Below are 72089 nucleotides of genomic sequence, written 5' to 3'. Positions count from 1 at the left end.
CCAAGTGAATGGACAGGGGAAAGAAGTATTAACCTTACAGGGCTATGGTTCCTTTAGGCCTCATAAACCCATTTTCCAAAAGCCCAAAATTGAACAGCCCATCAAGGCTAATGTTGCAGGGGCTTAATTGCAATTCTGAAAAGTACTTTAAAATGTTTACCAATAAATAGTAAATAGAGGTCGGTTTTCTTAATGGCCCAGATCCGGCCAAGTTTTAGGAATTGTTGGTTTAAATTCATAAGAGAATTTATTTATGTAAATATAAATTATTATATATATATATATATATAGAATGTAACAATTTTGCTCCCATAAGTTTGTATCAAATTAATTATTTTGTACTAATCTCTTCCACAACCGAGACTTATGTAATAACGTCACCCATCCAAATTTCAATAAATGGCTAACAAAAGTTCTTGTTGTCCCACTTATATTATGTTTTTTTTTTCTTTTCAATTTTTTTGTTTGAAACTTGTTATGGGACTTAAAAGTGCCAACTAAAATCACCTTATGATTGAAGTGCTATAAAATGTTATCTTAACGGATGACAAACTTAAGCACTTAAGCGTAAAGACTTTATCATGACAAATCAATATCATATATACATATATATACATTATAAGGAGATGAGTCGACTTCTCACCTCCTCTTACATTTTTAGTTTGTTGTTGAGATTTAGAGTTTTCTTAGTTCTTTGGACCTTGACACTTGTTAAGAGGAGGTTGGGAGGTTTTAGTGGAGGTACTCAAATTGGCTCTTATCCCCATTTTGTTGGATTATTTGGCGGAATGAAACAGAGCTTTCGAAAACTATACACAACCAATGTTGTCAAGGGAGGAACTAAGATTTAAAATTTAGCCGGGCTAAAATTTTTTTATAAAATGTACTCAGACTATAATGATAATAATTTTAAGCAAACAAACAAAATATACCTAGTTTACTGTCGCTAATTCTTTTTAGCGATAGAAAATTACCAATAACGACTGTATTGTCATGTCGTTATTGTCATTTATACAAAATATTTTGGGTTACTGCCCGGGTAGGCTTGTACATAGATCCGCCCTTGAATGTTGTCCATTCCCTTGAATGTTGTCCATTCACAACATTATTATGACATTGTCTGAGATGAGATCTAGTAAGAATGTAAACTCGTCCATTCACAACGTCATTATCTAACATGAGATCTTGTAATAATGTAAACTCGATGAGTTATCTCATTATTCTCTTAAAAAATCTGTGTGCTCGCTGATTCTGTAATTTTTTTTTTAAGTTTCTCAATTTATTTATTTTTTTCGTTTTTTTATCATGCTCTTTCGTCATACTTTTATTGTTGACATTTAACTATTAAAAAATAGTAATAATAACTGAAATGATACTCTATTTGCATTAAAATAAAATAAAAAATTGACCAATATTTATTTCTAAGAAAAAGTTAGTACCATGAATATCATCTAAAAATGTGATCTAAACTTGAGACCTATGGTACTATTTGCATTATAATTGAGAAACCTATTTGAATTATCACATAAACCGACCATCTTGAACGTTTTGGAGACAAGTGACAAGACAATAATGTAATGAAATGAATAATAATAATAATAATAATAATGTTAAATTTCATGATATATTTCTTGGATGTGACGAAGCTAGAGTAGTATTAATTTCACTTCTAACAATCTAAATTCAACAATTTGAATCATCACCTCTACTCTAGTTTCAGAGCCATTTCTAAATATGAATATCCTGGCGGGACCCACATGTCACTTTTAGTACCTGACGTGTCGAAAAATAACTGGAGTTCAAATTTTAAAATAAAAATATTACCCACAATTGAATTAAACACCGACTTAATTAATTTGTATGTTTAATCTACTTGCATGCAATAAAGTTACTATTAGGTTAACTTTTATATACTTAGTTTTTAATGTAGGTTACATTTTTGCCAAAGGTCATTAAAAGTGTGATATGGATTGTTATGAGTTACAATAACAAACAAATTTGAACAATAACGGAAAACATCGTCTAGAAATTAAGAAGTTCAAAACAAATAAATCTCATTAATGTATTTCCGACATCAGTGAACACTTAACAGAGCTCGAACATTGCCCTATTTCTCCAACAAATCTCAGATCTCATCAACAAAAACATTGTGACATCGAACTTTTACATATTGTTCTTATGATGTTTCTTTATGTTGTATTTTAATTAACTTGTGTTTGCTCATCTCACAAACAAACGAATGAAAAATGATGTACTTTCAAATAAAATTTAAATTTGAATTGTAAATTGAAAAACAAATAAAGGAAGGTAAAGAAAAAAAGAAGAAGAAAGTGTATAGATGTATAGGGTTTTGCTTTGGAGGGGGCGTGGATAAAGGAGGCCCTTACAATTTGATTCAAATTGGAAATGGAATCTAATCATCAACAAAGATTGATCGATGATCTAGTTGAATTATGTCGAGTGACTGAATGATACACACTACCATTTCAAACCGCCACTAATTGTCGATTCTATTCTTTTTTTTTTTCAATTATTTTTTTGTCCAAACTTCAACTTCATGCATGATGATAATGATCTTGTTAGGACACATAATATATTCCCCTCCCCCCTCTACTCCCTTATTCATATTTAGAAACACGAACCTACGAACAAAATAATAAAACAACTTAATTTGCCTATCTAGTACGTAACATCGTGGGTACGACACGTACCTAAGAAAATTCAATAATTCTCGAGGGTACGTCTATTTTCTTTATAGGTCATTCTTTTTCTTTGGGAATGCTTTTTCCGGGTGTTGGATTTGACAATTGTGAACAATTGAAATAAATGATTGAACAATACGGGAGGAGAAGAATTTTGAAGTTGTTCATAACGCGTTACTTGCTTTTAGTGGCATATATTCAAAAGATGATTGAAATATATCTAGGAAAATAGAAAGCTTAGGTTATATTTCTCAAGCCGTACAAAGTAGGAATAGGACAGATATATATATAGATAGAAAAAGATTATATTCTATCCAAAACTTAATTATTAATTTGCCTTTAGCTTGTTTGATGAACTTTATATTATTTTGATTATTTAAGTTTTTAATGGTTGAAAGCATGATAAATATAGTTTTTAAGAAAGTTTTTGGTAATTTAAATAACTTTAAATAATAATAATAATAATAATGATAATATTTTTTTAATATTTAAAAATGATTGTGAAAGAATTTTTGAGATGGTGTCCAGGAGACAAATATGTCGCTAAAGATAGCATCGTATCCTAACGTTGGAGTACGGTAAAGGCACGAGACATGGACCCATTACCCACCCCAAATGCATATATTTACATAAATGACATGTCGTTTCATTGGTACCGACAGATAGGAACGCCCTTGTTTCTTTTTTATTCATTTATAAATATTATATAAATAATAAGTTAACATGAAACCGTTAATATAAAATCTTCATTTTGTATAATTTTAATAATAATTTATTTTTATAAATTATGAGATTGGAAAGAAAATGTTTGAAATCTAAGTATTGGAAGAAAACCTAATTTGACAATTGGATCATTAAAAAACAAAAACTTATAGTATTATTAGTAGAGCCTTGTTCGGTAATAGGTTATTTAAATAACTCGTGGGATATTTAAAAATTATAATTAATGGTGATTTTGGGTAAAAATATTTAAAACATATTAATATATAATGATAATTTTTTCTTATAATGAAATGAAGTTTGATTAGATTGAAATTATTTAAATAACTTCGTATATGGATATAATATAACTCGCTAAAATATCTCAAATGACAAGAATGATTTTTACGAGATGAAATGTCAGGAGTTCAATTCTTATTTAAAACACTTTAAGTTAAAATGAGTGTCATGTGGATATTCATACTACCCTTCTATATTAAAATAAATAACATGAAATTGTATAATTATTATTCAGAGAGGTTTATGAAACTTTGTATAACTTTAAACTAGTAATATTAAAATTTTAAAAATACAAAAAAAAAAATATTTATTTGCATAATTAAGTATATGGTAAAAATTATAATAACTTTGTTATTATTAGAGTTGAAAATGAAATTAAATAAAATAAATGTTGAATAAATAAGTTAAGAGTAAAATTGAGATGTGAAAAGAGATAAATAACCTATTGTTATTAAAATAAGAAAATGAAAAAACATGAGAGATAAATATTTTTTTTACTATTAAAGCGTATGTAATAGAAAAATAAATTATATATATTTATTATAAAGACTGTCATCTCTTCTCTTGACATATGAAAAGTTACTCCAAACTAACAAAATAATTATTTTTAATATTAATATAGCTATTTATCGAATTTTAGGGCTTTTACACATTTCTTATTACATCCTCGAATCCAAATGTAACTTTCTCTCATTTTCATTTCTGACTCCGTTTTAAAACACTTGAACCGGCCCGATCATCGGGTATTTACAAGCTGTCAGATATACGGGTACTTATTACCATCACTAGTAAAAAGTATCACTTTAGGTAGAAAACAAACATAATACAAATCATAGAGTGAATTGTCACAAGTGTAATCTAAATATATCTTCAATAAAAGTCCACAAAACATACTGTTAACATTAAAATCAGCTAATCATACAAAACAAATAACTACACTTGCACAAAACATATATCAATTTTAAACTATATCATATAGCAAACTGAGTTAATTATAATATTTAGTTATTGTATAGGTAAGTAAACATGACTTAACTTTAACACTTCTTTCTAGTTATACTATTAAATGTACATCAATCAATTTTGTTATACATAGAAAGTTACCATGCCAACGGTAATGAATTTATTAAAATCACAACTTTCTGAATGAGAATCAAAACATAGTAATCTATATCAATTAAAAAAAAATTATTTTATTATCTCAATTTGCATCAAAACTTGTTTATTTTCTTATCATGCAGTATGCTCGTTTTGCTTAATAATTTTAAAATTGGTTCAATTTAACTCGTCATTTTTATTTTTTGGTTAACAATCGCATTGATATGATTTTAAAAATGAAAATTATATTTAAGTGAAGAATTATAATTAAGGAATAAAAATGTATTTAGAGATGATTTACAAACTAAGTGAATTCACACAAATGTTAACAAATTTGAGCCCTTTCAAAAGTTTAGAAGCAAAAATGAGACTATTACATGTTAAAGAAACAAAGTTCCAACAAACTTTGATGAATATGGATGAAGTTTCTATACTATTAAATATCATTTAATTAAGAGATTGTCTTCTTTAGAGTTTAATTATGTGAATTTCTTGGTTTATTTATTTTTTACATACAAATTCTTTATTTAAACAATAAACTTATATAAAGATACTTTTTATTATAAGTATTTTTGTTTGTAATAACTTATTTGTCACAATTATAAAAAGGGAATGAGGCATGCTTCAATATAAATTAAGAACTCACAATTATATACAATGACTTTTAACTAATACAGACTATCTTATATCAAGTTAATTTTTATCTTTCTCAATTTCTTTTAATCGTGGATTTTTTTCTAATATCAAAATTCGTTTCGTTGCAATTAAATATCACTAATTTTTTCTTATAATTTTATAAAAAAAACTTGGTATATATCGAACAAAAAAAGTATATAACTAGTATTCTTCGGTTTGATGATCTAGCTCCTGAATGACACAAAGTTTTTTTAGACACTGTGTTAGATTTTCGTATTGAATGTGATGTTTCATATTTATCCTATCTTTGGAGAGTATATTTCTTTTATATGTTTTCTGATTTTTTTTCTCTTAAAATTATGTTATAAAACTGTTTGGGTTTCACTATTTGATTATGATTTTTATAATTAAATAAATAAATGAAAATTATTTTATCTTAAGAAAACAAATTGTATAAACATTCATATTTATATAACCAATAAAAATACATTTATTCTTAAATTGACATTATGATCCTAACACCTAACACGTAACAATACACATTGTATAAAAATATTTACGTAACTCAATATTTTATGTATATTATTTCATTAACTAAAATATTAAAATATTTTATATTTTTTTTTGTTTATTATTATTATTATTAAATATTACTATATTTTAAGTGGTGATTTTCTCCTAATAACTCAACTTTTCATATTCTATGCTGATCGAAAAGACAAAACGAAAACGAATTTAATGAAAACATAGAACTTAATTAATATAATTAAAGGTGGCACCAAATTTAGCAAGTTGGCAGACAAATATATAATGAATAGACCAAAACAAGAATGAAAAGACAGACCAACAAAAATAGATGAAATAAAGAAATATTATTGTAGCTATGGATACCTAAATAATAATAAATATATTAATACCTAGCTATATTTATATGAATAATATATTATATATAGGATTGATGGATGCCTGGCTTAAGCTACTTTGGCATAAGGACCACACATGATCTTTTTCTTATAAGTGGGGGGGGGGGCTCAACTACAAATATATAATTATATGTATTCAAATTAAGCCAAGTCTTTTTCCTTCTGTTCACCCTATGCTCTAATTTTAGCCCTTTTCAGACAAACAGAATAACTCTTAACTTTGCTTTCTATTTTATTTATTCTGCTTATTTGGAAATAATAACTTAATTAATCCCTTACAATATTATAAAGGACCCTTAAATGGAACAATTTTGAATATGTTCACATTTAAAGTGAATTAAGAATCACTAAAGATAGAGGAAATTGATCTAGCCATCTAATCTTGATTAGACAACCCTTAGCTAACTTCACTTTTCATTCATTTGCCCCAGCAAAATGAAGGTATTCTTCACTATGCAGGCTTGAATTATATTGTTTTTTTTTCCTTCTGATTATCATATTGAAAAATCATAGTAAATATAAACTTATTATAAGATGGAGGATAATAGAATATACATACCTTTCATAGTATATATTGAGCATAGGCTGCGATGGTTTAGTGGTTTGTTGCTCGGGGATATTTATAGTTTATTTCACAAGTAATAGTACTACTCGAGTTTGGGGTGTTACAGGTGGGTACAAAGTCGACCCAGTGGTAGTAACAAAGTGTCACGGGGAGCATCTCCTGAATCCTGCAAGAACAAATCCTAACCTGGGAGATGAGACTACAAATGATATTGCAACGAAGATGTCACGTGACTAAGTTGGGGAGATGCTCGGGGTAATTATAGTATATTTCCTCAAAGGATCCACTCTTCTAACTTAGCGATAATAAGATGTGGATATCCTCAGCCTCTTTGAGAGGTCCTGAGTTCAAGCATGTTTGACAACAAGTTCTGCGCATGTTTAAATAGTTAACTATGTTTGCAGGTTATATGATTAATCTCGTGTGGCCACATTTTTTTTATATTTACTCACAGCTAACTGTATCCGGGTTTGAGACGTTACATTACTAATACCCCTCTTGTCTTGTATGATTAGTAGTAATGCATGTTGAAATTTAATTAAAATTATGTATGATTGTTGCACATGCAATACTTAACGTATTATATGCTACGAGTAAAATCATGTTTTGTGGTTGTTGTTGTGTATAATTTTTTTTTTACAAGAGTCATCCAAGTTATCTTAAGAATTTTCAATTTTCAATAACATCAAATTTTATATATGTATGTGGAAACTTTATAAGTTTAATTCTCAAGGAGGATATCCCAACCTCCTTGAAAGGTTCTGAGTTCGAGCATTTCTGGTTATAAGTTCTATGCCGTTTTAAATGGTTAAATATGTTTGTAGACTATATGTTTAACCCTTCTGGCCACATTTTTTTTATATATTTTCTCACAGGTAATTGTATCCGGGTTTGAAACGTTACATTACTAATACTCCTCCAGTCATTATGATTAGTAGTAATATAAGTTGAAATTTTAATTAAAATTATGCATGATTGTTTATAAATAAAATCTTGCACATGCAATACTTAACAAATACATTATTAAATTTGTAAAGTTTTTATAAATATGCTACGAGTAAAATCATGTTTTGTGGTGGTTGTACGTTGTGTACAATATTTTTTTTACATGAGTAATGCAAGTTGTGAAAATATCATTAGGTTTTATATATGTATGTAGAAATCTTATAAGTTTAATTCTCAGTTCAACGGCAATAAAATGTGGATATCCTCAACCTTCTTGAGATCTTGAGTTCGAGCATGTCAGGCGACAAGTTCTGAACCTAATTAAATGAATAAATATGTTTGCAACTTAACCCTTGTGACCACATTTTTTTATGTTTCCTCACAGGTAATTGTATCCGGGTTTAAGACGTTACATTACTAATACTCCTAATGCAGGTTGAAATTTTAATCAAAATTATGCATGGTTGTTTAGAAGTAAAATCTTGCAAACAAATATATTATTAAATTTGTAACCTTTTTTAAATATGCTAGGAGTAAAATCATGTTTTGTGGTTGTTGTTGTGTACAATATATTTTTTTTACATGAGTAATGGAAGTTGTGTTGAAAATTTTCAATTTTCAATAACATTTCTCTAGCTTAACGTCACTACGCCAATAAAAGGTGGATATTTCCAGCCTCTTTGAGAAGTTCTGGTTCGAGTCTGTCTGACGACAAATTCTGTGTCTGGTTAAATGGTTAAGAATGTTACAAGCTATATGTTTAACCCTTTGTGGCCACATTCTTTTTTTTTTATATTTTTTCACATGTAATTATATCCGGGTTTGAGACGTTACATTACTAACCCTCCTCCGGTCATGTATGATTAGTAGTAATGCAATTAAAATTACGCATGATTGTTTAGAAGTAAAATCTTGCACATGCAATACTTAACAAATACATTATTAAATTTGTAACCTTTTGTAATTATGCTTCGAGTAAAATCATGTTTTGTGGTTGTTGTTGTTTAAAATATTATTTTTACTTGAGTAATGCAAGTTTTTTTGAAGATTTTCAATAACATTAAATTTTATATTTTTATATATGTATGTAGAAATCTTATAAGTTTAATTCTTTTTTAAAGGATAAAAACCCAACTTTATTATTTTATTAAATTTTGAAGATTGCAAGATACTAATGAAAATACATAAAAAAAAATAATAATAATTCAATTCAAATTATGACAAGATTTATTATAAATTATTCGAAAACTACTTAACTGTCATACAAAAACAGCAAAAGAAAAATCTAAAAACACATCAACAAATTCCTCAATAAGGCTTTTTAGGGTTATTAGCGACGGAAAATAAAGCTGTCGGTTTACGTCGCTATTATCCTTTTAACGATGATAACCACTACGTAGTTCAAGCCTATTATGAACGATGTTAAATGAATTAGCGACGGGATATAAACCCGTGTCATAAATTTGTTTTTTAATTAAAACTATATTATTGTAAATGACAATATTTTTAAAAATTATATTAGAATCTACATGGGTAGGACCGTTATTAGCTTCACTAAGTAATTTTAAATCACTTTATATATTAGGCATTGAAATCATTATTCTTTAAATTTTTATACTTCTCATTGTTAATATATATGAGACAATTATAATATACATTTTATTTCATAAATGTCCATATTCTTTACAAATATAATATTATTGTACCAAAGTCAAATAGGAGAAAAAAAATAAAGTTCCACCGTCCAATTTGAATGTTATGAAATGATATATAAATAAATTGTAGTAGATATCAACTCTTGAATAAAAAACGAAAATGACTTCCATGGAGATTACCCTTTTAATCCCTCGAAATTGGATTATTTCGAGGGTTAATTATAACGTGACTAGGTCTAGGAATGAAATGTGTTGAGGTCTCTGCTGATCTGAGTTGGGAATTTTTATTTTCTAAATTAAGAAAAATAAATCAGAGGAGTAGAACCCTTATGAGTCAAATAACATGCTTTGTTTTAAAATGGATAAATAAAAGCTGTAACTTAAACATGCAAGCATCACCTTAATTTCTCAAAAGACAATTTCAGTTCATTTTTATTGAATATGATGTAACTAATATATTTATCTTTTTTAAATTGCGGTTCATAAATGATTATTATTATTTTTGAGAAACAGTGGTTCGTAATATTTTATTTTTCTTGTTTTTGAAATTCATTATAATATTTTGTTAGCCTAATTATTTAATTTTTCAAACAAGAAGATGCAAAATCTGTTAGTTCTCTAGTATTGATGATCTGAATTTATTTTTTAGAATTGAAAATAGACAACGGATTAAGTAGGTATTCCGCAAACACACTTAACCATTTAAACAGACGCAAAATTTGCTGTTTGTCGGGCTTGAACTTAGAAACTTAGGGTTAATATCCATTTTTTATTGTTGTTAGGCTAGAAGAGGGGATGGTGTTCTGAATTTTAGGATGATATTTTTGAAGCCTTTAATGTTAGATGATTATGATTAATTATAGTGCATCATTTCTATTAATTCATCGGGTGGTAATATTTTTTTGTATTTTTTTACTTAAGACAATTAATGTAATAATATTTATTGATCTATTTTTTTTAATTTACTATTTTATTGCGATTAAATATATTAGTGAAAGATTTTTATCCTTTTAAAAAAATAATCTTAACCTAACTAATTTTTTTATGAACAATATTCGTTACATCTTGTTTGTTAGATGTATCTTATTAGTTGTATCGTTTCAAAAGTTTGACTACAAAATATTTTTTTTATAGAAAAATTAATTATTGAAGATTTTGGAATTATGTAATGTATTAGAGCTTCTTAATATCTAAAGTCTACAATAGAGTAGTCAGGATGAACAAGAGTAATGCCTTCGTAGCATAGTGGTATTTTGTTCGCTTTGTAAACGAAAGGTTTTGAGTTCCAGTCCGTCAGACGGTAAGTTCTGCTTGTTCTTGTTAAATTGGTTGAGTATTGCCTTCGTAGCATAGTGGTATTTTGTTCGCTTCTTAAAAAACTAATTTACGACGAAAAGTCCAACGTTGAAGGAAATACAGCAAATTGAGGCGTCGTAAAACAACCAAGCGTTTTTTTTTTAAAAACGGTTTAACACCACTTCATTAAAAAGTCTAAAAAGTGAGAGGGTAAATAGTCAAAACAACTGAGGTTTGAACGGTTTGATAATAATATTGCGTATGATTTCTCAACTATATTTGCGATGTTTGTTATAACATTTTCTTTCCGGTAAATTGTTTATGAAGGATTTTCTAACAAAATTTGCAGTATTTATTGTGATGAATTTTCCTACCAAATTTAAGACATTTTTTTAGACAATTAATTTAAGACAATTTATCTGACATCCAAATATAGTTGTTGTTAGAATTTCCAAACTAATAAATAATTTATCTTTTATTTATTAATTATTTTATCTGCTTTGTAAATATATTTTAAAAGAATTTGTATTTATATATTTATTTTTAATATTATAGTGAGAAATTCATTTACTTATGGGGAATATTATATATTTAAATATAATTTATTGAACTTTTATAAAGAAAATACCTTTAAATCCATATAAATTTATAATAAATCTAAAGAGATGTCAACCAATTCCCTATTCAAATTTAAAATCATAAATGAAGATAACACTAATGAATTGATTGCATCTTTTTACCATTTTTATCATAGATAAAAAAACCAACTTTAATGAATGAATATATCAACCTACTCACAATTACATGTGCAAAGTAATCATTTACAATAAATCAAGTTATACCACGAATTTTATCCAAAATTAAAACACATAATTTTTTAATATTAAAGACTAAAATAATAAAATACTTACCTATTCATTTACTACTAGCACACTTCTAGCAAAATTATTGTTCCCTTCTAACTAAAGTGAAAATAATAAATATGTATAAAATTCTTGTTTTGAAAAAAATAAAATCCAAAAGGTGTTACAAATATGGCTGATTCAAAATTTAACTAAAAGTGAAAATATATTTTAGATGAGACTTATGGTATCATTTTCAATGTTGCATAAGAAATGTTTGATGAATTAAAGACTCAAGTAAGTAGACTCATAATTGCACACTTGATTCCATGGCAATAGTGATTAATAGACAATTAACAACAATTTTAACATGGATTGTCCCCTATGACTTCAACAATATCTCCGAAAAAGTTTGTTAATATTTGGATTAACACGACATATAATAAATATATATATATATACATTATGCAACAAACCAGGGACGGACCCAAGAATCGGAGGTGGGGTGGGCTTAAAAAAAATTAGAATGAGTTAAAATAAAAAATTTGGAAAACACAAGTAAATAAAGATAAATTTTACCATTATTTTAATAAATAAATAAACAAAATAGTGAATTCTATTGATTTTTTTTAAAAGTAAGGGATAATGTCACATTTTAACCGTAAAAAAAATTCGGGGTGGACTTCAGTCCACCCGAACCCCTATATAGATCCGTCCCAAACGTGTGTATATATATATATATATATATATATATATATATATATATATATATATATATATATATATATATATATATATATATATATATATATATATATATATATATATATATATATATATATATATTCGGATCACTTACAATACACGGCTCTATGAAGGAAGGGCTTGGCTTAGGAGCGTTTTCAATATGATTCAAAGAAACTAGCGGACTGATAAAAATAGGTGAAAATTCTGACATCACCACTGACCACTTGTTTTCTCGCTCCTTGCTCGCGGAGCGGCATACCAAAAAAGAAGATACTGAAAAAGAACATATTCTTAAATAGCGAGTCCTAGTTTTTATCTTATCAAGCTATTTGAAGAAGAAAGCCTGATGACTTTGTTCTTTCTATTGTCACGGGCATCATATTTATTTTATTCCTTCCTGAAATGCTATTTTTCAGCCTTCTTCTTATTCCTACGAAGGTAAGGCCTTTCACTTCAAAAAGGGGTTAGAGTGGGGAAATGTGGTGATTCATATTTTTCGTGTCTACTCAAAAGTTTCATGTTGAAATTGAGGGTAACAATTATCTGATCCTTTGAATTGTTCGAATTTTTTAAAGGAATTTTATAGAAATTCCATTTTGAAACTCATGTAATTAATCTCTTTTGGTTAACCCGAAACATGGAATAGATCCATGAGGAATCTTATTTAGTTCGATGTGGTAGAGGGGCAAAACCCTAAATAAAGTCCAAGAATTCTCTGAGTAAGAATTATTGGATCATCACTTATTCGATGAATAGTTATAATCACTAAGAATAAAAAAAAAAAATTTGCCTTTATGGTAAAAATAAGCACCATCCACCTTAATAAGATAAGATAAGGTCCCAAAAGGCGAAATCTCGGTAAGCTTGATGATCTCCTTTTTTTTACCCATAGGTATTGGTATTTATCCCGATTTCATTCTTTCATTATCGGTTGACAAGGTCGAAGTTATTCTATCGAATTTTTTTTATAGATAGTTTTCATGAATAAAACAAAAAAAATCTTTTTTTAAGAGAAGAAAAAAAGTATATATTATTAATATATATATATATATATATATATATATATATATATATATATATATATATAACCACCATCAGACATTTTGCAATAAATCTAGGTGTTTTTTGAAGATTTAAAGTATAGACATAATTTTAATTTCTTGAATCTTCATCCTATTTATACTGAGAGATGAACAAAATGATCATCAAAGGTCATTGTACCTACCAATGCTCCCAACACATGGGATTCAAGTAGGTCAAATAACCTCATAGTTCTCTATTTCAAGTAATGAATGTATTTCAAAAATCTTTATTAATTTTAATTTCCAATTCATGTACAGATATTTTAATACAAGACAACTTCCTAGTTTAGTTTTCGATAGTGATTGTGTTTTAGTATATATACATAATTATAAAAAAAAACTCACCTGCATTTTGCCCACAAGCTCCGTCATTAAGAGCAAATCTATGTACAAGCCCACCTGGGTAGTCCAAATATTTTGTATGCAAATATTAATAACGACGATAATATACCGTCGTTATTGATAATATTTCGTCGCTAAAAGATATTAGCGACAGTAAATTATGTATATTTTGTTTGTTTGATTGATATTATTAGCATTTTAGCCCGGATAAATTTTATAAAAAAATTTAGTTCGGGTAGATTTTAAATCCTAACTCCCTTGTCAGTCGTAGACTTGGAGAGCGAGATCTGGTTTGGTTCGTGATGTTAGAGTTTTCGATAACCATATAGTATCCGACTATGACCATTAGATATACTTTAACTATAGTATCAAACTAACATTCATACATTACAACTATATTCCACTAGATAAAATAATATGTAGTTGAGTAGTATACGAATAACATTTAAACTTTTTTAAAATCTCAATTTTTTTATATATAAATTGATGCTTTTGATACTCATTACTATGTTCTTTTAAATGTTTGACTGTGTTATTAATAATTTAGTATTATGACCAACATTTATTATAATTTATTTATTTTAAAAAGACATTATAATAAAAAGTTATCAATCTATAATAATAATAATAAAAGTAAACATTTTATTCAGGTATAAATAAATGTACAAAACTTCAGAAAATGGTGGGACCCACAAAGTGGCGAGTCACACACTTATTTATTTATTGGGAGTACATACAATATCTGTCACAATCAACGGTGATTATTGGACGACCCCACAGTAGTACCGTACGCCGCCGCGCTCCATACAGAAGCTGTTTTAGCACGATTTTTTTTTTCAAATATTCCTTAGGCTTACTTATTCTTTATGATTAGCCGCCAAATATTAGATTTTTACTTAACGACCTGATATGACAGCAAACTCCAAACTATATCGAACAATAAATTAAAAAAAAATAAAAAAACCTCAAAACTGCCTCGTTTCGTACTCGATTTCTCTCGATTTTTCTTGGTTATTCGATTACCCTTGCTCGGCACGGGCTCAATCCAATGATATCGGTTTACGCCAAATTCTTTTGTATCCCTCTTTTTTGAACATGTGGCTCGGTCCTCATTGGATATCATTGGTGCCGGTAAGGATAGGATGGAACTAACCATGTTTTTTTTAACGTGTCACCGTGGCAACTGCGTTCGTAGCGAAGGGCATCCTTGGATTGGTATTAATTGGCGGGATAAGAACATGTCCATCGTCCCTTAGAAAATCGCGTACAATCTCAATGCTAGGTTCGGTCACTAGACGTTTCCAAGCCTCTTGGAATCCATCGGGATTACCTCGTTTTTGAAAAGCCTCGGTCGCGTCTAGGCGATGAACCGTCCATTCAAGTTGCGTTTGAAGCCTTATAATGTTCATATGTTGGCGTTTAGCTAATTTACAAGTATTGGTCTTGATTTTTTCAATAGCCTTTCTTAGTATTTTAACCTTAACTTCACAACTCACTTTCGGGTCCCACTCAATTCTAAAGAAATCATCCATTTCCGGCACTCCGATTGCCTGTCTAATCCCACGGCTGTAATCAGCCGTGGGATTAAAAATCCCTCTAACCTCGTCAACCAATCCAATCTCCACCATCCTATCGACCCTTTCCGACAAAAACGAGTTTAAAACTTTAGAAGAAACATCCGCCCATAGAAAACAACACTCGTATTTCGACCTAAACTCATAATCATCATTCGCAAGCGCCTTAATGTAAGAATTCGAACCTCCAGCGATGATCGGGACACGCCCGCGTTTAACTATCGAACTCAAGGCATCATTCGCGTGTCGACAAAAGTCATCCGAGGTGAAATCTTCGTCGGAATCTGCAATACCCATTAAGTGATGGGGCACGCCGCAACACTCATCTTCCGTAACCTTGTTAGTAACAATCTCCAAACCTCTGAAAATTTGTATTTTGTCTGAATTCACAACTTCCGCCGGAAAACGGCGGGCGATGTCAATTGATAGCTTCGATTTTCCGGTGCCGGTTGATCCCATAACTACAATAACCTTTTCCTTGCGCCACCAAGGAGGGTTAATGAATGGGTCCATGGTGATTCCCGCCGGAAAAGTTAAGAGCGGCGGCGGCGGTTGCGGCAGTTTGACGGCTGAAAATGAAATCCTCATGGAAGCTGAATAATAAAAAGAGATGAATAAATAGAAACAATAAGAATAATAATATAATTAGAGAATGAAAAGAATGCGAGCTAACTAAAACTCATCTAACATGGATCCATGTATTTGATTGATATATATACCTTTTGTGAAGAAAAGACTCTGTTTTTAGGGTTTCTGATTATGTTATTTTATATGTTCTTGGATCGATCTGGGTATGTATAGAAATGAAAAAAAGAGATTTTTTTTTGTGAATGGGAGAGAATTGATGAAGAAATTCAGTGGGCATTGGAGAGAAATTGGAAGGGTATTTATATAGAGAATTTTAGAGGTAGCGTTCAATTTACCGTGAAACCGTGTCACATCATTAAACTTATGTTTTATTGATCAGGCCACATCAAATTATAAACAAACAATTAGAAAGCTGTTGTTAGCACAATATAAATTACGTGCCTAATCAATTATTTTATTAATATTATTATTATTATTATTTTTAAGATAACATGACCCATCATTCATTACTTTTAATTCTATTTAAATTGTACTTATAATCATTCTCGAAATTTGATTTAAATAAATAATAAAAAATTATTATTTTTTAAATCGATAAAAAAAAGAGCGAGATCATATTAACAAGAAAGTGTAGTGAATGATGTGTACTTTATTGAAATGAAAATCTAATAGAAGAAAGAATTTTTAGATTTTCAATCCAATTTAGAGAAATAAATATATTTTTCGTTTTCTATCCTTCCTTATAACAAAAAATATGTTTTAGATTATTTAAAAAGAAATTATGGGACATTCACATTTTATCTTTGCTTTTGAGAGTGTATAGAGAGTAGTGGCTACCTCATAGAATTTCGACCCTCTTACTTGGATCTTGTATGGATATGCAAGAAGGGTGCTCCTAGGTGTCTTAAGGGGTTGAGTTCCTTTATCACCTAATTTAGGACAGACATTAACTACTAAGTTAGCAACACTATTCCGGAGCGAGCACGTGTGAGGGAATCTCGAAAACTAAATAGTAGTTTGTTACCCAGATAGATAGATAATTTGTATAGTTTATGGTCCCTCATTGTGTAATTCACACCATATTATTGTACGAGATCTAACCAATACTAAATACAGATTAGCATAATAGATCGATATGAACAATATTTTATTTTAGTTAAAATATTGTCTTTTATTATAGGTAAGAAGAAATTTATATATAAGATTAAAAGAAAAATGACTTATAATACATTAGTAGTGAATAGTGATACATAATAATAATGACAATTATAATTTGTAGTGTGGTTTTTTATTTGAATTATTTGTTTGGGGAGATTTTTTTTTTTTTTCAATTTGACTAGTAGTTGATTGTGGATTAAACGGTTTCGATTCCATCCCGAATATTAATAAACACAATTATAAATATATAACATTAAAATATATTTATTTATTATTTATCTAATATGAATTTTAAATATATTATATAAAAACATTATTTTATTATAGAAAAAATATTGTTTTTATTAAATATGGTATCAACAATGTCTCACGGGATTATTATTTTATTATAGAAAAAATATTGTTTTTATTAAATATGGTATCAACCATGTCTCGCGGGATTTCCTAAATTAAATCCTAAATTCGAACAGGTGAGGATGGTAGTAAATTAAAAAAAATCTAAAATAGAACGACGACGATATTAAATGCACTCCCTTGCAATATATATCTAGCTAGTGGACGAGAACAAAAAGGTTTAGTTGTAATTATTTCACTTTAAGATCCACCAAACAATTTCCTTAATGGGTTAGTAATAGGTAGCCATTTATTAACTAATCCAATGCTTAACCTCTAATTTTCATCTCAAGTAGAAAGAGTTGACTTAAACTAAAATTATTTTGATTGATCAAGTAAAATTTTTCACTATTTTATTTTTGAAACATTTGATATATATATAATTAACTTGTGTAATAATTCTACAAGATAATCATATCCACATTTTATTTCACATACTTCCCAATTAATTTAGGTATAGTTTGATTCAATTTATTCCCAGCTTATTCAAATCGTTAACGTTGAGTATTTCAATACGTTTAATCGTACAAACTTATCAATTTTATTTACTCTAAATTATTTAATTTATTCGTTAAGCAGTCAATTACATTAAATTTTATTTATTTACGATAACTTATTCGCCTCAACCGTTAATAAACCATCAAAACTAGCCCTAAATCTTTCACATTTAAAACAGTTATTATTAGTAAAAAAAAAAATCATCTATTAAATAATGTATTTATCCTTTTCTAATTTTGTTTAGTTTAATTTTTAATTCCTCTCTATCCAATTACCTTGAGATTAATGTTTCATTCATTTAATTTTTTCTTTGTACCTAAATTTAATTAGCAAATCTATAGATGATGATCTTTCTTTGTGGTGACCTAGATTTATTATTTATTTATTAAAAATATAAGATGTTAGAAATCTGTAGATGAGGATCAATCATTTAATTAATTTATAATATATAATAAATTATTGAAAGATCTTCTAAGAGATTAAATGCATGCGTCTTAAGTATCCGTGAAAAGGTTAGATCAACTCATATTTAATTAACAGCTAGCTAGATTCCCAAATCCCAATTAATCTTTGTGACAACAAATTAAATTTATAATTAAAATCAATCATTTGGGACGGTGACATGAGTTAATTTGTAATTATTTACTAGTAATAACATATTTTTAAAAGTTGTATAACTCTTGTATATTAATTTACTTAGTAATAATAAAATGCAGAGAAATGTGTTTCATTATTAAAAAAATAAACATTATATTTATTGTGGTTAAATTTTTTTCAATGTGAGAAAAATTAAGGTATATATATATATATATATATATATATTGTCCTTGTTGTGGATAGTTTTGTTGGTGCTTAACTTGGGTTACTTATTATTTTTTAAAATACTGTTGTCTAGATATATATGTGATAATTTGTAGAAGTTTTTGGGAAATATAATTTGTAATTGTTATATGAGATTTTTTTGTTTGATGTTACTAATTTGTTAAGAAATTCTTAACAGGGGCGGATTTATGTTATAACTGAGGTGATCTGAATTTTTTTTTTCCGGGTAAGTAACACAATTCCTTAAAAAAAATTAAAATTTAATTCATTATTTGTTTATTTAAATCCAAAACTAATCAACTTGTTCATCCATAATTTCCTTTTATTTTCTTCAATTTCATCCTAAATTTTTGCAAGCTCATCTCAACTCTAATTTTGAATCGGCGATGTCCCACTTTGAATCCTGAATCAGTTTCACTTATTGCTAAGACAATCAATATAGCCTCGATTCATGTCTTGTTTGAGCACAATTAGTATTTTGTTAGCTATTTTTGGTTACCAGTCGGAAAAGATCCATTTTAATCCAGCAAATTTATGATAAATTTTCATGAGTTTATCTGATATTTTTTTTCCGATGATTTTTACGATCTGGTTTCTATTTTAACAGTTAAATTGAGAAATGGCGAAACAAATTTTATTCTTATTCTCAACTCTATATATAGAACTGTCTTGGCATAAGGGAAGAATTTTGTTCCAATTTAAGATACATATGACAATTTTATTCAATTATTTATACTTAAAATAACACTAAAATCCATCTAACAACTAATTAATCAGACACAAATCATGATATTCATCTTCAAATAAGAAAGAAAATCAAAAGTTTGTTTATCATTGCAGAAAAAAACTTCTAGAGAGGAGATGAATCCAAAGTTCTAACTGTCACTATTCCAATATTAGTAATTTATTAAATGAATCAAAATTGAATTGTTTAAGTGATCTAATCAACATTGTTAAATGCTTGATTAGTCAACATGAAAGAGGATTATGAACTAATGGTTGCAATTAGGAATCCTCTTTCTAAATTACTTATCATTAGTTTATTAATATACAACATCTTTCCTTGATTCGGGTTTCAATAAATAATTAGTTAATTAAGTTTGTCATTATCTCTTCCTAATTAATTACCACTCGCTCAAGAAATAGGGTTCCTTTCATTGTAAAGCAGCGGCTGAATAATTATTTTTTTATATTCTTTTATTCTCTTTTATTTTATTTATAAACATAAATGTTACTATACCAAATTTAAGATGGATTCTTGATTTTATTTTAATAGGATTCTAACAGTATATTAGTTTAATTGGTTGCTTTGAAATAACTCATAGTTAATTGCAATTACTCTTAAGTCTTACTTATAATAATTAATACCAATTATATCTCATGTTGAGATTGGGTGTATTTTACAATATCTTGAGAAATAAGTGAAAATTCTCGAAAAGACACTTAGAAGTCTGGTTATAAATTTTTCCCAAAAAAAGTCTGGTTATAATTAGGAACCGATCAAATATCGACGCAAAATATGTTGAGGAATAAGTGAATAATACTTGCAATGTCATCTGCTAGTTATAAGAAATTGATCAAATACCGGCGGCGCAAAATATGTTGAGGAGTAAGTGCAACTTCTCGAAAATATAGAGAAAAGAAAGCTTATAAAGTGAGAAAATCATGTATAGAAAGATAAATATAAATTTTATAGCGATGTTAACTATATTTTCAACTATATAAATCTATATAACCCTTATTTTGAAGGCACGCGGATTCGCTTTGTTGTTTCTTATCTCTTTTTGAGATGATTTTTTTAATGTTTTATCTTAAATGTACATTGCTTAACAACTTTGGCAATAATATGGATTAATGAAAAATAATCTTACCTTCTAAAAATAAATAAACTATACACATTTATTGAATAATTATTGTTGTTCTTAGATTGTAAAGGAATGATCCTCATATGAATCCATTCTTCATAAAATTCAAGATCTTCTCGTTTGTTTGAATGAAAAATACTCCTTCAAAAAATAAAACTAAATTTATGCATAAAGGGTGTTACGCATTTTTCTGTTTTATTATTTTTAAATAATATTCAAATTTTGTGATTACAAAATAACCGTTACAGATATATCAAGACTAGGACGGTAATAAGAAAAAGATCCAATGCACAAAGTTACATCACATTTTATATCGATTTAAATTGTTCTTCAATGTTTATCAACGGACTATATATCACCACCTATATTAGATTGTTATAGAAAATTAAGGCAAAGATCATGATAATATGTATAATAAACAAGATTAAGAAACATTTATTAATTAATATATAATGATTTGTCATATCATAGCAGACAATAAATATGTGGGCTAAAATTAAATTGGTTTATATTGGGAAAATAATATCTTGAATACTCTTTATAGATTTCTTATTTGGGTGTTACTTTCCTAAAGTTTGATTAAAAATTTTGGGGAACTTTGTGAGTGCTTTGAATTATCTTGAATAGTATATATAGTACACATATATAGAGAGATATGTACATATGAAGATGTTAAAACAAACCATTTAAATTTCTGATTTTTTGAGGGAAAGATGATTCAGCTCTTCATAGCTGCAAAGGGTCATAACTCATTTTTTCTTCATTTTGTCTTGGCTCTATTTGTTACCTATAGATCATAATTGATCATTTATATATATATAATCAACTTTTTATTTAAATATATTCATTTTTTATCGGAGATTTAAACATATTCTCATTATTTTATCACTTTTGTTATAAAAATAAAACCAAGTTCATTAATCTATTTAATTGTGAAGATTATAACTAAAATTTAAATATATATATATATATATATATATATATATATATATATTAAAGTTTACATTATGACATGATTTATCATTCATAATACAAATCAAATATCATTCATATGAAGATAGTTAAGCAACACAGAAACTGAAAAAAATAAAATGGTTATAAATGCATTCAATGCAGCCGCATATAAGAATTGATATTGAATAAAAAGACTCGTAAGAATTGATATTGAATAAAAAGACTCGTAAATGATGGTCAATTCAGGCTTCTAAGTGTCACTCGAGCGCCGAAAGTTAGGTTTTATTTCAATGGTAACTAAAAAAAATAGCTTTCAAGCATCCGAATCCTATGTACGTAGCGGGGCACCACGTGAATGGCGACAACATCTCCTCAGGCTGGCAACAACACATGCCATGACCTCTAACAATGGCAAAACCTCCTTCTTCTTTGGCGGCTCTACATCATTGGCGTCGATCATTCCCAATGCCGACCATGCTCAAGATCCATCTAGCTAGATTCTCATTGTTATATAATCAATATGTATAAATTAGTTTAAGACCGGATTTTTAGATCATAAGTTGTGACGAGATTTCATAATTTAAATAAAGGGTTAGAACATGCAGAGAAATAGACAAAAGAAAATTTTAAGAAAAAATAAAGATATTAAAGAAAACCATAAAATAGGTACCAAACCAAAATAAGCACATACATTAAAGATATTCCTATAGCCCATTTCTCAATCAAGAAAAACAAGAACACATTATTCAAAAAATTTATTTCCCTTTATTTAGTGTCAAAACATATATAATTTCTCATTCCAAATAGTTTACAATAAAATAATCAAGATGATGTACCAACCTCCCCAATGATTCACAACTCAAGGCCTCATTGAGAACAACCCAAGCAAGACCCAAAGCTCATCCACAATGGGACAATTTAAAACAAAATGGTTCTATGGACAAATGACGTCAACTAACTGTGGTGATTCCACTATTTTTAAGGGTGAAATGAGTACTACGAATTCGTCAATGAATGTCATTTCTATAAGGAATCTTGGAAATCGTTTGAGTTTGGCAAAAAATATATATTTATGTCTTTTCGATGAACTAGTTGGAGGTATTCTTAGCAATTTTGTGTAGACGAATAAGATATTTATTTTTTAAAGGATCAATCACAAAAGGTGTAATAGGAGGACAAAATTGTGTAGTTTTGGAGGTCTGAATTTTTGAAGTGGAAACAAAAGTAATAGTGAAGTGATTATTCATATTTTTCTTTGAAATGGCGTTCAATGAATGAGAAGTAGAATCCATTAAGCACTTATCATAGTGACTAAGAGAGAACAAAACATGATAAGTTGTAAAGTGAAAAAGTGTGCAAAGTTCAATTGTCAATTCATGGAATCTCAAGATAAATTGAGGAATATATAGATGTTTGAAAATGAAAATGGAATGAACACAATACTACACTCATCTTTTTCTTTAATTTTTTAATTTAAGTTTTGATTCTATAGAGAAAGTTATCATGATTTAACGTTTGTAATGTGAATCAAATTTGAGACACTTAATATTATTTTTTAATTAAAATCTTTTTTCATTAAGCAATTTTTATGAATTTGTTGTTTTTTCCTTTCTTTTATATATCTCTTAATCTCCGTGAAACAATTTAAATGTTAAATTATGCTAAAAATGTTGAAAAAATAAAATTTAATCAATTAAATAAAGTCTATCAAATCTTTGATGCATAAACTAAACATTATTGACTAAATAACACATTAATAATGTTGAACCAATTTTTCATCTCAAATTTGTATTTTCACTACAGTTTTATATTATTTAAGTGATCATATATTTACAATTTTATCCAAATTCATGATCAATGTGTTTATAACAGATTTACACATGATTTAATTATTGGATAATATTTTAATTAAACAAAACTCACCACATTACAAAAATAAAATAAAGAGAAATAATTGGTATTTTTAAAATAAAATTTTGTTTCAATTCTCACATTACCCTTTAAAATATATAATATCTGATTTTACTTTTATTACTAAGAAATAATTCTTAAAATATATTATCACTAATAAATTTAAAAGTTAAATATATATATATATATATTTTATTTAACTTTTTTATTATTTAATTTTTCAGCTTATAATTTTATTTTAAATTTATTTAATTTTTTATTCAAACATATTTTTAATATAATATAACTTTTTTTGTTAAACAATAATATTATTTTTTTTTGTTAAACACTAATATTATTTTTATTTTTATTTAACAATATAACATAATATTTTTTATAATAAAGATTTATTAATTAAAATATGTTAAATTATAGTACTAAATAAATAAATTATTTATATTTATATATTTCAATATATATATATTATGTATTTATCGTATTTTATGAATTTATATATATATATATATATATATATATATATATATATATATATATATATATATATATATATATATATATATAAAGAATAATTAACAGTTTTAAAACATTAATAAAAAGACATGTTATTAAAAAAAATTAACAGTATTGAAGTGAGAATACATAGAGTGTCATATAAAGTATATAAGGTGTATATAAAGTGTCATTCTCTTTAATTAAAAAACAAAAGACCAAAGTAAATTTGTTAGACTAAAATTTTAGTTATCAAATTTATAAATTTAAAAAATAATTATTTTAAATAATTAAATTTTAAAATAATTAAAATTAAGGCCAAAATATGATTAAATAATTATTTAGAATAATTATTGTAATAATTAAACTCCAATTAATTAAAATAATGGCCAAGGAAAATAAATAAAATAATTTAAAATAAAATGGTGTATTTATTTTATCTCAAATTAATTTCAAGGAGTCGAAAAAATTAAAATAAATAATTTAGAATATATGTTATATCCATTTTATCCCAAAAATTATTTATAAGAACCTTAAAAATAATAATAAATAAATGGCAAACAAATGATATGTATTTTTAAAAATATTTTTTAGATTTTGTAAATAAAAAATGTAACAAAAAAGAATTGAAAAAATTAATTTCAAACAAACTTCAGGGCCGGAAAAGGGTCGGGATCTGTTGCAACCGAAATCAAGAGAAATCAGTGCAACAGACCACACAACCATCGGATGAACGCTAGAATATCATCCAACGCCCAACAGTTAGTCGTGTCGCCCACTGCAACAAAAGAGATATGCGTTCGCAAAGTAGCGGAACAACTAACACACCTCATCGATGCACGCGTTTAAAAACGTCCGTCTCGAAAAGCGATTTTTTTGACTTTTAATAAATAAATATAAAATATAAATATCTCTTCAAATTTTTTGAAATAAAAATAAATCAATTCGAAAAATTGTTTAAAAACCAGTTTCTGATTAAAGAGACTCACCTAAATTTTCTTACAAAATTAGAAAAAAAATAGCATATAGAACAATAGCGCTTTTGAAAAAGAGGAGATTCTTTAAAGACTCGGTGCTTAGTTTCACACGAAAAAGGTATTTGCGCTATGTCTAATGTGCCCATTAACACTAGTCTCTATTTTAATATTTTTGTCATTAAAAAAAAAATCACTTATTTTTATCAATTTATTTGTCAATTCTTATCTGGTGTAAAATATATAGCTTTAACCAAAAAAAACTAAGAAAATAATCAAGGAACTTAAAAAAATTATTTATATTTATAAAATTAATTGAAACTAAAACATGCATAGATAATGTGTATGGTCTTTTTGGGTCCTCATTCTTGAGGAAAAACTTGAGAATAATTTAAATTTAAGAAAATTAAACTATAAATGAAATAACTCAAACTAAAATACGATGAAATTAAGATAAGAGAAAATGATACTTACAATGAGGAGCCTTAAGTACTTCATAATATTTTAGAACCTTATTAAATAGGTAAGAAATTCTCAAACAACCTCACACGAAAATGAAAAGAAAAAATGATTGTTTATTTTTCTCTCTCTTCTTCTTTTTTATTCTACCCTCATTTTCCTTCTTCAGTGTGTGTCTTATATTTAAAATGGTCTCTTACCCTTCCACGCATAATTAATTTTGCACCACTATTAGTTTTGTCCGATCATTTAAGATTTTTGTGGGGTAAATAACCTTCCCTGTTTTTCTGTCATCATTTTCTTAAACCCTACAAAAAAAAATTAAATAAATCAAAATTAATATTTATTTATCTTATATATTTGCACAAGATATTATATATATATATATATATATATTAGTTTTAACATATAAAATAAAATAATATTTTTAATATAAATTAAATCATTTAACCTATTTATAAAATTATTATTTATTTTATTTGCAATATACGATATTATTATTTCAAAAGTAATTTTATTTTTCAAACAAAAATAATTTGGTAGGCTTTAAATTTATTTAAAAATATAAATTTGGGGAACAAAAAAATGAGTGTCTACAAGCGTCGTTAGCGTAGACGCGACGGAACGCCCAGGCACAACAAAATGTTGACCGAACGAGATTTGCATTTCAGTCCAAAACGACGTCGTTTCTTCTCTAGTTTGTCTACTCCTCGTGGCGAACAACTATCGGCCGAAACTTTTGATTTTTCAAAAGTGGAACTCGACCGATACTCAATCCAAACGGCTAATTCGAAAAGGATTATTCCCCAGATTATTAAAATTTTAAAAAGGATTAATTAATTTTACATAATTAATTTCTTACCGCTCTAGGTATTTTCAAAATCTTTTAAAAATTAAATGTTTCATTTTAAAAGATATGTGACACGCAAACCAAGGTTGAAACATATAGAACATCAAGCGTCCCCGCGATATTCCCCTATATTGTCACGCGTCCGTCTCACTACGGCGTGTGCTAAGCTATGGAACGAGAGAAAGATTCCATGGGGGTTACAACAATAAAAAAATTCAAGCTTTTCTTGAAAATTTTGAAACCATTGCATAAGGTTGTAACGCTCGAATCTAGGCATTCATAAAGCTTCTAAAAGAGTTTAGAAATGTTCTCCAACTCATAGTAAGCTTCCAAAATTGATATTTTTACATTTCAGTTCGACCAACTTTATATGCCTGGTTGTTCATCTCTTGATTGGAAAACAATCCTAAGATCAATTATAAGAATTTTTACTCTAGGACTCGACTAAGAATTTTTACTCTAGGACCGAGAGCTCCCCGCACTCAACGAGGATTTCTAGCCTAGGACAAAGAGCTCTCTACACCCGATTGAGAATTTTTACTCTAGGACCGAGAGCTCCCCGCACTGAGCACTCGATTGAGGATTTCTAGTCTAGGACCGAGAACTCATCGCATCAGACTGAGAACTTCCCACACAAGGACCAAGAGCTCCCCCACACCCGACCGAGGGGTTTCGACCTAGGACTAAGGGGTTTTAGCCCAAGACCGAGGGATCCGCACCCTCGACTGAGAGTATCGGTCCTAGGGTCTGTTTGTTTGAATTTTTAATTTCAAAAATTATTTTTTAAAATTAGAATTCCTAAACCATTTTTTAAAAATCTGAAAAAAATAGAAACAACTTCAAAATATTTTTTTAGAATATTATCATAAAAAAAATGTTGATAAAGGCCCGTTTAAAATTTATTTTTAAATTCTAATAACTTAAATTGTTATTTTTCAAATACTTTCTTTAACAATCGTCTACATCAATCGCATGGACCACATTTAAATATTATTCTATAATTTTAAATGCAAGAAAAACGTGTACATATCTAGGAATGGAAAAAAAATGATTAAAATGTAATAAAAATAATTTTTTAAAATTCAAGATTTTATAGAGTAGAGACTGATCTTTAACCGGTATAGAGGATATAGTGCGAAAATCCTTTCCCGAGTATAATCAAACATCGAACTTAAAAGAATCTCTAGTTATACAAAACATTTTTATTGATTTTAAACTAAAAATTAATTGACGACTCTTACATCATATAAATAATCTTTTAAATTAGTTATTTTAATTAATTTAAATATAAATTTCTTTAATAAAATTATAACTTAATTATTTTAAATCTAAAAGATTATTTAAATTTAATCATAAAATTAATTATTGTTATAATTAATTTTAAAATATAAAAACATAATTTTTATAAATTTTAAAAAAAATGTTTTATTAAAATGATTTTGATACATAAATATATATTGAAATTTCTTTAATCTTGAGCTTTTTCAAGACCAGAATAATTAATTTAAAATTATATTATATTGATTAAATAGTTAATAATGATTAAATAAAATAGTTAAATTGTTATTTAGAAAAAATACTTAATATAATATAAAATAATATATAATTTATTAATTTAACAATTTAATTTGATATATTCTAAATAGTGGATAAGTATTTATTATTTCAATTTATAATGTTTTTATTATATTAAAATGTAATTAAACTATTGTTTTTTTAATATTAAATTAAAAACTGAAACAAATAAGGTTCTATAAAAATAAAATTTTAAAATATTTAAAAACTGAAAAAAAAATAGTAAAAAAAATAAAATTATAAAATATATATTTAACTAACTATGTTGATTTTTATCTTACTAAATTTAAACTTAATGATACTTAATAGATTAAATGTATAAATTCGATTATCATCATTTAAAAATAATATAAAAAGACATATTAAAAAAATGTTTAAGGTGAATTTTTTTGTTTGATCAGTAATTAATTGTGAATAAAACAAATGATATTTTTTTCTAAACACTTAAAAAATACAATAATAATAACATTGATTTTAATCCAAACATTTAAAATATAGCTAAATATATGTATTGTAATGAAGAATGTAGGGACAGATCATCACAACCCAAAAAAAATAATTCAATTAGGCACCAGTGCGCGCCCAACTCTCAACGGTCGTATGAAATTATTACAGCCACAAATTAATTAATTTAGTTCATAAACTCTTGACTTTTTACAATCGGTCAACATTCCATAATAAAATGATTATCAAGGTCAAATTACTCATTATGTCCCATGCCATGGGCCCATGGATTAGTAGTCACTAGATTTTGGGTACCCTTTGATTTTTTTTTTTTCATTTTTTTAGATAAATTCAATTTCATATATAATACATAGGAAGAAAATTTACAAAGAAAAGTTAAGAAAGGTAAGTTAATGAAAACTCATTTAGAATAAACAAAATTTATTAAAATTAAATCATTATTCTTTGGAAAGTATAAGTATGTTTATGAACCTTTTATATGGGACGCGAGAAAAAAAATAGTGTCACATCCGGTAATGTTTTGGTGGAATATTTGGCGAATATAATTGTAGATTGTTTTAGAAAAAAGTCTCTTTCGGATAGTCTATTGATGAACTCAATCTTTATGATTTTAGCCGACGTTCGATTTGGGTACCTGATCTTGTATTTTTGGGAAATGGTGATTTTTCTGAAATTTTACGGACGACTATTTTACATTTTTTGGTCACAATTGTCTACATTCATTCAACGCATCCTCATAGGAGGGAGTACAACACATACATAATTAGAGTTAGAGATCGACAATATACATGAAAGACTTTTATATATATATTTAAAATAATAAGAATCGTTTAAGTATAACACCACCATCGTATAAATTTTGATAAATGTATCGCACCTAAATGGAGTGGGTCTCCAAGTCCGAGGAATTGCCGGGGCATAATCATTTGAGAGGACAAATATTTAATATTATCTGCTAGGGGTTTGAATAAAGAATATTAATAATGGTACTAATGATATATTAGTTATAGTCAAACAACTGTTAACTTCAATAATAAGGTATAAATATGATAGTGTTTAGGAAGCTAATATTTTTATGAAGAAAGTTGAGGGCATTATTGATGACCCCACCCTAATTTCATGTGCGTGCGGGTTGGAGGAAAAGTTGTATCATTAATTAATTAATTAGATCTTATTTTTTAATTTAGTGGAGAATTGCCTTGAGACCTACAACCACCTAAGTAACTATTATCTATTAATTAAAATGCCTATTTGTTCCCCACAATTGGAAAAAAAATATATAAATCACCTTCTTATTTTATAATGAAGACTCTAGAACAAAAAAAAAAATCAAACATAGATGATTTGAATTGAAATTGTTATAGTAAACAATACATATAATGTATTTTTATGGATTTGGATTTAAATGTAGTGTTAACTAATATGAATAAATTTGTTTGTTAATATATATGTCAACCACTCATGTCATATTAATTAATATTTATATATATAAAAATATATAATTATAAATAATAATATTAAATAGTTTAAAGATTAAAATTTTATATTTTACAATAAAAACAATATTGGAATCTCTTCAATATTTGCTAGTGACAATATAATTATTGATAGATAGATGTACTGTGTACACCCGAAAATCGGTTTGTTCATACTTTGGCTCGGTACAATACGTCACTTAATTTGCTCAGTAAGAAACTTGGAAATAAATTATTTTTATATTTTTAGAATTTTTTTCTGGTTCAATACTTAATTATGTGTAAAAAAAGGGTCTTGATGGTCCTCTACTATGAAATTATTAGCCTTTTATAAAACATAACAATTTTACCTATTTCTTTAAAAACTTTTTATCCAAGCATGCTTCTAAAGTGAAAACATATTTCTAACTTAATTTTAAGGGTCCTGACCAATGTATTCAGGGTCGGCCATAGAAATTTGGGCCGAATGCAAATTTAAATTTTGGGACCTCTAAAATAGTAAAAAAAAAATAATAATTTTTTTTAAAGTTTTAATAATATAAAAAGAAATATAAATGGTTAATATATTATAATAGGGATATAAGAGATTAAAATGAGATAAAAAAAAATTAGATATATATATATTTAATATTAATGGAGAAAAAAAGAAAAAAAATTAATAATATAATATAATATATATTTAATAATATATTAAATATTAAAAAATGGGGCCCTATGTAACTACATAAGTTGCCTTACCTTATAGTCGACCTTGAATGTATTCATAATCATGTTACTATGTTCACACCAAAAATGCTAAAAAAAATAACGTGAAGTCATAGTATTCACAAGGGAGCAAAATTTGATCAAACTTGCAATTAATCTAAAAATGATTATTAGTTTATAAAAAATCTGATTTAATATAAGAATGGTTTAAAGGGAGCCTTCAGCCTTGGAGGCTCGGAGGACTTGGGTTGAGAATATTAAAGGCCTTTAGGAGGTCTGGGTTTCGAAACCCTGGACACACATTTGGTTTCTTTTTTATTTTTCACATATGCAGGCCATCCCCGGGTCGCAGGTTCGAATCCTAAGAGGAGCGAATTTTCCTTCGGTCACGCAAAGACCTTCTCTTTCTTTCAGTGAGGTAGTGAGTGGAATAGGTTTTCCCTCTTAGGTCGTTTATTCGCAATCTTCGGTCACATCGTGATAATTCTTGGTGATAGCTAACTAGGGATTCGTCTTCATCTGAATCGTTAGACAACCACCCAAATGAGCATTTCACGATTCACCCCTACCAAATCAGAAATTGACCATATAGAAACCTTCCCTACATCATTTGGAACTTGTTAGGACCGCTCTGTTGGGTTTTTTTCTCCTAGTTGAAGAGACCCAACTTGGTGAGGGCTTAAATTAGGACCATATATTAGAATGTGAAAGGACATTATTTTTTATTTAGAGTTTTCTAGGTTTTGTGAACAACAAGTGAAAGCAGAGTTAAAATAGATTTAGAGGTTTGGGGTAGCAATTGGAGAAGAATTTTGTTTGTACTGTTTGATTGACTTCAAACTTTCACAGCTTGTTGGTTATTTATATGGTGAAAAATTATTGTTAGTGCACAAAAAAATATGATTTAATATAAGAATCGTCTAAAGGGAGGCTCGGAGGACTTGAGTTGAGAATCTTAAAGGCCTCTAGGAGGTCTGGGTTTCAAAACCCCGAACACACATTTGGTTTCTTTTTATTTCTCACATATGCAGGCCATCCCCTGGTCACGGGTTTGAATGCTAGGAGGAGCGACTTTCCCTTCGGTCATGCGGATACCTTCTCTTTCAGTGAGGTAGTGAGTTGAATGGTTTCTCCCTATTAGGTCGTCCATTTGCAATCTTCAGGTCGTCCATTTGCAATCTTCAGTCACATCGTGATAATTCTTGATGGTAGCTAACTAGGGATTTTTCTTTTTAATCTCTAGACAACCACCCAAATGAGCATTTCACGATTCATCCCTACCAAATCAGAAATTGACCATATAGAAACCTTCCCTACATCATTTGGAACTTGTTTTTTTCTCCTAGTTGGAGAGACACAACTTGGTGTGGGCTTAAATTAGGCCCACATATTATAATGTGAAAGGATATTATTTTTTAACAAAGTTTTCTAGGTTTTGTAAACAACAAGCGAGAACAGAGTTAAAACAGATTTAGGGGTTTGGGGTAGCAACTAGAGAAGAATTATGTTTGTCAAAGTTTGTACTGTTTGATTGACTTCAAACTTTCACAGTTTGTTGGTTATTTATATGGTGACATTTTGAACGGTGAAAATTTGTTTTCTAAGTTAGTCAAATAGAAATCCAGAATTGCGGAATTTGTATGGTTAGTTGATCTTATTCTTTCTTGATTTTTGTTATTATTGCATACATTGTTGTGTGATTTTGATGCAATTGATTAGTGACTCTAATTGATTATATATAAAGTGAACTCTTATTTGTAACATTGATGATAGTGGACTGTTAAGTGACATATACAGGTCACATGGGTTTTACTCTCGATTTGGAGAGATTTTCTATGCTAAAACTTGTCTTGTATTTTGCTTTGATTTCATCTGTTTTTCTCATTTCTTATACTCAATTAATTGGAAAATTATTTTGTTTTGAAGAATACATTTTCCCATCAAAATGATATCAAATCTTGGTTTTATTTTGAGTATAAGGATGTAGACTAACACATCTAAAATGGTGAGCTTGAATGGTTCTTATAATATCTGGAAGATTAATTTGATGTATGTGAAACGTTTTCATTTCCCAATGTTCTATTCTATCAAGTCTGTAGAAAATAGTATGGATGATTAAAAATTTTGCATAGACAAGTATGTGGTTATATTTATCAATGAGTTGATGACAATGTTTTAAACCATGTAATCTCTATTACAGATACTTGTACTCTTTATACTAAACTTGAAAATTGTAGGAGATAAATACTAGTAATAATAAATTGTTTTTTATCATACAATTGATGTCCTTATGGTATCAAGTTGGTTCTCCGATGACTGACCACTTGAATACTTTTGTGAGAATTATTAATCAATTGGAGGCGATGAAACTCAACTTTGATGGCGATATACAATGTTTATGTCTACTTAGTACTATGCAAACTCATGGTAGACTTTTAAAATGACTTTGTCAAATTTTGCTACATATAGTGTTCTCTCAATGGATTTAGTAAAAAAGTAGTGGGTCGAATGAAGGGATGAGACGAAAGACACAAGATTGTTCTTTACAATCTGAGGTCTTAGTTACAAAATCCAGGGGAGAAGTAAATGACGAGATGTAATTAATCATAGCAAATCTCTTGGAGCTTCCAATAAGTGGGCAAATTTTGAGTGTCATCATTGTGATTTGAAAGGCCATATCAAGAAAAAAATGTTTTAAAAAAGAAATAGAACAAGAAAAAAATCAAAACACAGTCACTACTTCCAACCACAAAAAGGTAAAATTCATAATGATGTTGAGAATGTTAATCTGTCTTGTGATGAGATGGATTGAATTGTCGATAGTGGTACTTCTACTCATGCTAGATCACGATGAGATTTTTTTTTAACATATTAGTCTAGTGATTTTGTTATTGCTCGTATGGGCAATACTGATCAAACTAAAATAGTTATAATTGGTAATATTGTGTGGAGATGACCAATGACACTACTCTTTTCTAAAAGGGATTGAGTATATTCCTAACATTCGCTTCAATCTTTTATCGGTTAGAATATTGGATGATGAAGGTTTCTGTAATTCTTTTTCGGATGGTGAATGGAAGATTAAAAATGGATCAATAAATGTTTCTTAAGGAAAGAGGCTTTCGAATTTTTATATTGTTCGTTCTGGAATATTTAAATGTTACATCAACACTTGTGAAACTAATTCTTCTTTTGAGTTGTGACACAAACGTTTGGCTCATATTAACGAGAAATGTTTAGCTATTTTGGCTAAAAGAATGTGTTATGTGGGGTTTCAAATGTGTACTTGAAGAGATGTTCAGATCATCTTAATCGAAAAGAAAAACAAAATTACTAGACTTTGTGTATTCTGATGTATGTGGGCCAATAAAGTCAAGATCACTTGGTGGTGCATATTATTTTGTAACCTTCATTGATGACTATTCTTGAAAGGTGTGGACCAATACATTAAGGACAAAAGTTCAAGTATTAGACACATTCAAAGTGATTCTAGCCTCAATTGAGAGGGAAATTGAAAATAAGTGAAGTGCATTCGAACGAATAACGAAGGAGAGTACATTGGACCTTTTGATTAGTAATGTCGACAACAAGGTATTCATCCACAAAAATCGCCTCTGAAAATATCGTAGTTAAATAGACTAGCTGAAATAATAAATAGCACACTAGTAGAAAAGTGTGAGATGTGTGCTTTCACAAGCAAGTTGCCAAGATAATTTTTGGGTGAAGCATTGAGTATAGTGGTACATGTGTTAAACCTCACACCATTTGTTCCTTTGAACTTTGATGTTCTGAACCATGTTTGTAGTGGTAAAAATATATTTTATGATCATTTTTTTATTATTTGAGTGTATGGTTTATGTGCGTATTCTCAAAGATGAGAGGTCAAAGTTGGAAGACAAGACTAAGAATTGTGTGGTTTTTGGTTAAGGATTGGATGCGTTTGGATATTGGTTCTTTGATACGATTAATATGAAGTTTATCGTGATTAATAAGAAACTTATTTATAGTCGCGATGGAGACTATATTTATGGAGTATTATACCATTAAAAATATTGAAAAAGTATACGATGTTGTTCTCACTCAAGTAAATGAGGATATAATTGAAATGAATCAAATTCCAGTTGCTCTTAACTCGATAAACATCAACAACGATCAAACTGAAAATCAAGGTATGGATTAATTGTTGGTAATCTTTTAAATACTAATGATTTTTTTTATATTGGCTCTAGAAATGAAGTTGATTGTTGTAACAAATATTTTTAAACTCAGTGAGCTAAAAGAGACTGTAAGTAAGTCGTTTTCCATGAAAGATTTAGGACCAGCACGCCAAATTCTTGTGATTCGAATTATCTATGACCGAGATACCTGAAAATTATATTTGTCATAAGAGATGTACATTAAAAAAGTTATTCAACACTTAAATATGGACAAAGCTAAAGTGGTATCTATTTATTTAGCTTCTCACTTTAAGCTTAATCATATTGGTTGTTCTTCTATTGATGATGAGAAGTCGTTTATAAAGAATAATCCATAATTGGTAGTCTTATGTACGCTATAGTTTGTACACCCAATATAGCGCACATTGTTTATTTGGTGAGTAGATATTTGTCAAATTCAAGAAGACATCATTGGGAAGTTGTGAAGTGGATTATGAGATATCTTTGAAAAATATAGAATCTACAACTAATTTTGGGATGTGAGAAGCTTATGTTAATTGTATATACTAATTTGGATCTGGACGAAAGCCTGGATCATCGAAAATCTATTTCATGATACTTTTGTCGGTGGAGTCGTGGCTTGACAATCTAAATTAAAAAAGTGTGTTGTTCTTTCTACTTTTGAAGTCGAACTTATAGTTGTGGAAACAACAAAAGAATTATTGAGGTTTAAAATTTACAATAGAACTTGATTTGAAACAAAAAGGTATGTTTTATTTTTTGATAATCAAGGTACAATTCATCTTGCCAATTCTTAATTTCACTCAAAGTTGAAACACATTGAAGTTCGTTATCACTAGATTCGTGGTATTTTTGATGATAAGATATTTGAACTCGAAAAGATTCATACATATGATAATGGATCAGATATGATGACAAAGATATTGTCACGAAATAAGTTCGAGTTCTGTCGCTCGGTTGTCGGGTTGACATTGTCCTCCAACAAGTCGGTCGGGGGAGTTTGTTGGGTTTTTTCCTCTTAGTTGGAGAGACCCAACTTGGTATGGACTTTATTTTGGCCCACATAATATAATGTGAAGTAATATTATTATTATTATTATCGGAAAATAGTTTAACATCATTTTATTAAGAACTCAAAAGTGGGGAAATGATCAATTATCAAATTTAGACAAACTCTATCTTTGATTAAAAGAATCAAATGACCCTAAAATATCTGATTAGAAACAAACAAAAAGTAGAGATTACATAAACAGACAACTAAAGCATACAAATCATACTACTTAACATTTTTACTTAACATTCTTGTTCAATTTAGACAATAGCATTTCCTCTACTTTCGGATCCCAATCTGATGCTCTCGCAGCCCAACCATTTTACCTAATCACATGTTTGGCCCTAGTCTTCATTATTGGTGATTGAAGTGTTGCATTTGATGATAACTGTTTGTGAGCATTGACCTCATTCCCTTAAATTAGTTTCACTTTAGAGGAGCTAGCACAAATATGATTAAAATAATTATGTTTCTCTTTCACTTTTTTCTACTGCATTCTTATTACTTCATTCCTCTGATTTTTCTTTACTTTCATTCCTTGATTCTTTCATTTTTCCTTACTCTAATTCTTCTTCTTTTTCATCCTTTAATTCTTCGTCTTCTTTTTTCTCTAATTCAATTTCGATCACGTCTTGATCCTTTTATTTCTTGAAATCTCATTTTACTATTTTATATAAAAATATATGAAATCCTTGAAACCTCAACACAATTCACAATTCGATTAAGTTAATACATATCAATTACAAATTACATGAAAAACATTTATGGATCATCTTCATCCAACTTAAGCCTAAGAATGATGATCCAAGATCTTGGATTAAGTTTTGAAATTGAATAAATTTGAATTAAAGAAAATTGACGAATTAACTTTAGATAGAAAGTTACTTATCACGTAAGGAATCCAAAATTTGAAGATTGATCCTATGGAGAAAGAGAAGTCACCTGCAAAGGAAGAGTTATCAAGATTATGACAACTATTATGTAAATTACTAAATAAATTATTTATGTTTGTTATGTTTTTCAATCAAGTTGTTAGGCATTGTTAGTATTTTATTTTGTAGCATAATTGTGTTAAAATATGCAGATCTTCTATATAAAAATATTTGAATATTCTAATTGTTCACTTACGAATTTAAAATTGAAGAGCAATAGCTCAACATCTTTTTTATCATCTTCTTCTTGTATCAATCTATTCCCTCAACTTTTTCCTTGATTCAACTCAAAAAAATCCTAAATAATTTCTTCATTTGATAAAAAAGTTCGAATAATAGTGTAGTAATGAAGAACTCAATAACTCAAATTGTTCAAAAATGGAATTTTATCGTGAATTCGTATTATACAAGAGTTACTACATACAATTGTGTACGCGTTTTATTTCTGACAAATTTATTTTATTTTTTTGTTGTAAAAATTGAATGTCTACAAATTTATTTTGACGTGATCCTTTATGTATTTAGCAACTTTCGACTTGATTGGAACCAAATTTACATTCGTCTTCTAACAAATTCCAAAAATCTCGAAAGCTTCCTGTTATCCAACAATGACGGATTCTCTTATAGTCATTCTTGCTATGTCAATCATGTTCTAAATCCTTCCCTCTTAGTCTTTTACTATGAATACACAAAAAAATGTATTAATTATTAAACTTAAATTAATTCTTTTACAATATTATTTATAGTAACTTTATCATTTAATTGGCATTAAATATATTTATTCTTTTTATAAAAACACTTTCAAATGAAATCATATATATATATATATAGTATATAGAGAAATTGCTATGATGATAAGCACACTATTGTACCAAATTCCATTGAAGGTTGATTTTTAGCATTCTTCTTTTCGGTAGGGAAGGTTTATATATATTTATATAAATATATATATAGTCATTACTTTTGTACCAAATCATCATCATTCCGTCATGAATAGTTATTGTCCATGAAATGGCTTGACCTAATTAATAATATCTTCAAATTAAATGTGTTTTTGCTTTTTAATTATCATTTTTAAATAAATAATCTTTCGTTTATTAACATTAATGGGCCCTTTTTGTACGGATATTTTTCTTATGTATGTTTGTAATACAATTTAAAATTAAGCTAAGGAGTACGAGATTATTAAAGTTGTCCAAATTGAAAAACATTAGAAACCCTAGTTGATTTTTAATAAAAAGCTGAAAAATATTAGGAACAAAGTTTATTAAAAAGGTCATAAGATACAATTAGAGAAATATTTGTCTTAGTAAATATACACTATTAGAGAAGAATCACACTCACACAAAAATAAAATTATCTTTTATAGTACATGAATTAGTTAATTAATTATAAAGTAGCATTAAAGCCATTAAGGTTTTGTAGCATGCAAATGAGTGGGATAAGCACCAAAAAGATAAATTAAAAAGTATAATAGCCATACAAAAACATGTTAATTACCATTAGAAAGCAATCATTATCAAGCAAAGATAGATTAAGGGCGTGCTTAGTTGATTATTATATGGTGTTTAGAAGAATCTATGGGTGATCATTTCATTTGCCGCTTAGGATACTTCAACCTCTCTTTTTTTCGAAAAATCGATATCTTTATTGTATGTAACAAATATACAAACAACCGTATAGAGTATATATATGAATAATATCTAAATACACACATCTTATACCTCTACTCAAATTATTACATTATAGTTACCAGCTTTCTATTATTCACAATTTGAACATGCTTCAATATTTGCAAAACTTCTACAAGTTCTTGCAATTACCAAAATTATACGAGTCAGAGGTTTAATCGTTTTTTTTAATTTGTAGCCCTAAAGATCGTGATTCGAAAAGTTCTTTTAGACATCACATTCAAAGGATCTTGATCTAACAAACCATGATCGGGCACCCATAAAAACAAATATATATGTTTGTTTTACTTTATTGTAATGACTTTTCATTTGATACAGTGGTATATTTCTTAAAATGTTCATAAATTTGTTCACAAAAAAATTAATTAGAATCAGTCTAGAGCAACCCAGTCCTACTTAGGTAGGAACTTATTTTATCCATGGGCACTTAATATGCAGTTAGGTCTCATGTGACAGAGAGAAATGATTGGGAGATGAAATTTAATATAGGAAATGACATGGCGAATTTGATTAGACGAAAAATTAACAAGTTTTTTTCTATTTTTCTCTTTCTCCTCATTCTTTTATGTTTTTTCAACTAGTGATGTAGTGAAACGTCATTCTCTCCTTTATTTCATCTCCTAAATTCTCTCCCTTATTCCTCCATGGGAGGCAATCTAGCCTATTGCATAGGCCAACCTCTATATGGCTTAATTAAATAATTATTTATTTAATTAATAAATATATATTATGAATTAATTAAATATTTTTTTAATCATATTAATATTTTTAATATATAATATGAAAGTTTTTATATAATAGATATTAATATTATATATTTTATTTTTGTTAAAATTTTAATTAGTATAATCTTTTTAATTTAATGGGCCATAATTTTTGAATGGGCCTCATAATTAGTGATACCTTCATGGGTTTTGAATTTTGATCCATCCCGTTATCAAACTTGATTTGCATTTTTTGAGGCTATCATCTGTTTTGGATTGTTTTCATGAGGCCCAAAATTTATTAAAACAAATGGCAGTAAACGAACCAGCTTATTATATCAAAATCAAAATTTTATTTTAATATTTGTTGATAATTTGTAAACTAAAAAAATGTGAATTTATTTTAAATTATATATTTAATTTATTTTAGTCATATATTATTATTTATATATAATTAAATATAAAAATAATAGTAAACAAATGACAAAAATAAATTATAATTACAAAATCATATAGGAGTTTATTTGTTTTAATATTTTTTCTTAATTTATAAATATAAATTATAAAATCAAAATTATTTATAAACTTATAAAGTTTTTAATAAAATACAAAAAAAAAAAAAATTAAAATTGTAATAATTTAACTGATTTAAAATTTTAAATAAACAAAAGTTGTAAAATAGTAAGATACTTAATTTGTAGTATACTAATTTTGAGAAATGTAGTTGTTTCTTTTAGTTTTACACATACTAGTTTATTTTAACTAAATTCAAATAAATTACTACCTTTTAAGTTCTTTAATAATTGAGATTTAATTATTTAAATTATTGTAAATTATTGATTTTTATTAGGTCTTTTTAACTCAAAAATTTCTTGTCCCAAAAAAAAAAATCGATATTTCATAAATTTTCACCTTAATTTGTGTGTCAAAAAATTTTAAATAAAAAATTATTTTAAAAGATTTATGAAATGAGACATGTTTAAAATTAAATATAATTATAATTAATTTTTTTTAACATATTTCATTTAAGCTTTTAGAATTAAGATAATCTAAAATTAAGATAATCAAACCGCAATTTGATTTAAAAAAATATTTAAATTAATTTAAAATATTATTTATTTAATAAAGAGTCGACAATTGATTTTTAGTTTAAAATCAATAAAAAAATACATATGTAAACAAACATATTTTTAACCGGAGTTTCGTTTTCACATGTAGTTTGGTGATACTCGAGAAATGACTTTTACGCTCCATCCTCCGTATCCGGTTTAAAAACAGTCTCTACTTTATAAAATCATGGCTTTTGGAAAATTGATTGAATCACATTTTATTTTAACCAATTATTATCCCGGTCCTAAACATACACAGGTTTTTGCATATTTAAATGTTGGTACATATTGCGAATGATGATGACTAGGGATGAATATAGCTGAAAAACATCAGTTTGTAAAGGCATTAGGATTTAAAAATAAATCTCAAACGAGCCCTTATCAAAATATTTCTTATGAAAACATTATAAAAATATTTTGAAATCATTTTCTATTTTTTTTGAAATTTTAGAAAATAGTTTGGGTTCCCAAGATTACAAAAATAATTTTGGAAATTAAAAGGTAAAAACAAACGGACCCTAGGACTGGTGCTCTCGGTCCTAGGTGCGATTTTTATCGGTTGGGCTAAAACCCTAGATCTTGGGGTTGAGAGCCCCTCGGTCCTAGTTTGGGATTCTCGGTCGGGGTGCTAAAGCCTCCCAATTCCGAGGTTAGAATCTTCAGTCGGATGTGGATATCCCTCGGTCGAGTGCGGATGTCCCTCGGTTAGAGTGCTAAAATCCTCTATCGGGTGTGGGATTCCTCGATCTTAGGTGCGGGAATTCTCGGTCGGGTGCAAGAATTATCGGTCATAGGTTAGCCTAGGATAACTTTGTCGGTCATAAGTGTGAAGAACACTTGGTCCTGAGCTAGCCTTGACTAACTTTTCCTCGGTCATAAGTGTTGAGAATTCTCGGTTGTGGGTTGACTTGGGGTTAGTTCCCTCGGTCTTTGGTACTAAGAACTCTCAGTCCTAGCTAAATATGGTCTAGGTTTCCCGATTCTCAAGAACATCAAAATTGCAGGTTTTGTAGTTTTGTTTGAGGTCGGATCCTTTGAGTCGGGGGCCTAGGGCCTAGGAAACTTCACAAAGCTCCTAGGAGCATTATGAACATCATTCTGAAGTGTCATTCAACATAGATGATGTCATATTTAACCAAAACAATTTTGGTACCAAAAATCGGGTTTTTTGGTTTTGGGATTTAATGAAATGTAAGGAGCTTGTCAATAACTTTCTTATACTTTATATGATTGATTGGTACCAAAATATTAATATTGACAGTTTGTTTTGACCAATTCAATAACTGTTTTTTATATAATTTTTAATTTTGATTAAACATAATCGAGATGGATTAGAAATGATCCAAATAGGTTCCCAACATCATTATAAACATGTTGGGAAGACTTCTGGGTTGTTGTTCTTGAATAGCTCAAGAATAAAAAACTTGATTTTGAATTTTTTAAATTCAAATTTGGGGATTTTATGTGGATTGATTAATTGTGTTTGGCTTCAACAAAAAGTTTACAAATGATCCTAAGATCGTTTCCCAATCAAAAAAATCGAATAACTAAACAATATACAAAACTGTCAAAACTGAAATGTAAAAATTCCAATTCAAACTGGTAATTTAATATAGAGGATGATTAATAGCTTATCGAGAGTTGGAGAACACTCCTCATCTCTTATGGAAGATTTAGGGAGGCTTGAATTTGAGCTTTAAAGTTTTACACGAAATTTCTAAAAATCCAAAAGCTTTAAGTTTATTTATTCCTTTCAGATTGATCAAGAGAGGCTATAAATGTTGGTTCATCAACCAAGTGGGCTTGATTGTCTTTTGGCTGTTTTCCGGCCAGTTGCCGACATAGGCATCAATGATGCGTCTAGATGTAAGGGAAATGATCACCAAAGTAGTGTGATCATTTCACTTTCTGAACGAGGTCAAAAGGTGGAGAAATGGTAGAGTTTTGTCTTTGAAAAATAAAGATGGTTGTTGTTCTTATCTACTCGTGATCGCGAGGAAGACGATGAACCAGGCGTGAAACGACATCATTTTGGGCGAGAAATCGAACGTAAGACGCTCTGTTGGCGTTTCGTCCGCGATTGGGTGTTCTGTCGCGTTTCAGCTAACGGCGTTGGGGTGCGCGTTAATTGATCTTTGCTTCTTGAGCGCGCCTTTGCTCCGTTGCAGCGGACGACGCGAACAACTCTTAGGCGTTCAATGAATTCCAGTGCCTATGTGATGACTATGGCTTCTGCTGCAACGATTTTTCCGAGTTTTGTCTACTCTGAATCACTGACATTTTTTAGCCTTAAGAGTTTGTTTGAAATCGGTTTTTTCTTTACCCCTTTTGACTTTGTTTTTAATCTTAAAAATATCTAAAATATTTTAAATAAATATGACATATATTTTGTCAATTATTTTTTATATATTTTTAGGTTTAATAAATAATTTATTTGGAATAAATTAGATACAACATTTATTCTAAATTATTTATTTTAATTCTCTTCAATTTTTCTAAAATTAATTTGAGATAAAATGAATAAAACATTTATTTCAAATTATTTTATTTGGTTATTATTTTTAATTAGTTAGGATTTACAATAATAATTTAATTAATTATTTAATTAGATTTTGGTTTTAATTTTTTAATTATTTTTAATTTATTTATTTAAGATAATTATTTAAAAATTATAAATTAGGTAGGCGAAATTTTAATATTTATCATTTTATTTTATACTCATTTAAAAAAAATAGTATTAAATTATGTTTTCAGTATTAAAAAAAATGATATGAGAGAAATAAAAAACATTATATCTAAAATAAATAATAAATTAAAATGTTGGTTTTAGGGTAATTTTCGTGTAAGAGAAATCATTCAGAATGATTTGGGACTGGTGACTAGTGAATTGATAATGATAGAAGAAGGAAATGAACATTCTTTATTCTTGATCGAAGTGCTTTTTTACATCTTTCGATGTTAATGAAGAAGATGAAGAAGACGCAGCCACACCCATGATCTTGTTTGAATCAAAACAATGGATCTCTCACCCGTAACCTCCTCGTCTACTCCTTCATCATCCTCATCCTCTGCGCCACCAACTTCGACTACTTCATGGTTCTCCGGCATCGTTCGAGGCCGCCTCGACAAGTCATCAAGCCTAAATTTGTCTGGAAACACTACCTCTTCCAGCGACACCGTCGGACCGGTGAACCGGAAGAAGCAGTTTCAAGGAGTCATGTTCAAGTATGGCCCCAAGCCAATCCAGGTCTATTTTTTTTTGTTTAACAAATAGTAGAATCTTGCATATAACCTAGAGTTTCATCATTTGGAAGTTGGGTTTGAAGGGGATTCTAAAATTCATCCATCAGTTTAGATTAGATTAGTACTCTGTGTTAGATGATACTGTTTTTCTTTCTTGCAGGTTGCATTTAAAACAGGTGATTACAAACAGCAGGTCATCTTTATTGGTGGGCTAACAGATGGGTTCTTGTCTACAAAGTATGTGCAAATGAAAAAATTATATGTTATGGTTTACATTTGTTTTGCCCAAAGACCTGTTGTTAGATGAAGTAAAAGACATTATATCAATCTTGAATGTTTGTTGAAATTAAGGAAATACACCAAATTTGGATAATCTTGTAGTTGATTGTTGTCGGGAAATTCAAAAGTGTTTATTTTTATCTGCAGTTACTTAGAACCTTTAGCGATTTCTTTGGATAAAGAGAAATGGTCTCTGGTGCAGTTTCTGATGTCATCTTCTTATAGTGGATATGGTGCTTCTAGCTTGAAACAAGTAAGTTGTGATTTCCTGTCAGTTCAACGTTTTTGCTTAACTGTATTTGGTTGCGCACTTCTTGTAGGCATGATCTATGATTACTTCTAAACCGTTGTAGTTGGGTTAAACTGCTGCAGATGTTCATTTTTGTATTATTCATTTTCACTTCATGCTCTGACTACCATCATATACTTGAATGTATACACCAGGACGCAATGGAACTTGACCAGTTAATCAATTACTTGATAAACAAAGAAGAATCTGAGGGTGTTGTGCTTCTTGGACAAAGCACTGGTTGTCAGGTGACTGACTAGTTTTCAGTTATAATGTTAACTTTCTTTGAAGCTACTTAGAGCTAGTTTGATCTGGGGTTATCTGAAAGAAAAATAGATTATGAAATCAAAATCTTGTTTGATGGATTATTTGGGTAATTTGGTATTTTGACGATAATTTGAATGATGATTGGAGAAAGGATTATTATGAAAAAAATCCAAATAAACCCAAGATCAAACAAGCTCTTATATATTGTTTCCTGCTGATTTAGTATCTAACTGATCTTCATTTTACACATATTGACGTACATTCAAGGATATCGTTTATTACATGCACACAAACGCAGCATGCTCCAGAGCAGTCCGAGCAGCTATCTTGCAGGTATATGGCAAGAGAAACCCAGAATTTTACACATCTAACTTGTGCAATTACTCAATGTATAGTACTGCGAGAAAAATGCAGAGTGTGTATATAATTGATAGTCTAGATTTCATGTCTATGTTATATGGAAGAATACAGCAATATTTGCTTATCATGTTTATGATCGAATGTTACGATTACCAACTTGACTTATAATCTGATTGGGAAAATGTGTAGGCTCCAGTTAGTGACAGGGAATTCAGAGCAACTCTCCCTGAAACAGCTGCTATGATTGATCTGGCTTCGAAAATGATAAGTGAAGGTAGAGGTTTGGAATTCATGCCTAGAGAAGCAGATTCAGAGGCTCCAGTAACTGCATTTAGGTAAGAGGAGTGATAAATGCTTAAAGAGGCAAATATACGAATGAACCTCTGTCATCGGGTGCAATATTACCCAACAATTTATTTTCTTTCCTCGTTAATTTTATTGAGATACTTACCATTTGGAAACACTTATTGTTTACAAATACGAAAATAAAACTTTCAATAAAATTTTTGTATCTGAAAACATATCCAACATACAAAAACATAACAATAAGTGTTTTCAAATAGGGTCATGACAGAAATAATCTGGGTTATTACTTGGTAAAAAGTAAAAACCTTGTTTGATGTAGGATTATTTGGGTAAGATGACCAAAATGTCTTTATACGGGGTTATTTGGTATTTTGGCTAATGATTTGAATGGTTCGATTGATGATGTGATAAGGGTAAATCCAATTAACCCTTCATCAAACAAGACCTAATTGTTTTCAAACGAGCATGTTTTGTATCTAGGTCTCCTCACAGATACAAAAACAAAATTCAAAATTTCTGGATCTGGAATGGTATCCAAAAACAGAGATAATAAGTGTTTCCAAATGGGGTAATAATGATGAGGCATAACATTGCAGATATCACTCCCTATGTGCGTATAATGGGGAAGACGACATGTTTAGTTCTGATCTCAGTGATGATCAATTGAAAATGAAGCTTGGCCACATGTCCAATACACCATGCCAGGTAGATATAATAATGTTTTCATAGTTATGTTTTTCTCTTACACCATTCATTTCTCTTTGAACAAGAACCGATAAAAAAAGATACATTACCTGCAGGTGATCTTTTCTATGGCTGATGAGTATGTACCCAAGTATGTTGATAAGAAAGCATTAGTGAACAGGCAAGGACAATAACTTTTGTTTGTGAGTTGTGTGTGAGAAATTTATGGTTGATTTCTGATCACCATAATTACTATGATTCTTGTGAAAACATTAATGCAGATTGTGTAAAGCATTAGGTGGGGCAGAGAAAGTTGAAATTGAACATGGAAACCATTCTTTGTCCAACAGAGGGCAAGAGGCTGTTCAAGCTATTATAGACTTTGTCAAAAGAGAAGGTCCAAAAGGATGGGACGATCCATGGAGCTAATTAGAAGATCTTCCTTCTACCATTTCCATTATTTGGGTCGATCCAATTTGGAAATTAACATTTTGTCACAATTTTAATCTCGTTACAAAACCGTCATTGTTTAAATTGAAAGCTTTTTAGTTTGGTAAAAGATTGATTTTGAATCATGTTTTAGATTGTAATGTGTTTTTATTTTTGCTTTATTTAGCATTTTTTTTACTAGATTGTGATCTTGATTATGTATTAAAGCATTGTGATTTTTCATAAAATTTAGTTTTTTTCAAACATGTGATAACAAGAAATATGATTTTATTTTGTTTCAATTTGGAAAAAAATTGTTTTTGTTATATTTGTTTCTTATTATCAACTGACCGTGTTCTTTTCGTTCCGGTTAATCGAATCGGGTTCTATCAGTTCCGGTTAATCGAATCGGGTTCTATCAGTTCCGGTTAATCGAATCGGGTTCTATCAGTTCCGGTTAATCGAATCGGACAGTCATAATCGAATCGGACAGTCATAATTATTTTAAAATTTAAATATACAAAGGTAAACTATATAATTAAATTATTACTGGTTAAATCGGTAAAAAAAAAATAGTTAAACTGAAAAAACAGTAAAAAACAGTTAGCTGAAATAATTAGAACCAATTATTCGATAAAATAAAAGGATAAATTATCGGTTTTTTTATCGATTTTTTCTAAAATTTTTCACATACTCATTTTGTGTTTGATTTTATTTATATACGATATTTTATTCGTTAAAATTACTATAGGAATTAATTACAATTATTTTTTATTAAATGATAATTTCACTAATGAGAGGATTATATCAAGTTTTATTTTGATTATATTATAATAATAATATTGTATAACTTGTTACAATAAAGGTGAAATTTTTTGTTAATATAAAAATTACTTTCAATTTAAAAATATTTGATTTCTTATTTGCTATTTTTACTAGTTACAATCAAAACTATTAAAGTAAAAAAAAATTACGCAGAAGTAAATAATACTATACTGGTCAGCGGATCAGTCAATTGAAGTGAAGAGAGAGAGAGAGTTTGTGTTTTTGAATTCGGTGTCGGGATTTGGAGGCTGAAACGGTGGGAAACCTGCGTGAATTTTCCTAGACGAACGAACAAACAAGCGTAAAGGGTCCCAAATCATTTTTCAAATAATTTCTTCAACTTTCCCTTTTGCTTCCCTGAATCAAAAACCCCCCCTTTTACCACTACCCACAAGATAGATCTTCCGAATTCCATCTCTCCAGCCAAATATGGGGGCATTCTGGAGCAGCCCCAGAAGAAACAACTATCATAATCCTCCTCAGTCCAGACATTCTCAACTTATCTCTTCTTCTCCTTCTCCCTCTCCTTCTCCATACCCTTATCTTCCTTCTTCTTCTTCTGCCGAATCCTATCCTAATCCCACCTCTTCTTACCTTACACCACAAATCCCCCCACCTCTAATCCCTACCCATCCTCCTCAGCCGCCACTCTACACGCCCTACTACTACTCCGGTTTGCATGGTGTCTGCAATTATGGAAATTCAATGGTGGGTCGTTCCACTTACGCCCCTTATTATCCTTATCAGAACAACAATGGTTGGGCTGGATATCGGCCTCCACTGATGATGGGTCCGCAGCTTGCTCCCCCTCAACTTCCTCCTCCTTATGTGGATCATCAACAGACCAAAAACATTAGAAACAATGTTAATGTGCATAAGCATACTGTAAAGCTTGATGTTGATGAACAATACCCTGATCATCATTTGGTATCATTTGTTTTTGATGCCTTATACGATGGAAGGTATGTATGTATGTATCATTTGTTTTAGTATAGTTTCAAGTTTATGATAAGTTATGATCTTCTTGGATTATTAGAGGCTGAAATCATCTGATAGATTCAATGGAAATCACCTGCTAACAAAAGAATTACTTCAAGTTGATAAAATTGTATATATGAATCACTAATTTGGTTATGTTATCCTTGTTACTTACTACATTGCAGTTAAATAAGGCCTTTACACACTTTTGCCAGTTGCTCATCTTTCTTCTTAAACTTGAAAGGCTATTTCAGTGCAGAAGATTTTGATTTAGTAGCTAGTTGTTTTACACTAGAAATGTGTTTTGTATTTCCATTCAAACAAAATTAATGAGAAGAAGTTATTCAAGTAACCTTGTTCGGTTTGGATTAGTAAAAATGGGTTAACAGGTATAAATATATAATGAAATTTAGATAGAGGGTATTTTTGTACTTTGGTGGATAATAATTTGAATGATGTGATTGACGAGAGGATGTAGGTAAAGATGGTGAGTTATTTGAGAATTATTTAAATAACCCAATCCGAACAAGACGACACCTATTTCTGGTTCGGATTAATGATGGCTTATAGAAACATAGTTGAATTTTGTAGAATGTTCTTCCTTAGTTTTTGGTTGGTATCAATAGTCCTAATATTAGATCATATATCCTCTTTGGACTAGGCTGAGATTGAATTCTCCTGAAAACAATTTTCTATCCTCTTTGACATTGTAGATACAACCATTAAATTGACCCTGAGACTCTGAATTGTGCCATAATTCTTCTAAACGATAACAATTATGTATCAATTCTTCTGAATGAGGTTGAGATGTTGTTTTAGTGTGAATATGCGTCAAGTGGTGAATTTGATGACCTTAGTATTTAGATGTTGCTTTGGAGTGTGATCGATCACAATTGGATGATGCCACGTCCAGTTTTGGGAGCTATTAGTGGATTGGGGAAACAAATTGTTGTTCATAAGTGTTAGTTCCCCATCCGTATTATCATTTGTTGTATTACTTGGAATGAGCAAAAGATCATTTGAGAACAAACTAAAAAGTTCCCACCTCAACCATTTTACATCCATTGATAATTGATCTATGACCCATTCTGTGTGGAATGTTTTGGATATCCTTGAGAAGCTTAAACAGTGTCGTATTAGTACATTGGGACATTAGGTTTCCTTTTGTTTGCTTGTTTATTCTTTTTTCCCTCTCTTTTGAAAGGAATCTCTCTGTAACTGGTCTCTTCCTCAATGTCTTTTCTATTTTGATTGAAATTACCTTTTTCTCCAAACAAAAAATTGTTTTCCTTTCTCATATGAACCAAAGACACTATAGAGGTAGCTCAAGTGGTAAGAGCCTTGCACATAAAAGTTTGAGGTTTCATTGAAAGCATCTTGAATGAATTTGGTGGGTCATAACTAGAAGGGAAATAACCCTGGTCTCAAAACTAGAAGGGAATTTGGTGGGTCATTCTAAGTCATGTTTTGAGACAACCCTATTGTATCCCTCTTAATTTTTGTTTCTGTCAATATGCTTTCAGTTTATACAAACAAAATCTTGTGTGCACAAATTTATGGTCTGTTTCTTATTGGACAGTTTTACCATATTCTACTTTGCCAAGATCGAGCAAAACTGTAGATTTGTCCCAGAATTTCCAGATGCCTTCCAACCTGTGAAGGTCCCATTTCTGAAAGGTCCAAACCAGAGATTTTATCAACCTTCTGGAACTGGCATTGATTTGGGTTTCTTTGCATTAGAAGATCTTTCCAAACCATCTCCAGAGGAAGACGTTTTCCCACTGGTAATATCTGCTGAAACATGTGTGCCTTTATTTTCCATGGAAGCAAATCCTAGTGCTGAACCTCCCACTGTTTCATCACCCCACATGCAAATAACTCAAGCAATTATAGAGAAGAGAAATGCGGACCCTTTTCAAGTTAGAGTCGTCAAGCAGATATTATGGACTGACGGAGTTCAGTATGAGCTGCGTGAGATTTATGGGATCGGAAATGCTGCTGAAGGTTTCAAGGATGATGATCCAGGGAAGGATTGTGTGATTTGCATGACTGAACTAAAGGATACAGCTGTTCTTCCTTGTCGACATATGGTGGGTTTTCTGTTAGACTTCTTGTCTGTTGTTTTTTTAAATTGTCATAAACTAGTGCAAGTAGTAAAATTCCGAAACAGAAAATATGTGTATATTTTACTCACAAACAAAATGTTACTTGTTTTCGGTTTATTTTCAAGATATTGGTCACATTTGAAAACACTTCTCATTTTTGTTTTTGTTGGATCTAGATGCAAAATTGTTGGGAAACTAAACTTAGTTAGAGTCAAATTGAGAAATTTATTTTTGTTTCTGGTTATGGATCCAAATAAATAAACAAATTTAAAAAGTGTTACCAAATGGGACCAATTTGAAGAAAAAAATTTGTTTTCCGAAATGGAAGACTACAGTTATAAATTCTTATTTTGTAACACTATAAATCTTAGTTAAGAACTACACAAGTTTTTCAAAATTGAGAAGTGGGTTCCTAGTCTGAAAAAGAGTAACCAACATATTTTTCCTGGGGGAAAATGTTCAGGGTAAATTAGTCAGGAGGCTGGAAGTTTTCTTACTATTAGTGAATACAAATGGGTTCATATGAATGATAAAGATTAAAAAAAAGGTTTTTTGATGAGCTTCTTCTGATAACAGTTGTGACTTTGATGGGATATATTATATCTTTCATTGGTTTCTTCTTTGACATTGTATTTTCCGTTACAGTGCATGTGCGGTGAGTGCGCAAAAGCATTGAGACTTCAGTCAAACAAGTGTCCAATTTGTCGTCAGCCAATTGAGGAGCTCATAGAGATAAAAGTCAATAATACAGGCCAATGATTCTCCACACCGGTAACTGGATTATCAAATGTATGTTGTATTCTTTCTTTTGCTAATACAGTCATCATGCAGATGCTCACTAATGTGGTATAATACTTGTATGGCTCCATTTGACTTTTTTTCATACCTTCATTACATGATTGAATGTACATAATTCTATAGTAGTCTCTCTTACTTGAGAACTAAAGTTTCGTTTGCACATTTGGCTGATTATGGAAAAATTATTCCTTGTTAAAATCTTTTTGGAGGGTGGCAGCCTTTGCATCTTACAAAGTCAAGAATTTCAATAAAGATAAAAAAGCACCGAGTAAATGCAGTACGACAGCCAGTCACTTTTCTTCTTTAGTCTACTAAAGAGCCTAATAGGCAGGATTTTAGGGGGAATATATTTGTTTTTAGAAGTTATCAAAAGGTAAAGCTGAGAGTACATTACCTGGGTTTTGGTTCTCTTTTTGATATTATTCAGAGAGTTATGACATCCTCTTCAATGGCATGAACAGCTGAAAAATTCCCCATCTCACAAAATAGGTGTAACTATGCACTGATAAGTTGGAATGTAAACACGAATATACTATACTAAATACTCAGGAATCTTTAGCAGAAAAAGGGTTCAGTTAACAATGCCAATTATCAGTCACCAAAATTATGTTAAGTTTGGTCCATTATCTTGGAACTTGACATTTATGTGATAATGTGATCTGGGCTGGAGGAAACAGCTTTTATATTTTACTGTAGGAGTTTCATTCCTATTGGTTGTTGGGGTCCTTTCATCCTTTTATGTTTCTCAGTTTTCCTGTTTATAAACCCTCTTTTCCTATGTTTTCCTTTTTTTCTTATATCTTCCATGTACAAACTCCAACCTTAGAAAGGAAAGTTGATAGAGGATCTGATCAAATATCCCTCAAAACTTATAGTCAAAGACTAAATAAGAGCTCTTTAAATTTTGAAATTAGAATAACTATTTTGTCTAACCATTATGTATTAGTTTTAGATGTTATATACAACTATGTACTTTTGTGTGTTTAGAACTTCTAAACAATAATTGTCATATGACTGATAGGTTGAGTTTTATATGATTGTTTTTCAGAAGTGTAGGGATCTCTTTGATCTTTGAATATAAGTTCAGGAGCCTATTTTATTTTGGTGAGTAATAAGAGAGAAGAAAGTTTTCCTAAAACACAGGATCCTTTCACCAAAAAAAATCTGGTAGAGAGAGACATTCCTTTCTGCTTTCTTGCAAAAACACTGCAAAACTTTTGTTTTTTGGAAACAAAATTTGATGCAAATTTACCATCCTCACTTTTTCTTTTTCTTTTGTTATATATATTTTTTAAACCTAAATTTATTCTGGGCAAGCTATCATGACCCCTACAGACAACTTAGCGTTCATAGTGGGTTATTTTCTTTATAAAATAATGGTTAAATTATTTAGAAAGAGTATTTTTTATGATATCAAAGTTCTTTGGTTTCGATTCTCAACTAAAAATTGTGTTGAAGTGGGGTCATGCTAACTTATTCCAGAAAATAAATTATGATTTCAAATGATATAAAAAGCTATGAAAACAATGTATGATAATAGAGCATTATTGAATGGAAGGACACTACATTAGAGCTTGTTGTGAAAAGCTGGAAAGAAATCAAAACATAGATTAAATTGTAATGCACCCTGAAAAATATCTTTGCCACTAGGAAGACAGGAATTCTTTAGAGAGAGAGAGATGCTTGGAACCTAAAGGAAGGGACAATCAATCATCTGCAATAGACAGCTTCATGTTTGTACCCTTTCTAATGTTTCAGATTCCTCCCCTTCCAACCTTTTGTGTTTAGCTAATTCATCACTAGTTTTTTTTTTGTTTTCTATATATGAACTCATCTTAAGAAGACTAATTATATGTTCTTGATGATATTTTTTTGAAGTTCCACCAACCACTCATACATAAAATTCTAGTTAAGGTGTCATTACATTTGAACCACCAGAACCCGTTAACAAAGATTATCTTATCTCGAGATTGTGAAGGATTTGTCCTGATCGACCAAAAAAACACTTTCTTCTGTTACTAGGAGGGTTGTCGGATATCATATTGTCACGTCCTTCTTCTTTTTTTTGTAATGGGTTGTCGATAATTGAAGGCCTTTGTTATGATCCATTATTAAACATGGTTTCACTCTTGTTGTGAACAAAAGGTGGACCACATTACATTTTGGTATGTACTTGTTGTCACATCCCAATTTCCCTACTAGGTCATGCATTATGAGGGTCTTTATCTATAGTATTTAACTTTATTATATAGAGAAGAGATCTCAAATAGATATTTAATTGACTATGGGTGAGTAAATCCAAATTGCCTACCCAAATAACTCTACTCATACTTTTAGAATCTCATTTGGTTCTAACTTATTTTAGGTAATTTCCTTATCTTTTAACTTAGTTTGGGTAATTATTCAAACTAGAGTTTGGGTTTGAATAATTCTTCAAACATGTTTATATTATGATTATTTTTATCTTTTGTAAGTTAAAGTTCGGATTAATAACAACTAACATTGTCATCTTTCTCTAGTCCTGACAATTATTATGAGGGTAAGTTTTGTGTCAGGGAAAGAACTCAAACAAAATACCCTTATTGAAAATGAATTTTGAAGAGTTCAATTTCTGAATCATAACCCCACTTAGGTAAGAGTTTTACAGAGAAAAGAAAAAGCTCAATTTGTTTATTCATTGACGCTGAACTGTTATGGTTGAATTCTTCACACTTGGCCTGTGGATGCACTGAAACAGATGAAGCAATCAATTGTTCTCTACTCGCACAAAATTACAGTAAAATAGAAGACCCGGATACAAATTTAATGATCATTGGGTACCCACATTGATTGTAATGACCTTCAAATGCAAGGAAGGACTCAACTGAAATGATATAGTTTCTATATTGTTTTGTGTATCATGCTCAGTATATCAAAAACTTTATCTGTTTTGATTTTCAATCCTTTGGGTTGGATTTGATTTGAGGTTGAACATATTAATGACTTTAGGTGTTCTTAAATATGTTCTTATTAAATTGTAGTATTAGTGCAAAGAAATCTAAAACCTTATTTGACTTTGAGTAGTGTTCATGTGATCATGTTCTTTCTCAAAGCCATTGGTATCATGAGAATACTCTTGATCTTGATTGTGTTCTCAAAGATCATAGTTGTTATGAACGCCTTTTTCCAACATATTCGATCCTCGCAAATAAGGTCTAGCTCATCATTTTGAAACTCATTTTGATTCTGAAACTTGATTGGTGTTTGGACCATTTGTCTTTTCTGATATTGATGTTGCTTTCATATCCCACCTTCCATGGAAATAGATTGCATGTAACCCATTAAGGATTTAATTTAGGGCTGATCAAATTTTAAGATTTTGTATAAGACATCAAAGGTCTCGAGTCGGGTTTTATTTTCACTAAAAATGTCTTAAATGAAAAAACAAATTCACACTTTGATTTTGCATCTAAGTCCTTAGCTCACCTCTTTTATCTCTATGCTTAGTCATATTTATCCTGTCAATCTAATGTACCTCATTTTCTTTCCCTAGAGAATACCAAAATTTTGTCACTTTTGAAATTAAGCTTCTTATAGAAGCATTTTGGTAATCTAAATGTCGTCATCAAGATTTTGCTTGTTGCTTGGACAATACTTATGATGAAGACCTTTTGTCCTACTCAGATTAAGGGTTTTAGTTTTTCATATATTATCCCAACATGTTGTGCCGAACCCGAAGTTTGTTGGACATTGCCCCGACTCGACCAGAAATTATGAATTGCTATTACCTATACGGGCACAAATGACAGTTGCCCGACTCAACCTAAACCGCAAATGCCCAATATCGAACCAAGCTCGCACCCCATATGAGAATTTGTTATGATCCATCCCAAGCATAAGATAATTTGTGGGCATTCTTAATTTCAACAGGTTGATCGGACTCGAATCTAACAGGGTTGACCTGACCCGGCATAAAATGAGTGGTCCTCACTTTAATGGGTAGACCCGAGCTATGCATAAATGTGTTCCTAAATTTTATAAACATCATCATAATTGTAGTCGTTTTAAGGGGTTTAGCCTCGAAAACATTGTAATTGACGCAATGAAAAAAAAAAATCAAATTTTATAAATAAATTTTTATAATTTGTTCTATTCAAAACTTGAAAAAAACAAATTAAAAGAAAAGGATAATTCAAATGTATATATATGCAAGGCACGTTCAAGACTGATCACAAGATACAAAACCTTCAAACCAAAGCATAATCAATTTCTTTTGTTTTTGTATTTCTTTTCTTTTTTATAAAATGCTAAATCCCTTTTATTAAAATTGTTAGAAAGTAAAAGTACATCAATTTTATTTTGAAATATTTAAATTTCGATGATTAATAAAAACATCTTAATAACTATGGTGGGGGGTGGAGTGCTAACTTCTTCCAACAAAAAAAAAAAAATTATTTCAACAAATTATTTTGGTTGGTGATTATATATAAGGCTGGGTCTGCCTATTATCATTTATTTTGCAAAAAAATCAAATGACATAGAGACAATATTGTTGTTTAATGGACAAAGATATTTAATCTGAAACAAACAGGCTTTAATGTTTCATCTGCCCAACTACTTACTTTAGGTTAGAGTACTAGAGTAGGTTCCTCAACTAATTGTTGTATAAATTTAAGAGTTGTATTTTCTTCTCTCTTTTTATTTATTTCTTTATATTTATGTAAAATAAAATCTTTGTAATTGTGCCCTTCTTGTTTTCTGATTTCTTCTAAACTAAATATTACTTATAAAAAAATAATGGTTTTTTTTTATTAAAGATGCTTAATGTCAAAATTTAAAATGTTTTTACAAGATCAAAGGTTTTGTCATTTTTAACATTCTAATAGAGATATTAGGATTAAGAATGAGAACGATATATGTGATATAGTTGATTTTAGTCGAGAATATATATTTTTTAATTAAATTTTATTCTCTCGACTAAGCGATAAGTGGTTAGTATAACCCTATAATCATGTCCCAATTTCTATTTAAAACGTTTTTAATGTAAATCAAACTCTTTTAGGCGATCCACTTATAATTTGAAAGGTCATGTTGAGTTCTTAATTAAGAATATAATCTATAATACATCCTTAATTATTCTAAATTATCTTGAGATACTTTGAAAAAATATCTTAATAAGCAACTAATTATTAAATTGGTTGTCATTAAAATACTAGAAGAGTCTAAAATAAGCCAAGAATGTGTAAAAAGCTGTTGTAAAAGTGACTAAAAACATAGTAGTAGTAACATTTAAGGGATTGAAAGAGGTGGAAAAGTTAAAGGACTTTTTACATAAAAAATAATTTTAAAGGAGAATAATCCCAAAAAGCAATCTTCTTCCCTTTTTTTTTATCCTTTTTGTATTTACTAATTAACCACTAATAGTAATATATATAGCTAAATGGAGATTATATATATCCTAACAAATAGAAAAATAGTTGTTGGAATTAATTGAAATTTGCTCAAAATCAAGGGCTTAAAGATCAATTTCAACTACTCTTGATGATAATCACACTCCACTACGACAAAAATAAATATTTTTTTTTTTTGTATTTATTTTTATTTTGTTGGGTAGTAAATTAAATGTGATTAAAACATATTACCAAAGACATAGTACATAACCTAATTCTTGAGTTTGATTCAAAGAATGAGAAAATTGATAACATAATAAATTGCTATCATTACTCTAATTGAAAATGGAGGTACTTGCTAAATTTATAGTTGTGGATAAATAAACTATTATTTTTATTGGGTATAAAAAATTAAGATTAGATGAAATTACTATTTGAAAATAAATTAATCACAATGACTAAATCTAGAAGCAAGACAAAGGGGAAATGAGAAAAAAAAAAAAAACATTTATCATTGTTCAAACGTCTCTTGAATGTCTAGAGTGTATCCAACAAAACAGATAGATATATAATATGAAAATAATTTCAGAATTTCAAACTATTCAATAGAAACAATGATTGGAAGAAAATGAATTTATTGTTATATTTATTTCTATCTGAAATGGTTTGAATATAAGATAATAAATATAATATATATATATATATATATAAAGATATTATCACAATATTATAAATTATAATAATATTATTATAATAGATCTGTAATATTATCCCAATAAGATAAATTGTAATAATATTAATATTATTTTATATTAGCTTCCTTAATAGATTTAGCTTATGTAATTTTAATAAGATTCTAATACAATTTTTTTCTTTATTCTACATGATATAAGAGTCAAAATTATGTTTTTGAGCTACAAAATTTAGTATTTCGTTGGCTCCATTAATGGTTACTTTAGTTATTGATGTAGGGATATAATAATATTTTTTTTCTTCAGCAATCATATATTTTCTGAATTTTAATTTTAGTGTTTGATTCGGCCAAGCATTTTATGTTCATGGGATTTGACCTTTTCGTTGGATTTTATTTTATACAACACACGGACATTCCGTCATTGGATGGATTTCGAGACTCACGGGTAACTTCAGAATTAATTTAGTTGTTGTTTCATCCTAACATTAAACTTCCATGGGATTCGACCTCAGTTGGTTTATCAGTCAACACATTGACATCTTGTAATTTGAGAGTTCACGAGTTTTTTAAACTTGAAGAATACCTCATCAACATCTCGATCGTCTTCAACCTCAAATTGTTCAAACGTTTTCCATCTTAAGTTTGAGAAGAAATGTTAGAATATAAAATAATATATATGTAAGATATTATCACAATATTATAAATTGTGATAATATCATACAAATCGATCTTCGAAGTTACCCTAAAAAAAGACCTAAGGTAAGATCTTTGATTCATTATAATATATTTGTACGATATTATCACAATTTTGATCAATTGTGATAATTACATTAGTTTTCTTAATAGACTTAAGTTATGTAATTCTAATAACATTCTAATACAATTTCTTTTTTAATACCGAAACATATATTTTTTTAATAGGTAATTGACTCGAGATTGTGCGGGTATAATTGGCATAATGTTTATATTACATATTCTATTCACACTCTCCCCTAGCACTAATTATTATTGTAAAAATTTTAACATGCAACTTTATAAAATAAAAAAGGATAAATATATATATATATATATATATATATATTTTATAATATATTAAATTTATTTTCGAACCACTTTACTAATTATTTCTCATGTAACATTTTTGCAATAAAGAAGAAGAGTAGATTTTTTTTTAATTTTTATTTGTCAAAAGGTATGCTTAACTTAGCTAACAAATCAGGTGAAGTTTCAAACACTTTTAAACACGTATTTTTTATTAGGAGTGATGATTTAGAAGAAAAAAAACGTAAAAAGTAGGTTATTAAAATGTTTTTTTATTGAATTTGTAATACATAAACATGCTTTTGTTTCCATAGTTCACATGTTAAAGAACATGCACTCTCATGATAAGTATTTATCTTTGTAGACCAGTAAATCTAACCTAAGATTATGCTCCCATCAAACTTTACTTATTTTAGAGTAAACTTTATTTATTTTTTCTTATTTTATACTTATTTAATAAGTTATTTTATATTTTATTTTGTCAAAAAATCAAAACAACTTTTTTTTTAATTAAAAATTCACTTTTTTTTATTGAAGTTTAATCTAATAAAATTAATTTTTAAAAAATAATATTATTGCTAGATTCATGTAATAATTGTAAATAACATTTTTATTGAATTAATTATAGCCATATCGTCTTAAATTGGAATTAAATCCGAAATCTTAATACTATTATGGATTACATTAATATCATGTTTAAAATATTATAAAGTAGTCATTAGATGATATATATAGTTGTGAAAAGTGATTTTAAAACAATTGAAATATTTAAAATAAAATTAATATTGTTATACCCAGTTTTGGAAGAAAATCTGAAAGTTAAAAAAAATCTGAAATTTTCAAAGTGATTTAATGACAATTAAAAGGTAATAATAATTCATTTTTTTTCATAAGAAATAAAATTAACTAATGTATTTTGATTTTAATGATGTAAACAACTTAATTTGATAAATAAAACTGTGGATTACCATCCCAAAATTTTAAATATATAAAAAATTATATATAAAATAATACAGTTAAAATATTAAGTTAAATAATATTTTTAACAAGATAAGCTTGTTTGATGTTCAAAAAGTATATTATTTTACTTTATGCTCAAGAGATAAATTAATTAAAAAATAATAATATTTATTTAATTAAAAAAAATCAACCATCTTCTTCTTTTTCTCAAATAATTCAAGATCAAGGACTTAGGCCTTGTTTGATTATAGAAAAAAATTTAAGTTATTTAAGTAGAATACATTGTAGATATAAATATATATAATATTTTAAATGAATATATAAATATGATTAGATGGTTAGTTATTTGATACTAAATTTTAATTTTTTTTTTAAATTTAAATTTTTTTTTTTACTCAAATCCAAACAAGTCCTTAAGTGTTACATTTTGGGTTTTGAAGATTAGAGGGAGGGATGGGGTTGTTAAATAATGCATGTATGATGTACCAGTCCAGTACTACCACTCCATCTTACTCTCTCTCTCTTCTTTCTCTCTCTAAAAACAGAGTTTTTCAGCCATGGCTAATGGCTTCTCTTCTCAAATGTTAACAAAGGGAAGAAAGAAATAAAACCCTTCTTTCTCACTTCTCTATCTATCTAATCTTTCGTTTTCTCGCATTTCACTATCTGGGTTTGTGAAAAAAAAGTGTTCTTGGATACAACAGAGAAGAACCAAATTGATCTTCTTCTCTATCTCTCTCAGATCTATAGATCCATTTTCGAAAGTACCAGTCTTGTTTGAGTTAGAATCATGAGTAAAGAAGAGTTCTTGAAGATTCAGGTAACTCTCATTCATTCATTCATTCATATGGTTTTATCCATTTCATCATATGTTAAATGACTGATTAATCTCATGATTTGTTCTTCCTTTCTGGCTTTGATTTGTTGTGCATGCAGACTTGTGTCTTGAAAGTTAACATTCATTGTGAAGGTTGTAAGCGCAAGGTTAAGAAAATCCTTCACAAAATTGATGGTAATAACTCAAAAAAAGTTTTTATTCAATCAATGATTTTGACTTACCTTCAATTTTACGATTTGTTCAAAAGAAAGAAACTTTATCTCTTTTGGTGGGTCTAACTTTATAATTCTATATTGGGTTTTTGTTTTTCAATTTTTTGGTTCATAGATGTTTACACTACAACCATAGATTCAGAGTTGGGGAAGGTAACAGTCTCGGGAAATATAGACGCGGAAACTCTGATCAAGAAGTTAGCCAAGAATGGTAAACATGCAGAGATTTGGGGAGCCCCAAAACCAAACAACAATCATCAAAATCTTCTCAATACCCAGTTAAAGAACTTTCAGATTGACAATGGTAAAGGAGGTAATAACAAAGCCCAGAAAGGTGCAAATGGAAATAACAACAACAACAATCAGTTAAAAGGAGGAGGAGGCGCCGGCCACGGCCATGGCCAAGGCCAAGGTCTTCCACCGCCCGCCGGTATGACCCCACATCAACAACTTCAACTCCAGAATTTGCAGCAACAGATGAAAGGGTATCCAGATCTGTCCAAATTGCCCCAATTCAAGGACCTCAAGATGCCTATGGCTATGCCTATGCCAATGCCAATGGACAAGAACCAGAGCCAGAACCAGAACCAGAAAGTTTCCAAATTTAACCCCCCTGAGGAAGATGATGATGAGGATGATGATGAAGAAGACTATGATGATTTGAGTGATGAAGATGACGATGAGCTGGATGATGATGATGAAGATGAATTGGATGATGAAGAAGATGAACTGGTTCTTCCCCCAAAACAACAGAACATGAACAACAAACCAATGATGGGTCAACAAATGCCTAACTTTATGATGAAACCAGGTGGTGCAAACGGTGGTAATAATGGAGGAAATGGAGGTTTGAATGGTAAACAATTACCCCCTGGCATCATCCCTACTGAAGGAGGAAAGAAAGGAGGTGCTAATGGTAATGGTAATAATGCTAATAACCACCAAATGGTTAAAAATTTCGGAGGTGGTAATGGTAATTTCGGTCAGCAGCCTCAAGCTAATAAGAATTTTGGAGGGGGTAATGGTAATTTCAACATGAATTCTGGCAAGAACATGGGTGATGTGATTCAAGGAATTCCAAATATGGGTGGTGGAGGTAATAATAATATGGGTAATCTACAGATGGCTCAAATGGGTACAATGCCAATGGGTCATATGACCCATATGTTACCTGCCCATGGCCTTCCAACTGGTGCCGCCGGAGGTGGAGGAGGGTATCTCCCGGCCGGAGTTTCGCCGGAGATGATGATGATGCAACAGCAGCAACAACAACAACAGCAAATGGCAGCCATGATGATGAACCAGCAGAGATCCAACGGTAATGAGAGGTTCCAACCAATGATGTATGCAAGACCACCACCGGCGGTGAACTACATGCCGGCACCGGCGCCGCCTTACAATAACCCATATCCATATGGGTATCCGGCGCATCATCCTCCACCGTCGGATCCGTACTCAGATGCATTTAGCGATGAGAACACTTCGAGTTGCAATGTGATGTGATTGAGAGATGAGACAGAGGATGATGGCTTCTATTTTATATTTTTATTTTATTTTTATTTTTTTTACTATTATTAGTTAATTAATAGCCGTCATCCTTCCTTGAATTTATCCCCTTGGAATATCTAAAACAATGAGGGGTAATTTATAAACAGTTTATGAAGATGGGGGAAGTATTTAAATATTAGTATAGATAAAATATTATTATTATTATTATTAGTTAAAAAAAAAAAATATGGGTGTTGTGGGTTGTGGGCTTTCATGGAGATGTTTATAGGACCTGTTTGTTAATAATAATAATATATATATATGTTGGAAATCATGAATATCTTTTTTTTCTCTCTCACACACATAGAGAAACACACATTTATGTCCTTTTTCTTTTCTTTATATTTCCATTCCCTATGCGCATGGAAATTTACAATATCCTGCTGCCTTTGTTACAACTTTTTCAGATTATTAAAAGGATGGTTATTAAGCTGGTTTGGATTTCAAGTTTATTTTAAAAACATTTTTTTAATTATCATTTTAATCATCAATTCATTTTATTTGTTAGTTAAAATGACAAAATAATCTAAACTAAAAACTCAACTACAATCAAACAAATTTAATTATCTCTAGTTAATTACATAATTTAATTTTGATATGTATTTGAGTAGTCGTTACTAAAGTTTGGATGGTTAAAGTTTGGATTAATCTGATTGAAATGATAGACTTATATATTTGAGTTATATCCTAATTATTTTAGTTAAATTATCTAGTTAAAGAAAAATCGTCGAACTTTCAATGTTTTTAGTCGTCCGATGCGTATCATTCACAATACTATTATTATAACGTTTTCTAATATTAGTTTAGGAAAACCACTAGAGTGGAATCAGTTAATCGTATTTATTGAAGATTTACAAGCTCGATAATTTATTTATTACAGTTTTTTTTTTAAGTTTTTTTTTTCATGTCATGATTTGTGTTGTGTTTAAACTATTTTTATTTTTAATTTTAATATATTTATGAATATTTAAATAAAAATTAATTTATAAATTAAAATATCTTTTATCTTTTATTTTAATTTATAAATTATCTTATATATTAATATTTTTGAAATCTTTTCTACTTAAAAAAAATACAAATTTTCAAAATAAACATCAATTAAAATTTTATTTAAATAAGTCACTACTAAACAAGTCCTTATTTTATTTTTAAGAACTTTAAATTTTAAATATGATTTCATTTTGATAATTTTCATAAAAAAACTTATATAATTTTTAAATAAAAAAAAAACTAAGATTATAAGTTTTTTTTACAATATCTACTTTTGAGGTATGGATGTATTTATTTATTTAAATTATTATATATTTTAAAGTAAAATTATATATATATATTAATTTTAAATTGAAATATTTTTACAATACCTACTTTTGAGGTATGGATGTATTTATTTATTTAAATTATTATATATTTTAAAGTAAAATTATATATATATAAATTTTAAATTGAAATAAACTTAACTTTGTTGTTTTAATAGTTTAACAATGAATCATGTATAATAAAGGGGGTAATTGAGGGATTTTTCTAGTTTGCAACTCTTTTATCCACACACAAAAAATATATTAGGAAGGAAAATGAATGTGGAGACAAATATTCTTGATTGGTCCTAATTTTTTTTAAAAATGAAAAAATAATATTATTATTATTATATATTAAATATAAATATAGGAACAATGTATTTGTTTCAATATATTATTAAACTGTGGATAAAAAAGGCATCTATTTAATGTAACGTTTTGTAGACAGAAGACACAGACTCATTTATAATCACAGGCCATGGTTTATAGAATTATTGAAAAAAAACAAAAGTGTTGAAGTTGAAGTGGATATCTGTCTTGTCTAATAGTGATTCATGTGCAACATTTTTTTATTATCAATAACATCGTCACAATTTTATTAAAGTTTCAAAGTTATAATTGAAAGATTTTTTTTGTTTGGTGAAAATATCTGTATTTTAAAATATTTTGAGTATTTATGGTATAAACATGGTTCAATTTTCAAATCTCAATCTGGTTATATAAAATTGATATTCATTCAAACATTAAGATTACAATTAAAAGTTCAGTTTATACAATTTTTTAAAAATTTACAAATAAATACATAAAATTTAGTAGGAGTGATATTAAAGTATTTAGTTATTATAAGTTTAATTTAATATTAAAAGAATGAAATTGAAATATTTTGTTATCATAATTTTAAATTAATATAAATAAAATAATTTTTTATTTTATTTTTTTTCTTATTTGATTTGATTAATTTTTTCAATTTTATTTTTTTATTTGCATACATAAATTTATATTTAATCAATGAATTTTAATTGAAAATTAATATTTAATAAATTTTAACGAGAAATAATTGGGTGAAAGAATTTGAAAAATGGATGAATGAATGAAAGAATAAAGTAACCAAGGTTGTCAAAATTGAGAGTTTACTTATAATCGTAGACAATTGTAATCTCATAAAATCTAGAGTTTACATGAAATCGTAAGAGTTTAATTTGAAAAAATAATAGTTATATATTTTTATTATATATATATAATTTTATATTTAGACAATTTAAAAAAATTATATATTTTAATATAAAATCAATTAAAAAATAATAATAAATAAATAACACTATAAAAACTACTTACAAAATTAATTATATTAATTAAAATAAATAATAACTTTATAGTTTATTTTTAAATATAAATTTATTTTTTTAAGTAAAATCTTATAAAATAGTAAAATCGAAATTATTTATAAACTCGTAAAATCTTATTAACGTAAATTTAAAATCGTAAGAATTTACTTAAAATCAGACTCTTTAACCTAATGTGAAATAGTAAAATCGTAAGATTTTAAAAATCAATTTAAAATTTTAGCCGTCTTGAAGGTAATGTAATCCGAGTTTTATATTTGGTTAGATTGAGGATGTAAAATAAAGTAATTCAATCAAAGCATTTAAATATCAATTTGTTTAAAATTTAAACCTTACATATCCATTTTAGCTACTTGAGTCTATCTTTAGTTAACTTGCTCAATAATAAAGTATTACCTATTTAATAATTTTAAGAATTAAAGTCAATAAAACAATAATAAAGTATATTTTATAAATTATGGGGAAAGCTGTCCACTGAATGTGTAGTCAGTGAAAGAAAGCTATTGGCCAAACCTAGATCTTGTTTGATACGAGTTATTTGATATTTTATTTTAATTATTAAAAATATTTTTTTTATTATATCACTATTATTATAACTGTAAATCAATTATTTTATCAATTAATATATATATTATTTTAATTAAATTTAAATATAAAAAATATTTTAATAATAAAAAAAATAAAGTGAGATAGACTGGTTAACTACTTTATAGCTTTTCTTGATGGAAGATCTAACGGCGTTGACACTTATAACAGTCTAGTCTTGTCAATCCAGATCATACAAATATTTTCAATTTTTATTTCACCCTCAATCTTACACATTATATTCAATTTAGTCCTCAAACTATTTTTTGTTTTAAAAAAGATTGAATTGATTAGGGCCGATTAAAGTGTGTTCTCCACCAGAAACATCACACTTTGAAGACAATATATAATGGAAGAAGATAAGGCTAAACCACTATATATAATCCAGATTGAATATACATGCATTTATATAATAATAATAATAATTAATATAGTTGAACATTTGTAATCTATCAATAAAGTAATGAGTGTTAAACAAGACTTAATTAATATATATATATTTATCTCCTCAATCAAATAAACATCATTATAAGAAATTATCTTCAAATTTTTAATGCTTTAAATTGTATTTCTAGTGTCCTTATCAATAATAAAAGTACACGATTGAATTGAATTGAAGAGTATACATCACTTTAAATAGAGTTTAATTAATTTAGTCAACTACTTCTAAAACACATCTTATATAAAATATTTTAAATATTTATACATGATACTTTCATTTTATCTCTTACTCTTTGAGGCTAGTTTGTATAGTTTTTTGATTTTTTTTTAATTCTCTCTATATCACATAAATATCTTTCTAATAATCAAATTACTTATTTTAATAATTAAAACACTAAAATACTCTTACTTTATCTTTAAAAAAAATTAAATTTTAAATATCAAAATATATTATAGTCATTTAACATATTAAAAACTCAAATAACATATTTTTTTATCTAACAAACAAAAATCATTTAAAAAAATCCAACATAAGGCTGAAGCTCAGACCTATGCAGCAGTGGTAGGCACAAAGAAACAAACTATTTGGGTCAATTGGTCGAAGACGGTTCATGTCGAAAATAAATCGTTTGAATTTCAAACATTGGAGGTGTGCCCTGAAGTTGTGGCTATTTCGGAAATTAAGAACGAAAAAAGATCAATTTCAGTTGATTTGTTTGATTAAAGCTATTACGTCGGGCTCTTCATATGTTGACTTGGAACCGAGGGCGTTTGGGGTTCGGACCTAATGATGACGTCTTTTGGTATGGATTCAATTCTCATTGAAGATATGTTGATTTATGGAAAGAATTTAAAAACAACATTTATCCTGCCACTTGATAAACGTATTAGACCCTTAGTTGATGAAGGAATTCGACGACTCGTTGATGGTCGATTAGTTCATATTGAAAACCAACATGTTATTGTGCCCACACACAACATAAGACTTTCCTTAAATAAGGATGGTACATGGATTCGATTGTTTGGAATGACAACGAATATGTGAAATCATAATTTTTTTAGTCAGGCCGGTAATGACCTTGGGGAATTTATTAAACTCGATGAGGAAACTCAAAGAGCACAGGAGAACGATTTGGTTAGAATTAGGGTTCGTCAATCTGATCCACATAAATGTTACCTTGAATAAATTTGTGTTGATAATAGGATACAAGTATATAAATTGATGGTGTGGCCTGAACATTCTATTGTCATGTCTCATTCACCAGGATCAAATATGCATGGGTCGGAGGCGTTGACTTCGTTTGGACTAACGAGAGAGTTAGTGATAACCCTATTTTACGTTGATCAGATCCGTATGACTAGCCTTGTAGATGTTGAAAGACTAGCTGTTGAGATGACCAATTCAGGGGGATTTGATATGGTCGGGAGGGTGATTGAGCGGGATAAGGCTAGGTTAAATGAGCCAATAGATTCCCATGAGGCTGAGATAGAGTATCCGTCTTCACACCCCTCGAGTTGTGATGTCTCCCTGTATGGCGAAAAAAGGGAGAGTAGGTAGATGATGATATATCAAAAGTTGAGTTCATTAACTCATCGTCCTATTTCAGATTTGTTGTCTGAGAAAAACTATTGACGAGGTAGAAAATAAGTTTTGGTCACCTGTAGAAGATATAATCTAGGCCAATCCTATTAGAACACTTTACCCCGAAATTAATATTCTTGAATCACTAGTTTTCATTCATGATGTGTCTGATGAGGAATTAGTAGTTTTTGAGCCAGATTATGATGTCACCGAAAATATTCAAATAAAATTCTTGACACATAATATGACAATGGATGAAAAAATATCCCCCATGAAGGAGGTACTTGAATTAGAGACTAAAGTGTGTCCCATTGTGCACGAGATTTCACCCATACCGTATACTTTTCAACCAAGTAACTCTTCATCAAAAAATTATCAACATTGCCTGTTGGAGAAGCTAAATGACCTACCGTAGAATTATATGCAAGTAGGAAAGCTTGTCTCAAAGCCGAAAATGAGTTATTTTGATTAGATTTTATCAATGATTGGAAAAATTATTGTTTGGAACGTCTATGGGTTAAATAATGGTATGAAGAGAGGTATCATTAAGTCACTAATGGGAACCCTTAGTTGTGGCATATATTTTTTTGTGAGACTAAAATTAGGGATGAATTAATGGATCATTAAAGATTTATGTAATTAGCGGTTGCGTGGTTGGGAGACTCTTGATTCTATAGGGGCATCGAGTGAAATTCTTGTGGCATGAAATAAAGACATGTATGAGAAATATATGTTAATTTGGGTAGATACTCAGTTAACGTTCAGTTAAAAAATCTATAGGATAATTTTCTATGGGTAATTTTTGTGGTCTATGGACTGGTTATATCACAATTTAAAATAGAGTTCTTTAATGAAATGTCTTTGGGCTTCGATTTGCAACGGAACCGAATAGTTTTTGGGCATTGATGATCAACTGTAAATATGGTTATAATTGGTCTGGTTGGTTCACAAAAATATTGTATTATCTAGCTGGGTGTAGTATTTGAAGGGAAATTTATTCTATTTGGAAAAGTTTTCGTAAGCAATCTAGATTCATTGTGGGGGATGGTTATTTGATCCGTTTTTAGGACGGCAGTTGGTGTAGTGTCAAAAGTCTAGCTACGACCTATCCTGAACTTGTTTCATTGTTATATGTAGAAATGTCACCGTTAATGACATGTTTGATCCTCAATCTAATGGTTTTGCTAGTCAAATTAGATATAAAAAGAGATTAAACATTATGGAGAGTTCGTCTCATAATAAAATTTTGCTTTTGGTGGACGCAAACAAGTGTCTTTATCTGAATAAGACGTTATGCGTTGGTAAAACATATTTTTCAAGTAGTGCATTGCTAAAAGTTGTTCGCTAAGATGAGTACATATAATTTTTGTTGAGAGAAACTTTGGGAGTCAAAGATTCCATCAAATATCTCGTCCTTCGGATGAAATATTATTCACGGTGGAATTTTTACGGATGATATGTGCATGAAAAAATATTGTATATTGGTTAGCCATTATCATTTGTGTCACGAGGAGGATGAATCGACAAATTACTTATTTTTGGATTGTCGAGCGATGACTAGTATTTGGAGTCTTTTGTGGAATATCACTAAAATTCATTGGATGATGATCGATTCTTTGGGTAATTGTAGGAAATTTGGATTGATGCGGCTAATATGATATACCTACATAATTGGGTTACCATCCGAATGATTTTTTGGTGAACTATTTGGTTAAAAAGAAATCGTCGAACTTTCACTGATCGTAGTCGTCTGATGTGTATCATTATTATGATGCTATTATTATGATGCTTTCTGAGATTCATTCCGGAAAGCCGATAGAGTCCGTCGGGAATTAATCATTTTTCTCGAGTATTTACGAGCTCGATACCTATGATAATGTTTTTTTTGTGTGTTATTTATTTATTTATTTTTTTCTAATGTTATTTTTTTTTGTCATTGTGATCAAACACTATTTATCATTTATATTATTTTTAATATAAATGGACTTTTAAAAAAAAAACAAATAAAAAATAAAATAATACTAAAATATTCTTAATGTTTTTTTAAAAATTTAATTTGTAAATTTTAAATATATAATAATAATTTAATCTAATTAATCTCACAACTAAAACCTATTTTTTCATCTAAAAAAACATTTTGATTTTATAACCCCATATCAAACTTGCTAACTTTGACAAACTCTAGATTATTAAAAGATGTGAATCAAACTAATCTAGACTATGTGAAACTCTTTATAAAAATATTATAATTAATTAAACAAAATTAAGATAATTATTAATTTGACAATTTTTAAATATATTGACAGTGATAAATACTTTTAAACAAAATTGTCTTTTGTGAAATATTAATGTTAGTCTCAAACTTTACAGGTAATTAATTAGTTCACTATAAGCTTAAAACTTTGGAAATAACCTTTTTTTATACAAATTACTGAAATTAATGTTAACTCATTAACCTTACAAGATAATTGAATGTGATATATTTTGTATGAATAACATTTTTGTAAGAACAATGATATGATCGTCAAATTTATCTGAATTTTGGAGGGTAAAATCATTTTACCATTATTGATAGTAGAAAAACAAAATTTAGTTTCTAATTATAGGGTTAATCTAAAATAAAATTTCGTCCACAAAATAACATAGGAGTGAATTATTTAAAAAAATTGGACTTAAAAAAGATTCAATATATGAACTATTTCCTTATCTTGTTGTAACATATGATCGATTATATTCACGAATGACTAGTTTCATAGAGCGAATTTTACTTAGACATCTTATATAATTTGTATATCTCATTTTCGATACATTTTTACTTTTCATGTACTTTAGAATATTATACTTTCAATACTATTTTTTCTTTTTTCAAAATATTTAGTGTAAGTTAGGTAGACCCAACTATCACACTCCAATAATATTTGTCTTTGCTTCACTTTTTATATATTGACACTTTGCAAAACAAAATAAAATAGTAAAAAAGATGGAAATGAATCTAAAATTTTGATAACTTTTAAAAGGGATTTTATAGGTTAGAATTAACTTGTTTAATTTAATTTGGTCTATTGAAGTTTTTGTATCCTTTTAATCAATTTAAAAAACTTTTATTATCTTTATAGGTTAGAGAAGTATTTTTATTATTTTTTCGAGATTTTAATTTGTAACATATAAAATAACTCCAAATCAAACAAGCTTAATTTATCTAGTTTTTATGAAAGATACTATAAATATATCCAAATAAAATCTATAAAAAAAGAATTACACTATAGAAACTAACCCAGTTTGTGAATTACAATTTTTTTTTTTTTTGTCTCTTACTTCTTACCTGACAAAGAAAAGGGTTATAATTTTTAAATATGATTTAAATTAAATAAAAATACATCTCTATTTGGATAAGAAATTTATAAAAAAAAATGTTAATTATCCTATGCCACAATGACCATTAGAAATACATTAGAGTTGAATCAATTCCTTTTGGCCGGTTATTTAAATTTTTTATTGAGTTTTTTGAAACTTTTTTTTTATTTTAATTACTTGATTTTTGATAATGTATTTTTATTTTAAATTTAATTTATTAATTATCCACAATTTTTGAAAATGGTGGGGGCCCACAGACACTGTCATTGATTGTTTACATTAGTATGTTATGTCACGCGGATGTGGTAAGCTCGTAGTTTATAATTTGGATGAAAATATGAGATTATATATTTTGTAATTTTTAGTTGAAAATAAATATATAATTTATTTTTAAATGGTACAAATTGAAAATAAATATATGTATAAAAATGTAATACAGTATTTAATGTATATATTATTGTTAAAAATTTCTATTAAATATTAAATATTTTAATATTTAATTTAATTTTGAAGTAGGTCACGTTAAATGTATATAGTTGACCACTGACACAGTTATAAGCTATGATCACTGTTCTGAATTATTGTTTGTGCATGTAAGATTCATGCATTTTTAGCCAATTAGGTATTACTTACTGTTTATGTTCCTTATTTTCTATTACCATTATTTTTAATTTAATCAATGCTATTTTATAAATAATTCAGAAGTAAACTATATACATTTTGATTGTGGTAGGAAAAAAAATTATGAAAAAAAAGACCTGGAGAAAAGTGAAAGAAAGATAAAGGAGGACTATCAAAAAAAAATTAATAATTAATTTTTTAAGGCAGAAAAAAAAAATATAATTTGTAGGTCTGTAGAATCAAACCAATAATATAATCTAATATAGAATTATTTTAATTAATTATTATACAACTAATATTATTTAAAAAAAATTGAGTACAGAATCTTGATTGAATTAAGTTAATAAGTCTCTACCTCGATTATTTTTTAATAGACTATTTGGTTCGAATGAAATCATTGTACGAGTTCATTGATCGGGGTCAACCCATGCGTTTACTTCATCACGTGATTATTATAACGTACGATAAGGAAGACCTCTTCTGAAAAATCAGTACTGAAACGGTCGGTGAATTAATTGATCTTTTTAAAAATCTCCGAGATCGATAATATTAGAATTTATGTTTTGTTTGGTTCGTTGGTGATTATTTTTTGTTTATGTTTTTATTGTTACGCTGAAATGATTAATTTTATTGTGTTTGATGAATAAGAAAACACTCGTGTTTTTGTATTATTTGTACCGTTATGCTTAAACGATTATCATTTATATCAAATTGAATTAATTTAAAAAAAAAATTGAGGTTATACATGTTACTTAGTAATATTTTTTTCACTAATACCTTTATTGATTATGTGATAATGATCAAAATTATAAAACTAAATATAAACCAAGTTACATTTTGTCTTAGACCCTTTTATAAATTTAAAATTATATCAACAAAAATGAATATTAGACAAAGAAACAAAAACAACATTATAAATAGAGTTGTAACCAAGGCAGATCTATGTTATAGTTTACGGTACAAATGTGATAATATCATTTAATTTTTAAATTTAATGCACTATTTTTTTAAAAAGGACAAAAATTAATTTTATTCACTCTCGTTTTATCAATAATTTATTCGTTACTTTTTTTATGCTCACCCGAAATGTTTTTCAAATCCACCCCAACTCGAATTCCTAGATTCTTCCCTAGCGGTAACTATCATCATTTCCGTCCACAATTTTTTTAAACATCCTAAAAAATATATATATATATATAATCCTTAATTTTCGATTCACATTTGAGAATCAATATCAACTATTTAAAAAACCATATTTTGAGAGGTGTGGGACTTGGATTAATTCAATCAACAAATTAATACATAGTATATATTGCAACTTTGTTTTAATAATCCTTCAAACAATAATATGAAAGGTCATTTCATTGATATATCAGTGTAGCCAACTAATT

The 72089-nt window shown here is 28.4% G+C and overlaps 4 protein-coding genes across 4 annotated transcripts; 3 read left to right on the top strand and 1 right to left on the bottom strand.

The window, feature by feature from the left end:
- Positions 1–14980: 14980 nt before the first annotated feature.
- LOC124939440 (adenylate isopentenyltransferase 5, chloroplastic-like) lies at positions 14981–22144 on the bottom strand. Its single transcript, XM_047479916.1, has 2 exons — positions 22021–22144; positions 14981–15999 (listed from the first exon to the last, which is right to left on the bottom strand). The coding sequence occupies exons 1-2, from the start codon at positions 22142–22144 to the stop codon at positions 14996–14998; spliced, it is 1128 nt and encodes a 375-aa protein (XP_047335872.1). The 3' UTR covers positions 14981–14995.
- A 20973-nt stretch (positions 22145–43117) lies between these two features.
- Positions 43118–46280, top strand: LOC124939886 (UPF0613 protein PB24D3.06c-like). Its single transcript, XM_047480342.1, has 9 exons — positions 43118–43499; positions 43656–43732; positions 43922–44027; positions 44219–44311; positions 44598–44663; positions 44880–45025; positions 45593–45701; positions 45797–45861; positions 45962–46280. Exons 1-9 carry the CDS (start codon positions 43269–43271, stop codon positions 46107–46109), a joined length of 1041 nt encoding a protein of 346 aa, XP_047336298.1. The 5' UTR covers positions 43118–43268; the 3' UTR covers positions 46110–46280.
- Positions 46281–47174: 894 nt separating this feature from the next.
- On the top strand, positions 47175–51016 carry LOC124940567 (probable E3 ubiquitin-protein ligase LUL4). Its single transcript, XM_047481092.1, has 3 exons — positions 47175–47896; positions 49492–50002; positions 50663–51016. Exons 1-3 carry the CDS (start codon positions 47364–47366, stop codon positions 50774–50776), a joined length of 1158 nt encoding a protein of 385 aa, XP_047337048.1. The 5' UTR covers positions 47175–47363; the 3' UTR covers positions 50777–51016.
- Positions 51017–59320: 8304 nt separating this feature from the next.
- Positions 59321–61781, top strand: LOC124938308 (heavy metal-associated isoprenylated plant protein 32-like). Its single transcript, XM_047478727.1, has 3 exons — positions 59321–59699; positions 59816–59891; positions 60045–61781. Exons 1-3 carry the CDS (start codon positions 59670–59672, stop codon positions 61430–61432), a joined length of 1494 nt encoding a protein of 497 aa, XP_047334683.1. The 5' UTR covers positions 59321–59669; the 3' UTR covers positions 61433–61781.
- Positions 61782–72089: the final 10308 nt, after the last annotated feature.

This window comes from Impatiens glandulifera, chromosome 5 (genome assembly GCF_907164915.1).
Source record: "Impatiens glandulifera chromosome 5, dImpGla2.1, whole genome shotgun sequence".
Lineage (NCBI taxonomy): Eukaryota > Viridiplantae > Streptophyta > Magnoliopsida > Ericales > Balsaminaceae > Impatiens > Impatiens glandulifera.
The sequence above is the reverse complement of the archived record's forward strand: the minus strand, read 5'-3'. Positions and strand labels throughout refer to the sequence as shown.

Bases quoted from the DNA above. Each gene is read 5' to 3' on its own strand.
- LOC124939440 (XM_047479916.1), bottom strand. From the start codon at position 22,144: ATGATCGACGCCAATGATGTAGAGCCGCCAAAGAAGAAGGAGGTTTTG. The intron at 16,000-22,020 runs GTACATAGGATT...TTTATTATTCAG, and splicing joins TTCACGTGGTGCCCCGCTAC to CTTCCATGAGGATTTCATTT.
- LOC124939886 (XM_047480342.1), top strand. From the start codon at position 43,269: ATGGATCTCTCACCCGTAACCTCCTCGTCTACTCCTTCATCATCCTCA. The intron at 44,312-44,597 runs GTGACTGACTAG...CGTACATTCAAG, and splicing joins GACAAAGCACTGGTTGTCAG to GATATCGTTTATTACATGCA. The intron at 44,664-44,879 runs GTATATGGCAAG...GAAAATGTGTAG, and splicing joins TCCGAGCAGCTATCTTGCAG to GCTCCAGTTAGTGACAGGGA.
- LOC124940567 (XM_047481092.1), top strand. From the start codon at position 47,364: ATGGGGGCATTCTGGAGCAGCCCCAGAAGAAACAACTATCATAATCCT. The intron at 47,897-49,491 runs GTATGTATGTAT...CTTATTGGACAG, and splicing joins GATGCCTTATACGATGGAAG to TTTTACCATATTCTACTTTG. The intron at 50,003-50,662 runs GTGGGTTTTCTG...TTTCCGTTACAG, and splicing joins TTCTTCCTTGTCGACATATG to TGCATGTGCGGTGAGTGCGC.
- LOC124938308 (XM_047478727.1), top strand. From the start codon at position 59,670: ATGAGTAAAGAAGAGTTCTTGAAGATTCAG. The intron at 59,700-59,815 runs GTAACTCTCATT...TTGTGCATGCAG, and splicing joins AAGAGTTCTTGAAGATTCAG to ACTTGTGTCTTGAAAGTTAA. The intron at 59,892-60,044 runs GTAATAACTCAA...TTTGGTTCATAG, and splicing joins AATCCTTCACAAAATTGATG to ATGTTTACACTACAACCATA.